This window comes from Mastacembelus armatus, chromosome 13 (assembly GCF_900324485.2).
Source record: "Mastacembelus armatus chromosome 13, fMasArm1.2, whole genome shotgun sequence".
Lineage (NCBI taxonomy): Eukaryota > Metazoa > Chordata > Actinopteri > Synbranchiformes > Mastacembelidae > Mastacembelus > Mastacembelus armatus.
This window is the reverse complement of record NC_046645.1, coordinates 24827051-24899139: the sequence shown is the minus strand read 5'-3', so window position 1 is coordinate 24899139 and position 72089 is coordinate 24827051. Positions and strand designations below refer to the sequence as shown.

The 72089-nt window shown below is 40.1% G+C and overlaps 4 protein-coding genes across 4 annotated transcripts; 1 reads left to right on the top strand and 3 right to left on the bottom strand.

Annotated features, from left to right (window-relative positions):
• Positions 1–5543: 5543 nt before the first annotated feature.
• LOC113134965 (olfactory receptor 49-like) lies at positions 5544–6470 on the bottom strand. The gene has a single exon (XM_026314593.1). It carries the CDS (start codon positions 6468–6470, stop codon positions 5544–5546), a length of 927 nt encoding a protein of 308 aa, XP_026170378.1.
• A 37544-nt stretch (positions 6471–44014) lies between these two features.
• LOC113134957 (olfactory receptor 11A1-like) lies at positions 44015–44962 on the top strand. Its single transcript, XM_026314581.1, has one exon. The coding sequence runs from the start codon at positions 44021–44023 to the stop codon at positions 44960–44962; it is 942 nt and encodes a 313-aa protein (XP_026170366.1). The 5' UTR covers positions 44015–44020.
• A 6577-nt stretch (positions 44963–51539) lies between these two features.
• Positions 51540–52474, bottom strand: LOC113125236 (olfactory receptor 49-like). Its single transcript, XM_026298579.1, has one exon. It carries the CDS (start codon positions 52472–52474, stop codon positions 51548–51550), a length of 927 nt encoding a protein of 308 aa, XP_026154364.1. The 3' UTR covers positions 51540–51547.
• Positions 52475–59400: 6926 nt separating this feature from the next.
• Positions 59401–60360, bottom strand: LOC113134949 (olfactory receptor 11A1-like). Its single transcript, XM_026314570.1, has one exon. It carries the CDS (start codon positions 60358–60360, stop codon positions 59401–59403), a length of 960 nt encoding a protein of 319 aa, XP_026170355.1.
• Between the last annotated feature and the right edge of the window lie 11729 nt (positions 60361–72089).

Sequence of the window (72089 nt, the reverse complement as noted above, 5' to 3'; positions counted from 1 at the left end):
CTGGCTATAATACTATTGTTACAGTTTGTTATAGATTTGTAAAGGTTCAGCTAATCTTAAGTTTTAACATTTATCATAGAGTGCATCAAAGGAATAAACACAAACAGTATTCAGCTCACTTACAGTCAAGTAATGAGTAATAATAATTTGTTCTAAACACCTCAAACATATTCAAAGTCACCAGAATGGGCAGACAAAAAACTACAGTTTATGACAGTGTGAATGACACTGTGAGTCCCTCCTAACTGAACTGAAGCTCTGCTCTGCTTCTTTTAAACTGCAGTCAGTGGACGCCCACATCAGTTATTATGTTTACCATTACTATGAACATATATGTGCAGCATAAGCAGATATATTTTCAATAACAATAGAAAAACATAACATTGAATAGATGTATGTATACTACATATATATGCGTGTAATATGTAATAGCTATAAAACATATATGCTACATATGTGCGATTTGTTTCCACATTTGAGGCGAAACCCTAAAAAGTGAAAAATGTCTGCTGATGTATCAAAAGCACAATGGTCATATTTCATGTCATTTGTATGTAAATATAATGTTCTCCATGAAATAAATAAATAAACAAGTAAAATTTGGGCAAAGAAAAACTTGACTTTTGTCATATGTCCTTCAGTTGTTAAACCTCCGCTCCATTCTTATTGTTGGCCAGATCCTACACCTAAATTTGCTGCAATGGCAGTTTTGTGAAAAGGCAGATTGTATAAAAAAGTTAGTGTACTTGACCGATCAGTGACATTTAGCACCACGAACTGCAAGTCACTGAAAGGCTGACCTGCTAAGCAGTCAAGTTTTGTTTGTAGAAATATCTTCCTGGAACCTAATTTAGACCCTGGTTACTCTTAGAAAGTTCCAGCACTGGAAACATACCTAAATCTAGCAGATTAGCAATAACTGCCACTTCAGCTTTTGACTCGAGGAATTTCTTCACCAGGAACAACGTATATGTTTTGGGTCGTTGTCATGTTGAGAAAAAGAGTTTAAAAGTTGACATATAAAGTACTAGGTTTGCAACAATTTTACCAGTTCAGTCAGGTTGTTGAGATATATGCTAATATATGCTATGTTCTCAAATTCTTGGTAATAAACGTGTTGCTGGCATGGAGATTATGAGAAAAGGGGCAAAGGCAGGAGAAGCCACCACATCTCTTCTACATTATGTGTGTCTTTGATTTTGGCCATTTTATGTCTCCTCATGATGTTTTTCAGTTTGTTGTGGTTATTTTGATTCTTTGTAGTCTTTTTGTCTCTTTATGGTAATTTTACTTTTATTTGTAGTCATTTTATGATTCTTGGTAATATTTTTGTATCTCTTCATGGGAATATTCTCTATTTTCTGTATATGTCTAATCTGCTAAATTTAGCAGATTAGCAATAACTGCCACATCAGATTTGACTCAAAAGGAATTTCCTCACTAGGAACGACAGATGTTTTGGGTCATTGTCATGTTGGGAGACTAAGTGACCCAGACCCAGATTTGCTGCTGACTGTTTGAGGTTTTTATTAAATTTGTGTGGTTAAGCTACTTGCTGTTGTTTTGTAATATGAAGAGTAGTCCACACTCTAATGAAACAGAATAATACCATCTTCCATTCAACACCAACAGCAAAACTCAAGCTCAGGTTGCTACAGGCTGCTGTAATAAATCTTATAAAAATCTAATAAAAATAGATGTTATTCTGTTTTTTCAGCTAAGACTGGGAAAGTCAACTACATGATACTGAGTAGGTTTTTAAGTACCAGGACTACTCGGCCTAAAGACTTCCTGGGAGACAAGCAAAGACTTAAAGATGAAATGTTGTTTATCTGCTATAGTACAGCTTTGTGAGTGTCGCATGCTAATCACTGTCAATAACGCCATCCTAAATCTTTATATTCTTATGCCGGGCACACACTGTGCGATTTTGTAAGTCCTTTGCAATTGTTGCTTTTCAGCCTGTATGAACATGATCCCCCCATGTCACACTGTAAGATCTCAGTTGTCATAATGACAGACTGTCAAGACACGTCAACAACAGACATACACAAGAAGATTTGTTTTACATGATCAATCCGTGACACGTTCAGACCTGCATTCTCAAATGGTGGCTAGCTGCTTTTTCCTCCATAACTCAGTAAGTTTCTCTTCGTGCTGTACTAACCAACTGATTCGTTTCAACATTTTCCTTGAGGTGGTTTGAAGATGTCACACTAACTGCGTCATCAGGTTTGACAGCCATCACAGGGGAAGTCACACTGCAGGAAAATATCTGAAATCTTCCGACACTAACAGAATTTCATCAAAGGAAAAAACTCATCGCAACAGCCATTAATTGGCTGTCTGTGAACATGTCAAACCAGCAATTAAGGACTACAGATTTTAGCCTAGGATTATCGGAATCTCTTACAATTTTCAAAATTGGTCTCAGGTGATCAAATCGTGGCCAAAATCAATCACGGCAAGTTGATTACATCTTTGCAGACGTTCCAACCTGAAAGAGATCAGTGACTGCAAAGTAGTGGCTGGGGAGAGTGTAACCAGACAGCATAGGATGGTGGTGTGTAGGATGACTCTGGTGGTGAGGAAGATGAAGAGGACAAGGGCAGAGCAAGTGGTGGAAGTTGAAAAAGGAAGAGTGTTGTGTGGCTTTCAGGGAGGAGCTGAAACAGGCTCCTCCCTGGACAGCTACAGCTAAAGTGATCAGGGAGACAGGTACGAGGGTACTTGGTGTGTCATCTGGAAAGAAGAAGGAGACTTGGTGGTGGAATGAGGAAGTTCAGGAGTGTGTTAAGAGGAAAACGTTAGCTAAGAAGAAGTGGGACACTGAGAGGACAGAAGAGAACAGACAGGAGTACAGGGAGATGCAGCATAAGGTGAAAGTAGAGGTGGCAAAGGCCAAACAAAGGGCATATGAGGATTTGTATAACAGGTTGGACACTAAGGAGGGAGAAGTGGATTTGTACAGGTTGGCGAGACAGAGAGACAGAGATGGGAAGGATGTGCAGCGGGTTAGGGTGATCAAGGACAGGGATGGAAATGTGTTGACAGGTGCCAAGTGTGATGGAAAGATGGAAGGAATACTTTGAAGAGTTGATGAATGAGGAAAATGTTAGAGAGCACAGAGTAGAAGAGGTGACTGTTGTGAAGCAGGAAGTAGCAAAGATCAGTAAGGATGAAGTGAGGAAGGCGTTGAAGAGGATGAAGAGTGGAAAAGCAGTTGGTCCTGACAACATACCTGTGGAAGTATGGAAGTGTTTAGGAGAGGTGGCAGTAGAGTTTTTGACTGGGCTACTTAACAAGATCTTGGAGAGTGAGAGGATGCCTGAGGAATGGAGGAGAAGTGTACTGGTGCCCATCTTTAAGAACAAGGGAGACATACAGAGTTGTGGAAACTACAGAGGAATAAACCTGGGGAGATACCTCTCCTGTCCACCCTCTTCTGTACCTAGTGAGAGTGTGTTCAGCACTATTGGCAACATTTATGAAGAGAAGCGAAGCTCCCTCAAAGGAGAGAATGCTGAAAAGCTGTATAACCGGCCCCTGTTGGACGGGCAGTATTAAGGACTGAAGGGGGCTTGTGGAAAAAAAAAAAAAAAAAAGGTGTGCTATTATGTTCATTCAACTGTTCATTTACATAGGCTTGCCCCACACAACACATCACCAAATTATTTGCAGTTAAAAAAAAATTTCGTTATTATTTATTATTTATTCATTTTAGATGTTTACACATGGAAAAGCTGTGCTTTCTGCACAAACCTGCCCATGTTGTATTGGCAGTAGTTTGCTTTTTTATTTTCTTAATTCAAGTTATATATTTTTTTGTTCTATTTAGTTATTAGTTATTATTCATAAAAAGTGAACAGAAGTTCACTGTTTAGTGCACTGATGACACTGATGAAAACCCATCGGTCGAGCTCTACATGCTAAAATTGCTTTTGCTGACCCCTGGGCCGTGACCATCTTATCTTTGTTCGCTACTACCAGCAGTTATTGAGCCTGACAACAAAACCCTAGAGTCATGAGTTCAGACTTCTCATCCTTGTTAAGCTCGTGGTTCTCAGAAGAGATCATCACTTGGTCATGTTGAAAGTTATTCACAAAGCTCACAGTGATGCACAGCCACCACCTAGTGCTATGAAGTGCATCTGCTTTTCCTTCAGGGCATTTGTTTACATTTTGCTAATTTCAGCTGCTGTATTTGGAAACTGGTTCAACTGCATCAATCTAGATCAGGGGTGTCCAAACTACAGCCCACGGGCCAACTGTGGTCTGCAATCCATTTTTAATTGGTCCGGAGCGAATTCCAAAAATATACCAGAGTATGGCCCGCACATGAAACCTGGTGGTATTGCATTTCTTGGTTTTAACTCTAGGTGGAGGTACTGAGTTGATCAAGGCCTCCATCCATCCATCCATCTTCTATACCCGCTTTTCCTGTTCAGGGTCACGGGGATCCGCTGGAGCCTATCCCAGCTCTCTCTCGGGTGGAAGGCAGGGGTACACCCTAGACAGGTCACCAGTCTGTCGCAGGGCCACATATAGACACACAAAGACAGACAACCTCACACTGATCAAGGCCTCTACAAAACAAAATTAAGAAAAATTTTGCCACAGCGCAGTGAAAATGACAACACCAAAGAAACGCAAGATAGCAAGTGAGTGTAGAAAATTTCAGACAAGGTGGAAATATGAATACTTCTTTATGGAAGTCAAGGGAAAGTGCGTGCGTTTGATTTGTAATGAGAGTGTCACAGTGATGAAGGAGTACAATGTAAGACAACACTATGAAACCAAACATCAGACCTACATGTCCTACACTGCTGTGGAACGAGAACAGAAGGTTAAGCAGATGACAACTATCTTGCTAGCTCAACAACAGTATTTTTCCTGTGCCAACAAAACTCAAGAAAATGCCACAATAGCTATGCGGTGGCTCAACTCATTGCCCAGCATGGGAAGGCTTTGTCAGATGATGAATTCATAAAACAGTGCCTCACTAAAGTCGCAGGAATAATGTGCCCAAAAAAAAGTTAAGAATTTGACAGCTTTCCTATCAAGGAACACAGTTGTGTGACGAATCGAAGACTTGTCAGCCAACATAAAAAATCAACTGTCAGACAAAGCGTGTGCTTTTGATTTCTACTCCATTGCATGTGATGGGAGCACAGACGCGACAGATACCGCACAGTTAATTTCCTTTCCTTTATGATTTGCACTAAAGTTAATATTACGAGGTAAAGTTATTCAGTACAGTAAGACAGCCCCTGTTAAATTAATTTGTAAATGCCCAGGTTTACGTTTATGTTGTCTTCTTGAAACATTTTGAAAAATGCCATGTTTGTCTAATATTATTATTGCCCTTTGAAAATGACATTTCTCCTCTAGTTCTTCAAGACACAAATCAAACAACCCTGACTGTTTATGTTGTATTATATGCATGTTAACTTTCTTTATCCATAATGTTAGTTTGGACTGCATTGTGTTAGTTAAAGACATTCATTTATTGTTTTTTTCCAAGTAGAAGTGGGTCCAGTTATTTACCCTTCACGATAAAACAGACTTTTACATATGTTACGGATTTTGGTCATTTTCAGTCCATAGAGTAAAGGATTGAGGAGCGGCTGGCATGTTAGATGATATACTGATAAAAAAATGCTGAACACACCAGGTACACTGCTCATATTGAATCTGCACTGTGATACTTCAAATACACAACCGAAAGAAAAGTTGAGCAGAGCAGCAAGGTGAGGTGTGCAAGTACTGACAGCCTTCTGTCTGGTCTGTTTAGAACCAGAAAAACACACTTTAAGAATCCTTATGTAAGTGTAAAGTATTAATATTAGAGTAATTATGACTGAGGTTAGACTAACAAGTAATCCATATACATTATTCACGCTGGTGTCAAAACATGCCAGTTTTACTATGGAATAGTTGTCACAGTAAACTTTGTTAATGGTGTTTCCACAGAGCTGTAAAGAGGCACTTAAAGATGTTGTACCAACAACCATAAACAATGGAGATAACCATGCTATGGCAATAAGTATGGCAACCTTGTTAAATGTCATACGTGTGTTATATTGCAGAGGATAACAGATAGAGAGGTATCTGTCATAACACATGATGGCTAAGTTGAAAAATTCAACACCTGCATATGAATACACACAAAAAATCTGCAGTAAACAAAAATATTTAGAAACAGTGTGACTGTCTGAAAGGATCTGAATCATTAGGGATGGAAAAAACCCTGTACTACCATATAGTTCATTTGCAAACAAGCTGCACAGAAACATATACATGGGCTCATGTAAGCTTCTGTTCATACAGATTACCACAATCAGCAACACATTAGAACAAACAATTAAAATATAAAAAAACATAATAATCATGAACAACAAATATTTTAACAGCTTAATGTCAGAGTAGGCATTAAGTATGAAATAAGAAATTGTTGTAGAATTTACCATATTCTCCTTTTGTAATTAAGCAATCAGAACATTATTTTAAGGATGAACTAAATAATGATCATGTTACATTTTCTTATTAAAGTTTAAAACGTCACATTTATGTTTGTTAGTCATTTGTAAAGGCAACATTAAGCACACCTGAAACATTAAATTACTCCATTTAACAATAGTAACAGATTTTACAAACCTCTGATATTAATCTGTAAAATGTAGATTATGACATAAACCACACTAACTGAGCCAAAGCTGTGTCTGCTTCTTTTAAACTTACAATTTGGATGACGCCCATAATAACAGGCTGACCTCATCATCATCTCCCTCTGATGTTTCCTAATTTAACTGAAAGGTGCATGGAAGGCACTATCATTATGATAAAAATGGATATTAACAATGTTGAGTTGGAAATTATTTAATTGAAGAATAAAAAAGCAGTGGGCGTATTATTTATCCTTGCGGAACACCTTGACAGTGTCACCAGAAGGGCGGCAGTAAGAATTTTTTAATGGTGTCTTCTTGTTTGTTTTTAATTCTTCTTAGCATTTTTCTAGTTCAAAAGTTCATCATAAGGTGTTTCTGGTGCCACTTATTTTAAGATTTTAAGATGGATGTTTTATTCTGGCCTCAGTTTATTATAAGGAAACTCCAGTCCCAGAGGAACAAGGTGGACAAACTGCAGGGAAATGTTCATTTCCAGAAAGACTACTTTGACAGTTCGGTCAAGCCATTCAGCAAAATCATCAATTAGCAGAAGCAACAGGGACAAATCAAGGATATGTTTATGAGTAAACAGCCCACATTATAGATTTGTAACAGAAAGCACATTTGACTGATCACTCTTCAGTCTGTATTGTTTTTTGCCCCATGGGTTCCATTAACTCTTTGTAACAACTGAAGGCAAATGGCAATTTTGCTTCCAATACCAGCTTCAGTGTTGTGCAGAAAATAGTCGAGTACACAACTCATTATAAAGACTTCTATTACTATGTTTCCTGTTTAACGAAACAGAATGAGATCGTAGATCTGTGGTGTGGGTCAGTGAAGGATGCATATACATGGCTTCCAATTACCTCCTTTGGAGTCTGCTGATCATAACTGTGCACTCGTTTCAGAGACTGCATTTAAACAGTCCTATGGGAATGATTTGGATTTAATGCTGGCTGTGACATGCGTCTTCAGGGTCATGTAAGCAAGTCAGATTTTTATGGGCCCTGGGTTCCTCCTGGTGCAGGACAATTCCCAGTCTCATGTAGCCAGAACGTGTACTCAGTTCATGGATGATGAAGGCATTGATGCCATTAAATGGTCCTCATGTACCCCTGACCTAAACCTAGTTGAGCACCCATGAGACATTATGTCTCAGTGCATCTGATGGCACCAAATACCACCACAGATTGTCCAGAAGCTCACTGATGCCCTGATACAGTTCTGGGAGCTGATCCTCAGGACACCATCTGCGAGCGTGAAGCCCCAGCTGCACTGGTAAAGTCAAGTGGGTAACAGATTCAGGTGAAACACATTTCGGTGCTTAATTATTCAGTTAAGCAGACCAATTAAATTGTAAACACCCTTAGGAAAGTGGGTGGGCAACACTGATTAAATAAGAGAGGAAACCAACCAAACCACTGTACTGCCAAGGAGTCATACAACACCAAGAGGAAAGGAGATGTACGAGGACATCAGGAAAAGGTGGTGACAGCTCATCAATCTGGGGAAGGCTATAAGACCATCTCCAAGAGATTCCAACTCCATCCATCCACTATAAGACAAATCATCTACAAATGGAGGGCCTTCAACATGACCACAACTCTGCCTATAAGTGGACGGCCATCAAAACTATTATTAAGAAACACCAAAAAACAATGAATGAGGTAAAGGCCAACCGACACATCACCTCTAGAGAGTTGCAGACCTTTCTGGCAGCATCTGGGGTAAATTCACATGTATGTACAATCAGACGAAAATTGAACAGACATGACATATATGGGAGAGTTACTAGAAAGAAGCCTCTGCTCTCAAAAAAGAACAAAGCTGCCTGCTTCAACTTTGCAAGAGACTATTTAGACAAACCAGAGGCTTTTTGGAAGTCCATTCTTTGGACAGATGAGTAGAAAAATAGATTTATTTGGTCATAATCAACAACACCATGTTTGGAGAAAAGCTAACACTGAATTCCAGGAAAAGAAACTCCTCCCTACAGTGAAGGTTTGGGGCTGCTTTTCTCCCTCCGGGCCAGTGCGACTCCATATTATTCAAGGAAACTTCTCAGACCTATCAACAAATTCTTGCAGAGAATCTCCTGCCATCAGTCAGAGAGCTGAAGCTGGGACAAAAATGTGTGATTCAACAAGACAACGACAATTCAAGCAAATCTACCAAGGAATGGCTTAAAAGAAAGAAGGTTCACACTCTTGATTGGCCTAGTCCAAGTCCGGATCTCAATCTAATTGAAATGTTGTGGCTAGACCTGAATCGGGTGTTACATACCAGATGACTTTTCTAAAATTATAGCTACTCTAGATGGCATAGCCCTGGCCTCCAGCACTACTGTAAAAAACCTTGGAGTTATTTTTGACCAGGACATGTCCTTTAAATCTCACATAAAACAAATTTCTAGAACTGCATTCTTTCACCTGCGCAACATTTCCAAAATTAGGAACATCCTGTCTCAAAATGATGCAGAAAAACTAGTCCATGCGTTTGTTTCCTCAAGGCTAGATTACTGTAACTCATTACTATCTGGATGTCCTAATATCTTAATAAAAAGCCTCCAATTAATCCAGAATGCCGCAGCCAGAGTCCTGACAGGAACTAGCAAGAGAGATCATATTTCTCCTATATTGGCTTCTCTTCATTGGCTCCCTGTAAAATATAGAATAGAATTTAAAATCCTTCTTCTCACATACAAATCCCTTCATAATCAAGCTCCTTCATACCTTAAAGACCTCATAGTACCATATTATCCCAATAGACCACTTCGCTCTCAGAGTGCAGGCCTACTTGTGGTTCCCAGAGTTCTCAAAAGCAGAATGGGAGGCAGAGCCTTTAGCTATCAAGCTCCTCTCCTGTGGAACCAGCTCCCAGCCTGGGTTCAGGAGGCAGACACTCTCTGTACTTTTAAGGCTAGACTTAAAACCTTCCTCTTTGACAAAGCATATAGTTAGGGCTGGCTTCAGGCAACCCTGAACCATCCCTTAGTTAGTTATGCTGCTATAGGCCTAGACTGCCCGAGGACCATCGGTGCACTGAGCTCCCCCCCCCCCCCCCCCCCCCCCCCCCTCCCCCCCCTCCCACCTCATGTATATTCCACCATTGAATGTTACTAACCTTGTGCTCTCTCTCTCCCCTAGTTTGTGCTCTCTCCCTCCTTCTCTCTCTCTCTCTCTCTGTACCTTCTGCAGGTGTCCCTGGTCCTGGAGCTGTTTATCGCTGATGTGCAGTTACTGGTCCCACCAACCTGCAGTGTCTATTTGTTGTTTATTGTTGCTGTTCTTTTCTCTCTGCTCTATCCACTCACCCCAACCGGTCGAGGCAGATGGCCGCCCAAACTGAGACCGGTTCTGCTGGAGGTTTTTTTCTTCCGTTAAAGGGAGTTTTTTCCTCTCCACTGTCGCCAAGTGCTTGCTCATAAGGGAATTGTTGGGTTTTTAGTTTTAGTTTTTGTAAAGTGCCTTGAGATGATTTGTATTGTGATTTGGCGCTATACAAATAAAATTGAATTGAATTGAATTGAATGCCCTTCCAACCTCTCTCAACTGGCTGAATACTGAAAGGAGGAGTGGGCAAAAATCCCCAAAGACAGATGTGAGAGACTGGTCAGTGGTTGCAGAAGACATTTGGTTGAAGTAATGGCTGCAAGTCGTGGCAGCCATAGGGAGTCGGACTTGTAACCTGAAAATTGCAAGTTCGAGTCTCAGGTCCGGCAGGAATTGTCGGTGGCTCAGAGTGAATAGCCAGCGCCCTGTCCACCTTCAATACCACGACTGAGGTGAGACCCTTGAGCAAGGCACCAGACCCCCAACTGCTCCCCGGGCGCTGGCTGCCCACTGCTCCAGGTGTGTGTTCACGGTGTGTGTGTTCACTGCTGTGTATGTGCACTTTGGAATTGGGTTAAATGCAGAGCACAAATTCCGAGTATGGGTCACCATACTTGGCCATATAAGTCACTTTCAAAAGGAGGTGCCACAAGCTACTAAATAAAAGGCCTGACATACTTCTGCACAAGTCAAATTTCCAGTTTCTGTGACATTAACACCTTTTGTTCTATAAATGACAAAATATCATTTTTTTTGTTAATGTCCATCATTTGGAAGTCTGATTCAGAAATTTGGTTTTGGATGTACTGTACATTTGATTATGTTATTTATTTTTTGTTTTTTTACACAAGATCATGTCTGTAGGGTTTACAAACTAAGCAGCACTGTATAGGCCTACAGGTTTTAAAGTAGCATATGCTGCTATCCAGGCAACACCTGTTTCAAGGAAGCCCTTGCATATTTTAGCGAGACTATGCACGTTTTACAACAGAATGGCTTTGTATTTAAAAAGTCCTGATGCTAAACTGGACTGCCTCTAGTCCAAATTTGTCACACACTCAAAATATTTGGTGCATTATGATGTGAAAAATACACCTAAAAGACCCAAAATGTTAAGCTACTGCACTCCTACATCCAGCAAGAATGCAAATTGTGATCTCAAAAGTAAAAACAATTGTTCTCTGGACTTCCTAAATCTTAGAACAATGAGTGCTGTGAATGCAGTTGAAACATGACCTTGTTCAGCTTTCTTAAACTGTGCTGCTGGCTTCAAGTTTAAAATACACATACAGTTTCAACATTTAATATGTCTTTGTAATATTTTGTAATACACTTCTTTAAGAAAATGAACTATTTTTATATTTACAGTCCCAGCTGCAGTATATGTGTGTGGTTAAGGTGCAATGTGATTTAGCAGCATCTTATTATGAGATGGCAAAATTCAAGTGACTTTCACCTTTAAAACAACATATGACTTCCTCTCTAGAGGCAGTGTTTGCTTCGTCCATCTTGGGCGACCTTAGAAACAAAGCAGCTAAACATGGCTGTCTCTCTGAAAGAAGACCCACTCCCTATGCAGATTTAAAACACTTATTCTAAGATTAAGGCTATAGCTGGTATTTTTTTGATGATTACACAGTAATGTCAACACATTTATGAAGACTATTTCTGCTAATAGATCACTCTAAATATTACACATTGAACCGTAGCGGGAAATTTCACAACAATGTAGGGGTGAGTTTAACTTCTACTACAATATATCTGTTAGGCCCTGAGGTTTGTTTCCGGTTTTGGTCCCTTATTTTGGTTACTTCCTGTTTTATGTTCAGTGCTAACCCCGGGTAGCTTTGTCTTGTGTTGTTCATTAGTTAGATTACGTTCACCTGTGACCTGAGTTCTGCGTGTATATGTCCCCGGCTTTCCTTTGTTCCCCGTCGGAGCATTGCTAATGCAAAGTGATGTACATGTGATGCCTACCACAGCCTTTGTTTCCCGTTTCTGCCTGTCTGCCTGTCCGCCTGCCCTCCTGTCCGCCAAGTAGCGGAGAATATTTATGTTTTACCTGAGTCCTGTAAGATCCAGGTAATAAAGTGTTGTTGTCCTGCATTTGGGTCCTCACCTCTCCTTCATCACACCAACACCACCAGATCGTAACAATATCTTGGACAACTAGGGAGATGACAAGCTCTAGGTCTTCAACCCCTAATACGTTTAATTGTTGTACTTATTTTTTAAGTATGTTTTATCTGCCTTGATAAGTGTGTTTTTATTCTTTGGTAGCAGCAACTGATGAGGGTTGAGACTGGAATTAAATAATGTACACGGTCGCTACCCAGAGTAATATGGCGTTGAATAACTCCTCTCCTCTATCAGCCCACAAGACAGTAGGAATGCCTCTACTCCAAGATAACAGAGGTTTTATGTTTTTAAATCTTAGTAAAGAATAACCAAAGTAACTAAGACAATAGTCATGAAATAAATTCTTTGTTCCACTTTTCTTACGGACTTCTTATGCTCTCACGGAGAAACGTACAACAAAATAAAGTTTTGTTCAGACTCAAACTTTTGTTCAGATTCTTTTCTTTCAACAATAATTAAAGCAATTTAAACAATACTCAAGCGAAATAAAAAAACAACAGCAGTTCTAATAGAACACTCAGATGGTACTCAGTGCATTCAACAGTACTTACAGATGTTTCATCCCACAGCAGACATTTTTTTTATGTCAGTTTACATACCTGAGTTATATTCCCAAATCCAGAATTAAAGTTTTACCTCACAATATAACTAGGCTGGGGTGTGGGGCGTCCGTGTATGGCAGGGTAACCAGTTCAACCAATGGAAACTTGCTAATACCAAGAATTAAAAAAAAAAATATTAAAAAATTAGTTTGGAAGCCAAACTCTGTTCCTAGTTCAAAAGGGCTGTTCATTCAGAAAAAAACATTAATAATTTCAAAAGTCTTGAGATGAAAACACTGTAGGATGTCCAAACCCCATCTCAGCAAAACGCAATGAGCGACCTCCCTTGACTACCTCCACATTTAATTTCAGTCTTTGTGCTCATACTGCACATATATGTCTATAATAATCCATCCATCTATTATCTATACCCGCTTATTCCTGCTGGAGCCCATCTCCAAAATAATAATAGTAATAACTAGAAAATTGCATTTCCTGCGGAAGATGCGTGTGAATGCTGAAAGCTGAAGCTGCCCAACAATACTGAAAATGACTGAAATGCATTGCTGAATAAGCTGAAGGCTGAAATACAATGCTGAAGAATCCTGGAAGCTGAAATGTAAACCTGGAGTTGAAAGCTTAACTTGTTTAGCTAAGAAACTATCCAACATTGCTGAAAAGGGTGGAAAGAGAATGATAAGATGAAGTGGAAAAAAACTGGCTTTCAATTGATAAAGAAGTGTTAAACTAACATAAAAGAGTGTAGTGAAGGAACATAGTAGGATAGAGAAGGAAGGAATAACTGAAGATATATGAGTTAAAGAGAAAAACAAGAATGAAACAAAAATTAGAATGAAACAACAAAAATGCAAAATTGTAGAAAGACTGTACAGTGTAGTTTAAAAACAGATGAACATTACTATAAAGTCTCACCATGTCCTCGGAGCAGACACCATGGCTGACATTAAAAATGACCTCAATTGGTGCCTGAAGCTGTATACGACCATTTTAAGATCATGTTGCTGTTTCAGGGCTTTTATTTTCAGAAAATGCTATTAAAAAAGATTTTATTTTGAAAGGCCAAAGTGCTGAAGGAGACTCATGGACCTTATACTAGAATCTGGACTTTATTTTGAATATTCCTTATACTTTACAAAAATGTAATATCTTCCTATATATAACTGTAGACTTTTATTGTGAAAGTCTGACCATGTCCTGGTAGTAGAAATGATGGTTGACATTGAAAATGGTCTCACTTGGAGCCTGAAGCCATATGCCAATAGGCAATGTCCGTTTTTATATTGAGTTGCTGTTTCAGGGCTTTTCTGTTGAGAAACTGTTATCCATCCATCCATCCATTTTCTATACCCGCTTTTTCCTGAATCAGGGTCACGGGGATCTGCTGGAGCCTATCCCAGCTCTCTCTCGGGTGGAATCAATTTCGATTCACCAATCAATCTAACATGCATGTTTTTGCTCTGTGGGATGAAACCGTAGTACCCGGAGTAAACCTACGTAAGCACAGGGAGAACATGCAAACTCAGAAATTGTTATTTCAGGGCTTTTATTTTGAAAGGACAAAGTACTACGAAAGACTCATGGGACCTTATAAAAGAATCTCAACTTTATTTTGAATATTCCATATGATTTACAAATATCTAATATTTTCCTATAAATGACTGTAGACTTTTATTGTGAAAGTCTGACCATGTCCTGGTAGCAGACACCATGGCTGATATTGAAAATGGCCTCACTTGGTACCTGAAGCTGTATGCCAATAGGCAACGTCCGTTTTAATATTGAGTTGCTGTTTCAGGGCTTTTCTTTTGAGAAAATGATATTTCAGGGCTTTTATTTTGAATGGACAAAGTGCTGCAGGAGACTCTTGGGACCTTTTACTAGAATCAGGACCTTATTTTGAATGTTCCTTATACTATAAAATGTAATATCGTCCTATTAATGACTGTAGACTTTTATTGTGAAAGTCCGAACATGGCCTGCTGGGAGATGACACCATGGCTGACATTTAAAACAGCCAGAGTCACTTGCTCTAAATAACTGAGAATGGTCCCCATGTGTAACAGCAATGGACATTAGGCAGCCAGTCAATTCAATTCAATTCAATTCAGTTCAATTCAATTTTATTTGTATAGCGCCAAATCACAATACAAATCATCTCAAGGCACTTTACAAAAACTAAAACTAAAAACCCAACAAATCCCTTATGAGCAAGCACTTGGCGACAGTGGAGAGGAAAAACTCCCTTTAACAGAAGAAAAAACCTCCAGCAGAACCGGGCTCAGTTTGGGCGGCCATCTGCCTCGACCAGTTGGGGTGAGACAACAAAGAGATACTGCAGGTTAGTGGGGCCAGTATCAGTAACATCAGGGACATACAGCTCCAGGACCAGGGACACCTGCAGAAGGTACAGAGAGAGAGAACAGAGAGAGAGGGAGAGAACACAAACTAGGGGAGAGAGAGAGCACAAGGTAAGTGACATTCAGTGGTGGAATATACATGTGAGGTGGGAGGAGAGGAATAGAGGGGAAGGGAAGGGGGGGGGGCTCAGTGGTCCTCGAGCAGTCTAGGCCTATAGCAGCACAACTAAGAGATGGTTCACGGTTACCTGAAGCCAGCCCTAACTATACGCCTTGTCAAAGAAGAAGGTTTTATGTCTAGCCTTAAAAGTACAGAGAGTGTCTGCCTCTTAAACCCAGACTGGGAGCTGGTTCCACAGGAGAGGAGCTTGATAGCTAAAGGCTCTGCCTCCCATTCTTGGAGCTTGATCATGAAGGGATTTGTATGTGAGGAGAAGGATTTTAAACTCTATTCTGTATTTTACAGGGAGCCAATGAAGAGAAGCTAATATAGGAGAAATATGATCTCTCTTGATAGTTCCTGTCAGGTCTCTGGCTGCGGCATTCTGGATTAACTGGAGGCTTTTTATGGAGATACTGGGACATCCAGATAGTAATGAGTTACAGTAATCTAGCCTTGAGGCAACAAATGCATGGACTAGTTTTTCTGCATCATTTTGAGACAGGATGTTCCTAATTTTGGCAATGTTGCGCAGGTGAAAGAATGCAGTTCTAGAGATTTGTTTTATGTGTGAGTTAAAGGACATGTCCTGGTCAAAAATAACTCCAAGGTTTTTTACAGTAGTGCTGGAGGCCAGGGCTATGCCATCTAGAGTAGCTAAAATTTTAGAAAAGTTAGTTCTGAGATTTTTTGGCCCACATATGATGACTTCAGTTTTCTCTGAGTTTAAAAGTAAAAAGCTACTGGTCATCCAGGCCTTTATGCCAGTTAGACAGGCTTGAATTCTGGTTAACTGGTTTGTGTTAACAGGTTTAATAGATAGATATAACTGAGTGTCATCTGCATAGCAGTGGTAATTAATAGAGTGCTTCCTAATGACATAGCCTAAAGGAAGCATGTACAGGGTGAACAGAATCGGTCCTAGCACTTGTGGAACTCCATAACTCACTTTTGTGCATGTGGAAGGTTCATCATGGACATGAACAAACTGGAATCTGTCCGATAAATAGGATTGGAACCATTTTAACGCTGTTCCTCTGATACCAGTCACATGCTCCAGTCTCTGTAATAAGATGTTGTGGTCAATAGTGTCGAAAGCAGCACTAAGGTCTAGGAGGAGTATAGATACAAGTTGTCTGAGGCTAAGAGAAGATCGTTGGTGACTTTTAACAGTGCTGTTTCTGTACTATGATGTAAAGCCTGATTGAAAATCTTCAAATAGTTCATTGCTGCGTAAGTGGTCTGATAGCTGCTTAGCAACAGCTTTTTCTAGGATTTTAGAAATAAATGGCAGGTTGGATATTGGTCTATAATTAGCCAAGACTCCTGGATCAAGACTAGGCTTTTTGAGTAAGGGTTTGATTACTGCAGTCTTAAAGGCCTGTGGTACGTAGCCTGATACTAGAGATAAATTTACTAAGTCTAATAGAGATGAGTTAATTAATGGCAGGGTGCCTTTAAGCAGTCTAGTCTGGATGGGGTCTAAGAGACACAATGATTTCGATGGAGCAACTACTGATGTAAATTCAGAGAGATCTATGGGAGAGAAGCAGTCTAAACATAACTGAGGTCTTACAGATGATTCAAGAGCTACTGTAGTAGAAGATTCATTTATTGCAGGTATAGGAAGCATCTGCTGAATTTTATCTCTAATAGTTGTGATTTTATTTGTAAAGAAACTCATAAATTCATCACTGCTGAGAGCTAAGGGAACACTGGACTCAACAGAGCTGTGACTTTCTGTCAGCCTGGCTACAGTGCTGAAAAGAAACCTGGGATTGTTCTTATTTTCTTCTATTAGTGATGAATAGTATGCAGTTCTGGCTTTACGGAGAGCTTTTTTATATGTTAATAGACTGTTTTTCCAGGCTAGAAAAAATTCCTCTAAATTTGTAGAACGCCACTTCCTTTCCAGCATTCGTGATGCCTGCTTTAAGGTACAAATATGTAAATTATACCATGGGGCTAATCTCCTCTGATTCACTAACTTCTTTTTCAGAGGGGCCACAGTATCAAGCGTTTCATGCAGTGAAGCTACAGCACTGTCAACAACATGATCAATTTGGTAGGGAGTGGGATTGAGGCAGCTGCCCTCCACTGTGTTCATACTTGACATAGATGTAAATAAAGATGAAATCATTTTCTTAAATTTATTAACAGCGTTGTCGGATAAACATCTGCTGTAGTGGAATTTTCTTCCAAACGCTGCATGATCCATCATCTTAAATTCAAAAGTTTTTAAAGAATAATCTGACAAAACAGGATTTGGGGGAAAAACTATTAAATGTTCAATTTCAATGCCATAGATCAGAACAAGATCAAGGGTGTGATTGAAACAGTGGGTGGGTTTATTAACATTTTGAATGAAACCAGTTGAATCTAATGTAGAATTAAATGCAGTGCTGAGGCTGTTATTTTCAACATCTACATAATGTTAAAATCTCCCACTATAATGACTTTATCTGAACTAAGCACTAAAACAGACAGGAAGTCTGGGAATTCAGTTAAAAACTAAGGGACAGTAAGGGACAGAATAAGGGACAGGTGGACATATTCATCCTGCTGTAGCCAGGTTTCAGTGAGACAGAGTAAGTCAATGTGGTGATCAGTTATCAAATCATTTACGAAGATAAAAGAGACCTAATATTTAACAATCCACATCTGCCTGTTTTCTGTTCAATGAGGAGTGGTCTTAATTTTTATTAGGTTTTCATGAATAACTCCTCTTGTGTTAACATCAGATTTATTTGATTTATATGTTCGAGGGGCAGACACAATCTCTATGTGGTTTGACGGGGGTGCCGTCTAAGGAAACTGCAGAGAGGCGTTTTAGACTGAGTCTCTGCATCCCGGTCCCCACTCTGGATTGTCAGGCTTTAGATTGGCTAATAAACTCGGCCAAATTTCTAGAGATGAGAGCTGCACCATTCAAAGTGGAATGGATGCCATCTCTCACTACCAGACCGGGTTTTCCCCAGAAAGTGGCCCAATTGTCTATGAAGCCCACAACGTTTGCTGGACACCACCTAGACAGCCAGCGACGGAACGACGACATACAGCTAAACTGTCATCGCTGGTCAGATTGGGGAGGGGTCCAGAGAAAACTACGGAGTCCGACATTAGTTTAGCAAAGTTACACACTGACTCAACATTAATTTTAGTGACCTCCAATTGGCGTAATCGGGTGTCATTGCTGCCGATTAGAATAACAATTATTCCATATTTACGATTAGCCTTAGCCAGCAGTTTCAGATTTGACTCGATGTCGCCCGCTCTGGCCCCAGTCTGTTTTTTCCTGTCTCACCTCATTACAGGTAATGTGGTCCCGCCTTGTACACTGTCCACTGTTCACATGTAAATAATCTCAGGTGAACCAGGTAAATATGTGCACACCCCCGAGAAATGACACAAAATATCAAACTTCATCATATAATTTACTCACTTTTTCTGCTCGTTTGGATGGTGGTGCGTTACGCACGTGTTACATTCCACACAGAGACATAGTTTAGGTTGTCCCCAGAGTAAAAACACTGATTTTAACTCAAATGAGGATCGTTTAGCTCCTCATTGTGTTGTATTGTGCTGCACTAATCCGTCCCATCTACATTGACTGAAAGGCTCATTATGTGCGTCTTTGTCTGGTCGTTCAGTGCGTCTTTTGTGTTCTCAGGTAAATCACATGACTATTCATCCTCAGACACACCCTCTTGCATATGGCCTTTCTGGACAAGAAGTGTCTTAGAAAATTTAAATCAGTGTATTGTTTACTGTGAATGTGTGAACAAGATGACATTCACAGCACTCTGAAGTAAACACTTTAGCCTACAACATGCAGGTCTCCAAAGTCTTGTGAACCAATGTTCTGTTTGTGTTTTATGGTCTTATTTCAGTGAGTAAAAAATTGTAGTTTTTCACTAACCATGCATAACCATTTTATTCTCAAAAACACAATCATGTATAAACTTGCTGCTCACATATTATTGTAGCCAATTTTGTGCTGATAACAGTGTTATCAGACTTTAGACATTAATATGTTTAAAAAACACTGAAAAAAGCACAAATGTCAGGACATGTCAAAATTTGTCCAGGCCCCAAAAACCCCCTCAGACCCCAGAGGGTTAATTACCAACCACAGACAGCTGTTGTCCTGCTATTGCTTTGTGAGCTGTTGCTATAGTGACCTAAGCCCAGAGTGGGAGGGGGAGTGACAGTGACACAGCGCTTTACACACGCAGAATGGAGAATCTGACAAAACTTCACCCCACAAAATGGAGGAATACAGAAAAACTATAAGACCTTCTGTATGAAAATAATTCTTTCACTAACAGTGCCAGGAGGCTTCAGCAAAAAGACTGACTGTTTTGTGAAGATATTCCAAAAAATTAAGGATTGGTGGCGAGTTAGAAACAGCCTTCATTTGTGTTTTTCACCAGAACTCCTAGAGCTCTTATATAATGGGAGTGAATGAGAGATTGAGCAGTTTGGCCACAGTTTCAGCAGAGTTTGAAAACCTACGGTTTGGAAAAACCGTAGGTCCTATCAAAATGAGAACAGCATTACTTGAAAGAAGACAAAAATTTCTACTACTTTGGTATATAAATTGTTTATATAGCTGAAAGTTGACACAAGAAGAGATGAAAAGAGAAAAAAGTTGAAAAAAGCTGAAGAGCAAAAGCTAGAGCGCGTGATGTCATCAGTGACACTCTAGCTCTCTCCCATACACACCAATGTAAAATTCAGAAAAAGCCTAAAAAAAACATAAAACGTAAACTGCGATTAAAGAAAAATTGTAATAGATATCAAAAAGCTTAATACAAGTCTTATACATGTCAAGATTTGAGGGAATTGAAGACCAATAATTTGCCCACTCGGGTAACTCAGGTATAAAAGTCTGATTTTATTTTGCAAGGTAACAGATAATGAGGAAGGAGTGAATGACCAGCCACTGGGGTGAAGCCAGGGAAAGTCTTTGGCAGGAGTGGTTGCTGTCGAGGCCAGGACCCGGTAATGCCGGGGTTGTCGTGACAGATGACGAGGTTGAGCCGAGTGGTTTCTGCAGAGCAGTATCTGGTGGTACAGGTTTCCTTGGTCAGGGGATCCGTGATATCTGATTAGACAACTCGGGGAAAAACTAGAATCCTCTTGAAACAAAAAATCCTTTTCTCTATTCATGAAAACAAGAAACAAAGTACAGGGCTTGGTGTGGGGATCTTGGTCTCTTAACCTAGACTAATAAGATCTTCCTGGAAAACATGGCAACATGAAACAAGGTACAAGGCTTGGCGTGGTGATCTTGATCTCTTAATTTAGACTACAAGATCTTCATGGAAAAACACAGAAACATGAAACAAGATACAAGGCTTGGCGTGGTGATCTTGGTCTCTTAATTTAGACTACAAGATCTTCATGGAAAACATGGCAACATGAAACAAGGTACAAGGCTTGGCATGGTGATCTTGGTCTCTTAATTTAGACTACAAGATCTTGGAAAACATGGAAACATGAAACAAGGTACAAGGCTTGGCGTGGTGATCTTGGTCTCTTAATTTAGACTACAAGATCTTCATGGAAAACGTGCAACACTCACAGAACCGCAAGGTGGCTCTAAGCCTGAAGAAGAGTGTATTCAACAGTATGTCTACTGCGTCCCTTACACTCAGTGTTGATTTTTATGTTTTCTCCCTGTCGGGTTTACTTTTATTTGGTGAGATTGTTATGTTTAGCCGTGTCGACCAGGCTAAATATGGTCACCGAGAAGAAGTGAAAAATAAATATTTCGTTAAAAACTCCAGTTCCATAGATTCGATGTTACAAAGTGGTGCCCGAACATCATTCTCTGGACACCTTTTCAAGCGGATATGTTGGTGATAAGATTGAAGTTTTCTTCAGTTTATCCATCGTGACAAGTTTGTTGACTTGAAGGAGGCGAAGATAAACAGTTTGTGTTAACTTGGAACTACGACAAGCTGTGACCGTTCTCAGTTAGCATTGGGAACGTTAGCCTGTTACTACTACGGCCTTCATTCAACACACATGGAGCCTCGTGTTGTTGCCCAGGCTTCGCGTTGTTTAAACCAGAGGACTGTTACTTTGCCTTCATGCTAAAGTGAAACTAAGGGACTTCCTAGACAATCCTTCTCAATATGTGGGATTTATAATCGATGCAACACCTTTTCATCGCTACGGAGAAAACGGACTGCACGAGTAAGGGACTTTGCCTATGTACGTGAGTTATTTCATGCAGGACAACGGCAGTGGACATTGGGAAGAAGAAGAAAGAATAAATTTAACTGAAACTGAAATATTAATGGACTAGTACAAAAAGGACACTGAATTTTCTTAAAAAGACCGCTTTTCTGTTGAAACAGTCTATTATACAGGGTTGACTGTGTTTGGGGGCTCATTTTGTTAATTCTACGTGTCACCATTTAATCTTCGAAGTGTGTTTTTCAGTTTGATATTAAGAACAAAAAGTACATTATTTCTTAGCTTGAGAAGCACTTGTCAGGTAGCAGTGATAATTTTTCTCATACTGTTATACTCTTTTTGTGTTTGATGCAACAGTGTGGGATGGCTACTCATCCCGACTTGACAGACAATGTTACTGAATCTGATTCTGATACAGACTTTTTAGATCTCACTATTGACATTCCCCCTTGTCTCCCACAATCACGTCTTGACCTACGGGGTCAGTGATCTGAAAGCAGAAGTGGAAAAGCTAAAGGAATGCTTATAGGATTCTCTCGTCATCCAGCACAATGTACTTAGACACTTAAGCACTCCAGTCACCGAAATCGATTGCTCCCATACGATTCAGCAGCCCCCCATGGCTTTCTCAACTCCGTATGTGCCCCCAGTTTCACAGAAAATATCAGTTCCTTCGGATACCAAATCCATGCCCGAGCATCCGACTGGACTGACTAGCTCTTTTCTACAACCTCATGTCTCTGAGCTTACTAATACATCACGGGTGATAGTGGCGGCATTACGTCATGCCAAGTTACAGCCCCCAGTGTTCGCCAGTGATGGTAAAGTACACCCGTAGGAGTGGTTACAAACTGTCAATGTGTATAGATCCTCGTTAAACCTGACCGATGCTCAGACACTTCAAGAGCTACCCCATTTTCTTGCAAAAAAGCCTACAGAGTGGTTTAAGGTCCTCAGCTCTCACCTTGTTACCTGGACATAATTCTGCCAGCTCTTCAAAACAGTTTTTCTGCCGTTGGACGATCAGGAACATGTCCTACGGGGCATTTTGGATCGCATGCAGGCAGCTGAAGAGCCCCTCCCTACATTTGTGGCTCACATGCTTAGTGAATTCAGCAAGCTACGGAGCCCACCACCAGAACTTGAGCAGATTGAGTTAATATGCAAACATTCTGGGGAGAAATACAGAGTAGCGCTGTATGGTACACGTATCACATCTAGCATGGACCTGTTACTCCGAGCTCATGAACTCCACACAGTCCTTGGCTCTGGTTGCCAGCAACGCCCTCGTTCCTCTGGGAGTTGAGGAGCTGACACATATTGCTTCAAATGCTCCCGGGCAGGTTTCACAGTCACAGTCCGGTGACAGTCCGCCTATACCTTCGACTAATGTTAGAACATCTGTTCATCCTACTCCGACTCCTTATGTAGCCCCATACACAGAGATGACACATGCATCGATTTCTACCTCTGATGTATCGGGTGACTCTCAGGTGGCTGTTTATAAGGGAAACTTCAGAGGGAGCAACCCTCCCCCCAGAAATTAGTTATGCCTCAATACTCAATACTCAATACCATTTCCCCTGAACTCCCTTTGGTCCTCGGTCATGTAGAGAACACTGTGTCTCAGTCCCCCTGGAACACCCCTCTGAGAACTAAGGTAAACTTTAATGCATTGGCAATGGATGCTACTCTCGACACAGGTGCTTCTCTCTCAGCTGTGCGAGCCGATCTAATCCTCATGAATGGCAAATATCCCGAAAAGACAAAACAGTGGGACGGCCCACCTTTGAACCTTGCGGATGGCGGACCCTGCACCCCTGATGGTGTAACCTGGTTGTCAATCGGGTTTTTGAACAAGCGATTTTATCAGCGTTTTGTCATCATCCGAAATCTGTCATCCCCTTTCATCCTGGGAATGGACTTTATGGCCAGAGCTTCACTGACGTCCCCTCCAGAACGGTGCTCTTGGATGAAACACCTTGTCCCATTGTGGATGATGATTGTCCGGTTGATCATATATCTAGCTGTGAAACCATCATGTCACTGGACACCCTAACTACTGAACTTGATGATAAAGTCGCTGAAGCAACCTTAGAGAACCATCAGAAGTTAGCCATGTCAAGCCTTCTCAAACAGTTTGGTCACATGTGCAGCGGCCATTTGGGATGCACATCTCAAACCAAACATGTCATAATCACTGGTGATGCAAAGCCCATCAATTTGCCACCATATTGTACTTCCCCTGTAAAAAAAAAAACTCATTGAAGACCAAATTCAACAGATGCTGAATGAGGGTATAATTGAACCTTCTTCAAGCCCATGGGCTGCGCCGGTGGTGATTGTTAACAAGCCTGGTGCTGACCCAAGGTTCTGCGTAGTGTGGAAAATATTACCTTTATTTCATTATAGCTTAAGGTATAAGGCATTATTACAGTTATAATTATGAAGCATTTGGTATGTGCAAAACAGCAGCAAGCTTAAGATATGAATATGTTTACCAGTAATTGCAAGGTTTGCCGACCTAAAGCCTGACAATCCAGGGTGGGGACCGGGATGCAGAGACTCAGTCTAAAACGCTTCTCTGCAGTTTCCTTAGAGCCGCCGCCCCCTTCAAACCACATAGAGACTGTGTCTGCCCCTCGAACATATAAATCAAACAAATCAGAAGTTAACAGAAGAGGAGTTATTCATAAAAACTTAATAAAAATTAAGACCACTCCTCTTATTGAACAGAAAAACAGAACTGTCAAATGTGGATTATTAAATATTAGGTCCCTTTCTTCTAAATCTCTGTTAGTAAATGATTTGATAACTGATCACCAAATTGACCTACTTTATCTTACTGAAACCTGGTTACAGCAGGATGAATATGTCAGTCTGAATGAATCAACCCCCCTCAGTCATAAAAATTATCATGTTCCTCGAAGCACAGGTCGAGGTGGAGGAGTAGCTGCAATCTTCCAGTCAAACTTATTATTAAACTTTCATCCTCAGAACAGTTATAACTCATTTGAGAGCCTCACTCTTAGTCTCTCACATACAAACTGGAAAACACAAAAACCAGTTCTACTTGTCATTTTGTACCGTCCACCTGTTCCTTACTCAGAGTTTTTAACTGAATTCCCTGACTTCCTGTCTGATTTAGTGCTTAGATCAGATAAAGTCATTATAGTGGGAGATTTTAACATTCATGTAGATGTTGAAAATAACAGCCTCAGCATTGCATTTAATTCTATATTAGATTCAATTGGTTTCATTCAAAACGTTAATAAACCCACCCACTGTTTCAATCACACCCTTGATCTTGTTCTGACCTATGGCATCGAAATTGAACATCTAATAATTTTCCCCCCAAATCCTGTTTTGTCAGATCATTCTTTAATAACTTTCGAATTTAAAATGATGGATCATGCAGCGTCTGGAAGAAAATTCCACTACAGCAGATGTTTATCCGACAACGCTGTTAATAAATTTAAGAAAATGATTCCATCTTTATTTGCATCTATGCCAAGTATAAACATAATGGAGGGCAGCTGCCTTAATCCTACTCCCTACCAGATTGATCATGTTGTTGACAGCGCTGTAACCTCACTGCGTGAAACGCTTGATTCTGTAGCCCCTCTGAAAAAGAAGTTAGTGATTCAGAGAAGACTAGCCCCATGGTATAATTTACATGTTCGTACCTTAAAGCAGGCATCACGAAGGCTGGAAAGGAAGTGGCGTTCCACAAACTTAGAGGAAATTTTTCTAGCCTGGAAAAACAGTCTACTAACATATAAAAAAGCTCTCCGTAAAGCCAGAACTGCATACTATTCATCACTAATAGAGGAAAATAAGAACAATCCCAGGTTTCTTTTCAGCACTGTAGCCAGGCTGACAAAAAGTCACAGCTCCGTTGAGCCCAGTGTTCCCTTAGCTCTCAGCAGTGATGAATTTATGAGTTTCTTTACAAATAAAATCACAACTATTAGAGATAAAATTCAGCAGATGCTTCCTATACCTGCAATAAATGAATCTTTTACTACAGTAGCTCTTGAATCATCTGTAGGACCTCAGTTATGTTTAGACTGCTTCTCTCCTATAGATCTCTCTGAATTTACATCAGTAGTTGCTTCATCGAAATCATCAACGTGTCTCTTGGACCCCATCCCGACTAGACTGCTTAAAGGCACCCTGCCATTAATGAACTCATCTTTATTGGACTTGGTAAATTTATCTCTAGTATCAGGCTACGTACCACAGGCCTTTAAGACTGCAGTAATCAAACCTTTACTCAAAAAACCTAGTCTTGATCCAGGTGTCTTGGCTAATTATAGACCAATATCCAACCTGCCATTTATTTCTAAAATCCTAGAAAAAGCTGTTGCTAAGCAGCTATCAGACCACTTACACAGGAATGAACTATTTGAAGATTTCCAATCAGGATTTAGAGCACATCATAGTACAGAAACAGCACTGTTGAAAGTTACCAACGATCTTCTCTTAGCCTCAGATAATGGACTTGTTTCGATACTTGTCCTCCTAGACCTTAGTGCAGCATTCGACACCATTGACCACAACATCTTATTACAGAGACTGGAGCATGTGATTGGTATCAGAGGAACAGCGTTAAAGTGGTTCCAATCCTATTTATCGGACAGATTCCAGTTTGTTCATGTCCATGATGAACCTTCCACACGAACAAAAGTTAGTTATGGAGTTCCACAAGGTTCTGTGCTAGGACCGATTCTGTTCACCCTGTACATGCTTCCTTTAGGATATATCATTAGGAAGCACTCTATTAATTACCACTGCTATGCGGATGACACTCAGTTATATCTATCTATTAAACCTGTTAACACAAACCAGTTAACCAGACTTCAAGCCTGTCTAACTGACATAAAGGCTTGGATGACCAGTAACTTTTTACTGTTAAACTCTGAGAAAACAGAAGTCATTATATTTGGGCCTAAAATCTCAGAAATAACTTTTCTAAAATTATAGCTACTCTAGATGGCATAGCCCTGGCCTCCAGCACTACTGTAAAAAACCTTGGAGTTATTTTTGACCAGGACATGTCCTTTAACTCACACATAAAACAAATTTCTAGAACTGCATTCTTTCACCTGCGCAACATTTCCAAAATTAGGAACATCCTGTCTCAAATGATGCAGAAAAACTAGTCCATGCGTTTGTTTCCTCAAGGCTAGATTACTGTAACTCATTACTATCTGGATGTCCTAATATCTTAATAAAAAGCCTCCAATTAATCCGGAATGCCGCAGCCAGAGTCCTGACAGGAACTAGCAAGAGAGATCATATTTCTCCTATATTGGCTTCTCTTCATTGGCTCCCTGTAAAATATAGAATAGAATTTAAAATCCTTCTTCTCACATACAAATCCCTTCATAATCAAGCTCCTTCATACCTTAAAGACCTCATAGTACCATATTATCCCAATAGACCACTTCGCTCTCAGAGTGCAGGCCTACTTGTGGTTCCCAGAGTTCTCAAAAGCAGAATGGGAGGCAGAGCCTTTAGCTATCAAGCTCCTCTCCTGTGGAACCAGCTCTCAGCCTGGGTTCAGGAGGCAGACACTCTCTGTACTTTTAAGGCTAGACTTAAAACCTTCCTCTTTGACAAAGCATATAGTTAGGGCTGGCTTCAGGCAACCCTGAACCATCCCTTAGTTAGTTATGCTGCTATAGGCCTAGACTGCCCGAGGACCATCGGTGCACTGAGCTCCCCTACCCTAACCCCCCCCCTTCCCTTCCCTCCCCTCTCTTCCTCTCCTCCCCCCTCACATGTATATTCCACCATTGAATGTTACTAACCTTGTGCTCTCTCTCTCCCCTAGTTTGTGCTCTCTCCCTCCCTCTCTCTCTCTCTCTCTCTGTACCTTCTGCAGGTGTCCCTGGTCCTGGAGCTGTTTATCGCTGATGTGCAGTTACTGGCCCCACCAACTTGCAGTGTCTATTTGTTGTTTATTTTTGCTGTTCTTTTCTCTCTGCTCTATCCACTCACCCCAACCGGTCGAGGCAGATGGCCGCCCAAACTGAGCCCGGTTCTGCTGGAGGTTTTTTTCTTCCGTTAAAGGGAGTTTTTTCCTCTCCACTGTCGCCAAGTGCTTGCTCATAAGGGAATTGTTGGGTTTTTAGTTTTAGTTTTTGTAAAGTGCCTTGAGATGATTTGTATTGTGATTTGGCGCTATACAAATAAAATTGAATTGAATTGAATTGAATTTCTCACAGTGCAAGAAGTGAACTAGACATAACATCAGATAGGCTGTGCCTGTTGCATTTGTTGTTGTATTCTGTCTTGCAGGACAGGTTGACCTCTGCCTGGAGGCATAAAAACAGTAAAACATCAGGTCATCCCACCGTTCTCAACCTATGGGAGAAAAACACGCCAACTAAAGATTGCACATTTCACTGTATTATATTATCACTGGGTCAGGGCGAAGATAGGCAGTCAGACTTCGTGAACTGACAGAGAACACTGTTGGTGTTAGGGACAGTCTGACCCAGAGCTCTGCAACTGCTTTATTCAGTGTGTTTTAATAAACAGACTATTTGAGACCATATTTATCGCCTCCGCTTTATTGATCAAACGAAACCTGGGATTGTTCTTATTTTCTTCTATTAGTGATGAATAGTATGCAGTTCTGGCTTTACGGAGAGCTTTTTTATATGTTAATAGACTGTTTTTCCAGGCTAGAAAAAATTCCTCTAAATTTGTAGAACGCCACTTCCTTTCCAGCATTCGTGATGCCTGCTTTAAGGTACAAATATGTAAATTATACCATGGGGCTAATCTCCTCTGATTCACTAACTTCTTTTTCAGAGGGGCCACAGTATCAAGCGTTTCATGCAGTGAAGCTACAGCACTGTCAACAACATGATCAATTTGGTAGGGAGTGGGATTGAGGCAGCTGCCCTCCACTGTGTTCATACTTGACATAGATGTAAATAAAGATGAAATCATTTTCTTAAATTTATTAACAGCGTTGTCGGATAAACATCTGCTGTAGTGGAATTTTCTTCCAAACGCTGCATGATCCATCATCTTAAATTCAAAAGTTTTTAAAGAATAATCTGACAAAACAGGATTTGGGGGAAAAACTATTAAATGTTCAATTTCAATGCCATAGATCAGAACAAGATCAAGGGTGTGATTGAAACAGTGGGTGGGTTTATTAACATTTTGAATGAAACCAGTTGAATCTAATGTAGAATTAAATGCAGTGCTGAGGCTGTTATTTTCAACATCTACATAATGTTAAAATCTCCCACTATAATGACTTTATCTGAACTAAGCACTAAAACAGACAGGAAGTCTGGGAATTCAGTTAAAAACTAAGGGACAGTAAGGGACAGAATAAGGGACAGGTGGACATATTCATCCTGCTGTAGCCAGGTTTCAGTGAGACAGAGTAAGTCAATGTGGTGATCAGTTATCAAATCATTTACGAAGATAAAAGAGACCTAATATTTAACAATCCACATCTGCCTGTTTTCTGTTCAATGAGGAGTGGTCTTAATTTTTATTAGGTTTTCATGAATAACTCCTCTTGTGTTAACATCAGATTTATTTGATTTATATGTTCGAGGGGCAGACACAATCTCTATGTGGTTTGACGGGGGTGCCGGCTCTAAGGAAACTGCAGAGAGGGGCCCCGTCTTTTGTGTTCTCAGGTAAATCACATGACTATTCATCCTCAGACACACCCTCTTGCATATGGCCTTTCTGGACAAGAAGTGTCTTAGAAAATTTAAATCAGTGTATTGTTTACTGTGAATGTGTGAACAAGATGACATTCACAGCACTCTGAAGTAAACACTTTAGCCTACAACATGCAGGTCTCCAAAGTCTTGTGAACCAATGTTCTGTTTGTGTTTTATGGTCTTATTTCAGTGAGTAAAAAATTGTAGTTTTTCACTAACCATGCATAACCATTTTATTCTCAAAAACACAATCATGTATAAACTTGCTGCTCACATATTATTGTAGCCAATTTTGTGCTGATAACAGTGTTATCAGACTTTAGACATTAATATGTTTAAAAAACACTGAAAAAAGCACAAATGTCAGGACATGTCAAAATTTGTCCAGGCCCCAAAAACCCCCTCAGACCCCAGAGGGTTAATTACCAACCACAGACAGCTGTTGTCCTGCTATTGCTTTGTGAGCTGTTGCTATAGTGACCTAAGCCCAGAGTGGGAGGGGGAGTGACAGTGACACAGCGCTTTACACACGCAGAATGGAGAATCTGACAAAACTTCACCCCACAAAATGGAGGAATACAGAAAAACTATAAGACCTTCTGTATGAAAATAATTCTTTCACTAACAGTGCCAGGAGGCTTCAGCAAAAAGACTGACTGTTTTGTGAAGATATTCCAAAAATTAAGGATTGGTGGCGAGTTAGAAACAGCCTTCATTTGTGTTTTTCACCAGAACTCCTAGAGCTCTTATATAATGGGAGTGAATGAGAGATTGAGCAGTTTGGCCACAGTTTCAGCAGAGTTTGAAAACCTACGGTTTGGAAAAACCGTAGGTCCTATCAAAATGAGAACAGCATTACTTGAAAGAAGACAAAAATTTCTACTACTTTGGTATATAAATTGTTTATATAGCTGAAAGTTGACACAAGAAGAGATGAAAAGAGAAAAAAGTTGAAAAAAGCTGAAGAGCAAAAGCTAGAGCGCGTGATGTCATCAGTGACACTCTAGCTCTCTCCCATACACACCAATGTAAAATTCAGAAAAAGCCTAAAAAAAACATAAAACGTAAACTGCGATTAAAGAAAAATTGTAATAGATATCAAAAAGCTTAATACAAGTCTTATACATGTCAAGATTTGAGGGAATTGAAGACCAATAATTTGCCCACTCGGGTAACTCAGGTATAAAAGTCTGATTTTATTTTGCAAGGTAACAGATAATGAGGAAGGAGTGAATGACCAGCCACTGGGGTGAAGCCAGGGAAAGTCTTTGGCAGGAGTGGTTGCTGTCGAGGCCAGGACCCGGTAATGCCGGGGTTGTCGTGACAGATGACGAGGTTGAGCCGAGTGGTTTCTGCAGAGCAGTATCTGGTGGTACAGGTTTCCTTGGTCAGGGGATCCGTGATATCTGATTAGACAACTCGGGGAAAAACTAGAATCCTCTTGAAACAAAAAATCCTTTTCTCTATTCATGAAAACAAGAAACAAAGTACAGGGCTTGGTGTGGGGATCTTGGTCTCTTAACCTAGACTAATAAGATCTTCCTGGAAAACATGGCAACATGAAACAAGGTACAAGGCTTGGCGTGGTGATCTTGATCTCTTAATTTAGACTACAAGATCTTCATGGAAAAACACAGAAACATGAAACAAGATACAAGGCTTGGCGTGGTGATCTTGGTCTCTTAATTTAGACTACAAGATCTTCATGGAAAACATGGCAACATGAAACAAGGTACAAGGCTTGGCATGGTGATCTTGGTCTCTTAATTTAGACTACAAGATCTTGGAAAACATGGAAACATGAAACAAGGTACAAGGCTTGGCGTGGTGATCTTGGTCTCTTAATTTAGACTACAAGATCTTCATGGAAAACGTGCAACACTCACAGAACCGCAAGGTGGCTCTAAGCCTGAAGAAGAGTGTATTCAACAGTATGTCTACTGCGTCCCTTACACTCAGTGTTGATTTTTATGTTTTCTCCCTGTCGGGTTTACTTTTATTTGGTGAGATTGTTATGTTTAGCCGTGTCGACCAGGCTAAATATGGTCACCGAGAAGAAGTGAAAAATAAATATTTCGTTAAAAACTCCAGTTCCATAGATTCGATGTTACAAAGTGGTGCCCGAACATCATTCTCTGGACACCTTTTCAAGCGGATATGTTGGTGATAAGATTGAAGTTTTCTTCAGTTTATCCATCGTGACAAGTTTGTTGACTTGAAGGAGGCGAAGATAAACAGTTTGTGTTAACTTGGAACTACGACAAGCTGTGACCGTTCTCAGTTAGCATTGGGAACGTTAGCCTGTTACTACTACGGCCTTCATTCAACACACATGGAGCCTCGTGTTGTTGCCCAGGCTTCGCGTTGTTTAAACCAGAGGACTGTTACTTTGCCTTCATGCTAAAGTGAAACTAAGGGACTTCCTAGACAATCCTTCTCAATATGTGGGATTTATAATCGATGCAACACCTTTTCATCGCTACGGAGAAAACGGACTGCACGAGTAAGGGACTTTGCCTATGTACGTGAGTTATTTCATGCAGGACAACGGCAGTGGACATTGGGAAGAAGAAGAAAGAATAAATTTAACTGAAACTGAAATATTAATGGACTAGTACAAAAAGGACACTGAATTTTCTTAAAAAGACCGCTTTTCTGTTGAAACAGTCTATTATACAGGGTTGACTGTGTTTGGGGGCTCATTTTGTTAATTCTACGTGTCACCATTTAATCTTCGAAGTGTGTTTTTCAGTTTGATATTAAGAACAAAAAGTACATTATTTCTTAGCTTGAGAAGCACTTGTCAGGTAGCAGTGATAATTTTTCTCATACTGTTATACTCTTTTTGTGTTTGATGCAACAGTGTGGGATGGCTACTCATCCCAACTTGACAGACAATGTTACTGAATCTGATTCTGATACAGACTTTTTAGATCTCACTATTGACATTCCCCCTTGTCTCCCACAATCACGTCTTGACCTACGGGGTCAGTGATCTGAAAGCAGAAGTGGAAAAGCTAAAGGAATGCTTATAGGATTCTCTCGTCATCCAGCACAATGTACTTAGACACTTAAGCACTCCAGTCACCGAAATCGATTGCTCCCATACGATTCAGCAGCCCCCCATGGCTTTCTCAACTCCGTATGTGCCCCCAGTTTCACAGAAAATATCAGTTCCTTCGGATACCAAATCCATGCCCGAGCATCCGACTGGACTGACTAGCTCTTTTCTACAACCTCATGTCTCTGAGCTTACTAATACATCACGGGTGATAGTGGCGGCATTACGTCATGCCAAGTTACAGCCCCCAGTGTTCGCCGGTGATGGTAAAGTACACCCGTAGGAGTGGTTACAAACTGTCAATGTGTATAGATCCTCGTTAAACCTGACCGATGCTCAGACACTTCAAGAGCTACCCCATTTTCTTGCAAAAAAGCCTACAGAGTGGTTTAAGGTCCTCAGCTCTCACCTTGTTACCTGGACATAATTCTGCCAGCTCTTCAAAACAGTTTTTCTGCCGTTGGACGATCAGGAACATGTCCTACGGGGCATTTTGGATCGCATGCAGGCAGCTGAAGAGCCCCTCCCTACATTTGTGGCTCACATGCTTAGTGAATTCAGCAAGCTACGGAGCCCACCACCAGAACTTGAGCAGATTGAGTTAATATGCAAACATTCTGGGGAGAAATACAGAGTAGCGCTGTATGGTACACGTATCACATCTAGCATGGACCTGTTACTCCGAGCTCATGAACTCCACACAGTCCTTGGCTCTGGTTGCCAGCAACGCCCTCGTTCCTCTGGGAGTTGAGGAGCTGACACATATTGCTTCAAATGCTCCCGGGCAGGTTTCACAGTCACAGTCCGGTGACAGTCCGCCTATACCTTCGACTAATGTTAGAACATCTGTTCATCCTACTCCGACTCCTTATGTAGCCCCATACACAGAGATGACACATGCATCGATTTCTACCTCTGATGTATCGGGTGACTCTCAGGTGGCTGTTTATAAGGGAAACTTCAGAGGGAGCAACCCTCCCCCCAGAAATTAGTTATGCCTCAATACTCAATACTCAATACCATTTCCCCTGAACTCCCTTTGGTCCTCGGTCATGTAGAGAACACTGTGTCTCAGTCCCCCTGGAACACCCCTCTGAGAACTAAGGTAAACTTTAATGCATTGGCAATGGATGCTACTCTCGACACAGGTGCTTCTCTCTCAGCTGTGCGAGCCGATCTAATCCTCATGAATGGCAAATATCCCGAAAAGACAAAACAGTGGGACGGCCCACCTTTGAACCTTGCGGATGGCGGACCCTGCACCCCTGATGGTGTAACCTGGTTGTCAATCGGGTTTTTGAACAAGCGATTTTATCAGCGTTTTGTCATCATCCGAAATCTGTCATCCCCTTTCATCCTGGGAATGGACTTTATGGCCAGAGCTTCACTGACGTCCCCTCCAGAACGGTGCTCTTGGATGAAACACCTTGTCCCATTGTGGATGATGATTGTCCGGTTGATCATATATCTAGCTGTGAAACCATCATGTCACTGGACACCCTAACTACTGAACTTGATGATAAAGTCGCTGAAGCAACCTTAGAGAACCATCAGAAGTTAGCCATGTCAAGCCTTCTCAAACAGTTTGGTCACATGTGCAGCGGCCATTTGGGATGCACATCTCAAACCAAACATGTCATAATCACTGGTGATGCAAAGCCCATCAATTTGCCACCATATTGTACTTCCCCTGTAAAAAAAAAAACTCATTGAAGACCAAATTCAACAGATGCTGAATGAGGGTATAATTGAACCTTCTTCAAGCCCATGGGCTGCGCCGGTGGTGATTGTTAACAAGCCTGGTGCTGACCCAAGGTTCTGCGTAGTGTGGAAAATATTACCTTTATTTCATTATAGCTTAAGGTATAAGGCATTATTACAGTTATAATTATGAAGCATTTGGTATGTGCAAAACAGCAGCAAGCTTAAGATATGAATATGTTTACCAGTAATTGCAAGGTTTGCCGACCTAAAGCCTGACAATCCAGGGTGGGGACCGGGATGCAGAGACTCAGTCTAAAACGCTTCTCTGCAGTTTCCTTAGAGCCACCGCCCCCTTCAAACCACATAGAGACTGTGTCTGCCCCTCGAACATATAAATCAAACAAATCAGAAGTTAACAGAAGAGGAGTTATTCATAAAAACTTAATAAAAATTAAGACCACTCCTCTTATTGAACAGAAAAACAGAACTGTCAAATGTGGATTATTAAATATTAGGTCCCTTTCTTCTAAATCTCTGTTAGTAAATGATTTGATAACTGATCACCAAATTGACCTACTTTATCTTACTGAAACCTGGTTACAGCAGGATGAATATGTCAGTCTGAATGAATCAACCCCCCTCAGTCATAAAAATTATCATGTTCCTCGAAGCACAGGTCGAGGTGGAGGAGTAGCTGCAATCTTCCAATCAAACTTATTATTAAACTTTCATCCTCAGAACAGTTATAACTCATTTGAGAGCCTCACTCTTAGTCTCTCACATACAAACTGGAAAACACAAAAACCAGTTCTACTTGTCATTTTGTACCGTCCACCTGTTCCTTACTCAGAGTTTTTAACTGAATTCCCTGACTTCCTGTCTGATTTAGTGCTTAGATCAGATAAAGTCATTATAGTGGGAGATTTTAACATTCATGTAGATGTTGAAAATAACAGCCTCAGCATTGCATTTAATTCTATATTAGATTCAATTGGTTTCATTCAAAACGTTAATAAACCCACCCACTGTTTCAATCACACCCTTGATCTTGTTCTGACCTATGGCATCGAAATTGAACATCTAATAATTTTCCCCCCAAATCCTGTTTTGTCAGATCATTCTTTAATAACTTTCGAATTTAAAATGATGGATCATGCAGCGTCTGGAAGAAAATTCCACTACAGCAGATGTTTATCCGACAACGCTGTTAATAAATTTAAGAAAATGATTCCATCTTTATTTGCATCTATGCCAAGTATAAACATAATGGAGGGCAGCTGCCTTAATCCTACTCCCTACCAGATTCATCATGTTGTTGACAGCGCTGTAACCTCACTGCGTGAAACGCTTGATTCTGTAGCCCCTCTGAAAAAGAAGTTAGTGATTCAGAGAAGACTAGCCCCATGGTATAATTTACATGTTCGTACCTTAAAGCAGGCATCACGAAGGCTGGAAAGGAAGTGGCGTTCCACAAACTTAGAGGAAATTTTTCTAGCCTGGAAAAACAGTCTACTAACATATAAAAAAGCTCTCCGTAAAGCCAGAACTGCATACTATTCATCACTAATAGAGGAAAATAAGAACAATCCCAGGTTTCTTTTCAGCACTGTAGCCAGGCTGACAAAAAGTCACAGCTCCGTTGAGCCCAGTGTTCCCTTAGCTCTCAGCAGTGATGAATTTATGAGTTTCTTTACAAATAAAATCACAACTATTAGAGATAAAATTCAGCAGATGCTTCCTATACCTGGAATAAATGAATCTTTTACTACAGTAGCTCTTGAATCATCTGTAGGACCTCAGTTATGTTTAGACTGCTTCTCTCCTATAGATCTCTCTGAATTTACATCAGTAGTTGCTTCATCGAAATCATCAACGTGTCTCTTGGACCCCATCCCGACTAGACTGCTTAAAGGCACCCTGCCATTAATGAACTCATCTTTATTGGACTTGGTAAATTTATCTCTAGTATCAGGCTACGTACCACAGGCCTTTAAGACTGCAGTAATCAAACCTTTACTCAAAAAACCTAGTCTTGATCCAGGTGTCTTGGCTAATTATAGACCAATATCCAACCTGCCATTTATTTCTAAAATCCTAGAAAAAGCTGTTGCTAAGCAGCTATCAGACCACTTACACAGGAATGAACTATTTGAAGATTTCCAATCAGGATTTAGAGCACATCATAGTACAGAAACAGCACTGTTGAAAGTTACCAACGATCTTCTCTTAGCCTCAGATAATGGACTTGTTTCGATACTTGTCCTCCTAGACCTTAGTGCAGCATTCGACACCATTGACCACAACATCTTATTACAGAGACTGGAGCATGTGATTGGTATCAGAGGAACAGCGTTAAAGTGGTTCCAATCCTATTTATCGGACAGATTCCAGTTTGTTCATGTCCATGATGAACCTTCCACACGAACAAAAGTTAGTTATGGAGTTCCACAAGGTTCTGTGCTAGGACCGATTCTGTTCACCCTGTACATGCTTCCTTTAGGATATATCATTAGGAAGCACTCTATTAATTACCACTGCTATGCGGATGACACTCAGTTATATCTATCTATTAAACCTGTTAACACAAACCAGTTAACCAGACTTCAAGCCTGTCTAACTGACATAAAGGCTTGGATGACCAGTAACTTTTTACTGTTAAACTCTGAGAAAACAGAAGTCATTATATTTGGGCCTAAAAATCTCAGAAATAACTTTTCTAAAATTATAGCTACTCTAGATGGCATAGCCCTGGCCTCCAGCACTACTGTAAAAAACCTTGGAGTTATTTTTGACCAGGACATGTCCTTTAACTCACACATAAAACAAATTTCTAGAACTGCATTCTTTCACCTGCGCAACATTTCCAAAATTAGGAACATCCTGTCTCAAAATGATGCAGAAAAACTAGTCCATGCGTTTGTTTCCTCAAGGCTAGATTACTGTAACTCATTACTATCTGGATGTCCTAATATCTTAATAAAAAGCCTCCAATTAATCCGGAATGCCGCAGCCAGAGTCCTGACAGGAACTAGCAAGAGAGATCATATTTCTCCTATATTGGCTTCTCTTCATTGGCTCCCTGTAAAATATAGAATAGAATTTAAAATCCTTCTTCTCACATACAAATCCCTTCATAATCAAGCTCCTTCATACCTTAAAGACCTCATAGTACCATATTATCCCAATAGACCACTTCGCTCTCAGAGTGCAGGCCTACTTGTGGTTCCCAGAGTTCTCAAAAGCAGAATGGGAGGCAGAGCCTTTAGCTATCAAGCTCCTCTCCTGTGGAACCAGCTCTCAGCCTGGGTTCAGGAGGCAGACACTCTCTGTACTTTTAAGGCTAGACTTAAAACCTTCCTCTTTGACAAAGCATATAGTTAGGGCTGGCTTCAGGCAACCCTGAACCATCCCTTAGTTAGTTATGCTGCTATAGGCCTAGACTGCCCGAGGACCATCGGTGCACTGAGCTCCCCTACCCTAACCCCCCCCCTTCCCTTCCCTCCCCTCTCTTCCTCTCCTCCCCCCTCACATGTATATTCCACCATTGAATGTTACTAACCTTGTGCTCTCTCTCTCCCCTAGTTTGTGCTCTCTCCCTCCCTCTCTCTCTCTCTCTCTCTGTACCTTCTGCAGGTGTCCCTGGTCCTGGAGCTGTTTATCGCTGATGTGCAGTTACTGGCCCCACCAACTTGCAGTGTCTATTTGTTGTTTATTTTTGCTGTTCTTTTCTCTCTGCTCTATCCACTCACCCCAACCGGTCGAGGCAGATGGCCGCCCAAACTGAGCCCGGTTCTGCTGGAGGTTTTTTTCTTCCGTTAAAGGGAGTTTTTTCCTCTCCACTGTCGCCAAGTGCTTGCTCATAAGGGAATTGTTGGGTTTTTAGTTTTAGTTTTTGTAAAGTGCCTTGAGATGATTTGTATTGTGATTTGGCGCTATACAAATAAAATTGAATTGAATTGAATTGAATTTCTCACAGTGCAAGAAGTGAACTAGACATAACATCAGATAGGCTGTGCCTGTTGCATTTGTTGTTGTATTCTGTCTTGCAGGACAGGTTGACCTCTGCCTGGAGGCATAAAAACAGTAAAACATCAGGTCATCCCACCGTTCTCAACCTATGGGAGAAAAACACGCCAACTAAAGATTGCACATTTCACTGTATTATATTATCACTGGGTCAGGGCGAAGATAGGCAGTCAGACTTCGTGAACTGACAGAGAACACTGTTGGTGTTAGGGACAGTCTGACCCAGAGCTCTGCAACTGCTTTATTCAGTGTGTTTTAATAAACAGACTATTTGAGACCATATTTATCGCCTCCGCTTTATTGATCAAACGAACACGCGGAACTGAGGGAGAAAATTCCAGTTCCAACACTTTCGAGGTTTAAACCAAGTCACGCTGAAGGACTCTTACCCATTACCATGTACTGATGAATCCCTTGATTTTTTTTGGCAAGAGGACGGTACATCACAACGTTGGACTTAGCCCGTGGATCCTGGCAGGTGGCAGTTGGTGAGGAATCCAGACCTAAAACAGCTTTCATTTCCCACTGTGGTCTGTTCCAGTTTCGTGTGCTCCCCTTTGGACTCTGCAATGCACCATCGACATTTCAGAGACTCATGAATACGGTATTAGCTGGACTTGTCTATAAAACCTGTGCTGTCTACTTAGACGATATTGTTGTCGTCTCCCCTACATTCGAACAGCACCTGTTCAACCTGGAAGAAGTGCTTCTGTGACTTCAAGCTGCAGGACTGTCTTTAAAGCTCCGCAAATGCCAGTTCTGTCTGAGTAAACATACATTTCTTGGTTACAGAGATACGCCTTCTGGTATAAAACCAGACCCTGAAAAGGTCAGTGCAGTGATGGAATTCAAAACGCCATCCACTGTGAAACAGGTCAGACAGTTCCTCGGCCTAACGGGATACTATCGCTGTTTTATCCCAGACTATTCATGTCACTGTCTTCTCTGATCACAACAGCCTAAAATGGTTGATGTCTCGCCCTAACCCTTCTGGCAGGCTGGCTTGCTGGTCTCTCAGGCTACAGGACTTTGACTTTATCATTGTGCACAAGCCTGGCTCTAATAACAAAGTCCCCGACGCCTTGTCCAGAAATCCCCTACCCCCCTCCAATGATGATCCTATGGACATCCTACATGAATACACTGTCATTGGTAGTCTGGACCTCCGCACATTACCACCAGTGATAGTTACTGATTGGAACCATTTGAGACAACTTCAACTGGATGACCCTGTCGCAGGACCATTACTCAGAGATCTGGAGCAGGAATCGCATTGCGATGCAGATAATAACAAGGACCCTCAGTTTTCTGTGTATGATGATCTGCTGTACTTTAAAGATCCAATGGCGAAATGTGGACTACACCCGTTAAAAGCACTCAAGCTTTATGTCCCAACATCTATTGTTGGCTCCCTGCTCAACTATTATCATGACTACCCTACTGCAGGCCATTTAGGTGTTGCAAAGACTTTGTCCAGATTACGCCTCAGATTCTTCTGGCCCAACATGGCGACGGATATTAAACGCGATGTTACTTCTTGCACCATCTGTCAGCTCACTAAGCCCAGCCAGAGGAAACCGGCTGGATTCATGGTTCCTATCTCACCTCAGAAACCCTGGGAATACGCTGGAATGAATTTCATTGGGCCTCTGCCCCGCACGCCTTCAGGAAACGCCTACATAATAGTCTTTGTAGACTGTTTTTCAAAGTGGGTTGACGTGTGTGCTGTGAAGGAGGCTTCAGCTCTTGTAGCAGCCAGTAAATTTGTCAGTGAGATTTTCGCTAGACATGGTACTCCTACGTATCTTATCTCAGATAGGGGCTCACCCTTTGTGAGTGATCTGTTTGAAAGTGTCGTCTCCACCCTAGGTTCCAATCATAGGCTCACAACAGCTTACCACCCACAAACAAATGCGACTGAACGGGTGAATCGAACCCTAAAGACAGGAATACGTGCCTATGTGGGAGACAAGCACACTTCTTGGGACAAATTTATCTCCCAGATCTGCTTTGCTCTAAGGACGGCTCCTCATGAGAGCACTGGTCTCTGTCCTTCAATGAATCTGTATGGTCGTGAGTTACAGACCCCTGTTGATCTCTTGATACAGCCCTCACAAGAAGGAGTGGAGGATCCAGGTATTCTCTATCCTGAAACCCTAAGGGACTCCATTCATTCAGCCCATGATCATGCTAGAGCAATGCTTGCACGCAGTCATGACAGACAAAAACATTACTATGATTTGAGACGACGACATACTACCTATGAAGTTGGTGACCTTGTCAGGGTGAAGTCTCACCCTAGGTCTGATGCCCTATCTAGTTTCACAGCTAAACTAGCTCCTCTATATACAGGCCCTTTTCGAGTCAGTCAAAAGCTTGGACCTGTCAACTACAGACTGATTAGACTGGATACTGGTACAGATGCTGGTGTTTTCCTGTTAACCTGTTACCTTTCCATACCTGGGAGTCTACTTCTACATCCAGAAGTTTACGCTCTGTTCCTATTGCTGTAGGTCAGGGAGATCCAGATATGAGCTACAATGCTCAGGACTCCAGTGGTTGTTGTGTGTCCCCAGCTGTCGTTACAGATCATGATAACCCTGACATTCCTGTACCTACCACGGAGATTGACTGTGACTTCGTACAACAACATTCCACAAACTGTGACCTACCCTGACTCGGAAGGTGCCTGTCGATATGACTTCAGACCTCGTCGCCACCCCAGAGTGACCTCTGGCTGATTTGACTCTAGGTGGACTCATGCTTACCATACTGACAGACTTGCCATTTCTTAGGTGGTCTTGACATTTTCTTATCAGTCTAGAAATGTGACAATTATGTGTTTATTTTTGTTATGTTGCGACATTTAGGTCACAATGTTTTGATTGTGTTCTGCCCTATGAGAGTTGTTTCAACTCTGGTTACTTCTGTGTTGAGTTCACTTATTGAAGATATTTTCTACTTCCGAATATTTTTTTTTTTGACAGAGTGAACTTTTGAGCATTGTTCTCTCCTTTTACCCTCAGCTATATGTCATGCCGTTTTGTTTATTTTTTGATGTATTCTGTGTCTACTGATATGTGTGTCAGTGTAAGCAGGTTTCCTTATTTACTTTTAATGTATTGTGTTGCTTTTCCCTTGCCACTACGTATAGTGCGTTGGAAGCCTTGACGTTCTCGGTCGTGTACGGCTGGGGTCAGCCTTTCTGTTTCCAGGGGGAAATATGTAAATACGTAGGACATCCCTCTGTGCACTCACAGAGCATGCAGTTGTGTGGCGACACCACAAGGTGGCTCTATATATATTTTTATAAGCCTGAAGAAGAGTGTATTCAAAAGTACGTCTACTGCGTGTTATGTGTTGGGGTGCTGGAAGGAGGAAGGAGAGACAGGACCCAAATGCAGGACAGAAACGTATGCCACATAAGGCATATAACAAAAACACTAAACAATCAGGAACCATCTACGCACGTCAACAGGGGTTAATGCTTCTGCAAAGAAACACAAGGAGTACTTATAGTAAGGCAGAAACAGGTAATTGAACTCAGGTGCAAATGATTAAAGACAAACGTAAAGCTGCCGGGGACCGATGCAGGGGAAAAACAGTCCTTTCCTTTCAGCATAAAGGACCCTGGCAGGAAGTCCCAAAAGGGGACTCATAACACTACATAACATTACACTCAGTGTTGATTTTTATGTTTTCTCCTTGTCGGGTTTACTTTTATTTGGTGAGATTGTTATGTTTACCCATGTCGACCAGGCTAAATATGGTCACTGAGAAGAAGTGAAAAATAAATATTTCGTTAAAAACTCCAGTTCCGTAGATTCCATGTTACACATGGAAACATGAAACAAGGTACAAGGCTTAGCTTGTACCTTGCACAGCCATCCCAACAACTAGAAAATTGCATTTCCTGCGGACGATGCGTGTGAATGCTGAAAGCTGCATGAAGGTGCCCAACAATGATGAAAATGGCTGAAATGCATTGCTGAATAAGCTGAAGGCTGAAATACAATGCTGAAGAATCCTGGAAGCTGAAATGTAAACCTGGAGTTGAAAGCTTAACTTGTTTAGCTAAGAAACTATCCAACATTGCTGAAAAGAGTGGAAAGAGAATCATACGATGCAGAAATTGCTAAAGAAAGAAGTGTTAAACTAATATAAAAGAAGTGCAGGAATTTCGTAGTAGGATTGAAATCAAATATGAGTTAAAGACTGAAAAAAGGGAAGAACTGAAGGAATGAAAGTAGTTTGAGTAAAGAAACTGATGTGCATTGGTCAAAAGGCTGAAAGGAAAACGTGCTGGAAAAGAGCAAATATTAGCATTTCTTAACTTTTATTTTGAAACCATAAAGGCTTTTATTTTGAAAAGGCAGCATGCTGCAGGAGACTTATTACCTTGAACAAAGACCTGAACTTTAATTCTGAATTGTTGTACTTTGTAACACTAGAGTAACTTCATACAAATAACTGTAGACTTTTATTGTGAAAATAAAACATGTCTGGCTGTGATAAGACCACAGTGCTGAAGTTTAAAATGGCTTCAGTGGGTGTCTAAAGCTGTATCTTACTAAACAAAGTTGATTTTAAGCTCATATTTGAGTTTCTTGGCTTTTATATTGAAATCACACAATAACAAGGCTTTTATTTTGAAAGAAAGGCATGTTGCAGGATGGTCATATGACGTAAAATAAAAATCTCAACATTAATTATGAATATTTATCAAAGTTTAGAAAGGTGCCTTAACTTCGTGCAAATAACTGTAGACTTTTATTGTGAAAGTCTGACCATGTCATCCTGAAGAAGACACCATGCCTGACATTTCTAATGGCCTCAGTTGGTGCCTGAAGCTGTATGCCAATTACAAATGTCCATTTCGACGTTATGTTGCTGTTTCAGGATTTTATTTTGAAAAGCTTATTTTATTATTTCTTGGCTTTTATTTTGAAGGAATCCAGAACAAAGGCTTTTATTTTGAAAGTGCAACATGCTGTGGTGCACTCACATGATCTTCATTTAAAAATTGAAGTTTAATTTTGAATGCTCACTATACTTACATTTTGAAAGTGCAGCATGCTGTGAGACATTCAGATGACCCTCAATTTAAGGTGGAATCTTAAGTTTGAATAGTCACCATCCTTTAGAAAGGTGCAATAACCTTCTACAGATAACTGTAGACTTTTATTGTGAAAGTCCAACCATGCCCTCCTGGAAAAAGATACCATGGCTGACATTAAAAATGTCCTCAGTTGGTGCCTGAAGCTGTTTGTCAATAGCCAATGTCCATTTTAAGCTCATGTTACTGTTTCTTGGGTTTTATTTTGAAAGAATTAAATGAAAATGTCTCATTGTGCCTGTATGTTTGTGTTCATCTGTGTGAAATGGTATGCCTGTATTTGTTTTTGTGTGTCTGTGTGTGTATTTGCATGTGTCTGTATCAGTGAATGTGTGTGTGTTTGAGTGTACATCTGGATGTGTGTGTCTGTGTGAATGTGTCTTTCCACAAGTATGTTTATGTATTTGCTTTTGTGTGTATGTGTGTGTCTCTGTCTGTGTGAATCTGCATGTCTGCATCAATGAATGTATGTGTGTGTCTTTATGTGCTTTATCAGCTCTCACACTACTAATAATAATAATGATTAGGATAACAATGGTGTGAATGCTGCCACACCATTCACACCATAGGATAACAATAGTGTGAATGCTGAAGCAGCACTAATAATGACAAACATAATAACGTCAGTATTATGATGTGGGCGTCCACTGACTGCAGTTTAAAAGAAGCAGAGCAGAGCTTCAGTTCAGTTAGGAGGGACTCACAGTGTCATTCACGCTGTCATAAACTGTAGTTTTTTGTCTGCCCATTCTGGTGACTTTGAATATGTTTGAGGTGTTTAGAACAAATTATTATTACTCATTACTTGACTGTAAGTGAGCTGAATACTGTTTGTGTTTATTCCTTTGATGCACTCTATGATAAATGTTAAAACTTAAGATTAGCTGAACCTTTACAAATCTATAACAAACTGTAACAATAGTATTATAGCCAGGTCTTCCTGTATAATCTCCCTGTGTTTTGAACCAACTGAGCATCATGATAAACTCTACACATGTTTCATGTTTTATACTTGCAGCATATTTTGACACTGATGATTTAAAATACATATATTTCATGAGCATGATGTTTTTTTATACTTTAATTATTTTTTCTAATGTGTTGGTGATTGTGGTGATCTGTGTAAACAGAAGCTTACATGAGCCCATGTACATGTTTCTGTGCAGCCTGTTTGTAAATGATCTGTATGGTAGTACAGGGTTGTTTCCATTCCTTTTGGTTCAGATCCTCTCTGACATTCACACTGTGTCTGTTCCCTTTTGTTTCCTGCAGGTTTTCTGTTTGTATACATATGCAAGTGTGGAATTTACTAATTTAGCTGTCATGTCTTATGACAGGTACCTTGCTATCTGTTGTCCTCTACAATACAACACACGAATGTCGTCTAACAAAGTTGTCTTGCTTATTGTTGTTATATGGTTACCTCCTTTTTTTGCTGTTTTAGTCACAGTATCATTGAGCGCCTCTTTACAGCTGTGTGGCAACAGTTTAAGTAAAGTGTATTGTGACAACTTTTCCATTGTAAAACTGGCCTGCTCTGACACCACTGTAAATAATATCTATGAGCTTGTTGCTGCTTCCCTCACAGTGTATGCTCCTGTGTCTGTAATCCTGTACACGTACATGAGGATTCTTAAAGTGTGTTTTTCTGGTTCTAAACAGACCAGACAGAAAGCTGTCAGTACCTGCACACCTCACCTTGCTTCTCTGCTCAACTTTTCTTTTGGTGTTTCCTTTGAAATATTACAGAGTAGATTTAATATGAACAGTTTACCCAGTATGCTGCAAATATATTTGTCTATGTATTTTCTTACTTGTCAGCCGCTTTTCAACCCTGTAATGTACGGTCTGAACATGTCCAAAATACGTATCGCATGTAAAAGTAAACTTTTATGTTTGATTAGAAAGTGTAAGAAATGACAATAAATCTTCTACCTTTGGCTCCCTAATGCATTTACAAAAGAAAGGAACTGTATATGCAGATTTTTTATATTTATTATATTAACAGTAACAGTGGATGAATCCCTCTTCCAGTATACAAAATCAGTTAATACCCTCTATTCCAGTGTTATTTTCGTTGACAAACAACTGACAAAAATGAGACGATAACTGAATAAATATTAAGTGATGATGACCAAAACTATAATTAAAATATATTGACATTTTCGTTGACTAATAAAAACGAGACGAAAATGTGAGTGAGGGACGATTTTAGAAAAGATCCAATCAGAATTAATCTTCTTAGATGCACACGCACATTTAAAAAGTAACTGATCCACCTGGCGACGTGGGATGCGCGAGTACACAACATCATCTTGCATAGCCTACATTGGGTGTCTGTCTGACTTAAACTATAATGAAATGGCAACAGCTGAAGAAAACAAAGAGAAGATATATGGGTCAATTTCACGTTTGATGCAAAGACATTTCTGCCAAATACAGTTTTTCTTTTAAATATTTTGGAGTTGCACTTTTGCTTTAAAGAATGAAGAATGTCAGGTTATAAACAATGTATATCTAATTTTTGGTCTTTTATGGAAAGGCCATATTCCATATATTTAATGAACACTGTTTTTATTTAATTTTAATTTAGAACATTTTGTATATTACTATAGTTTAACAAAATTACTTTTAAATTAAATTAAACCCAATACACAGGGTGTCCATAAAGTATAATATATTTAAAAAATATATTACAAAGGCAATTGATGAGATATCTTAATCAGATTTGTTCTATGTACTCAAAGTTATCAAAGTTTTTAATAACATTGCATTTGTTTTCTCTGAGTTTAAAAGTAAAAAGTTACTGGTCATCCAGGCCTTTATGTCAGTTAGACAGGCTTGAAGTCTGGTTAACTGGTTTGTGTTAACAGGTTTAATAGATGGATACAACTGAGTGTCATCTGCATAGCAGTGGTAATTAATAGAGTGCTTCCTAATGACATAGCCTAGAGGAAGCATGTACGGGGTGAACAGAATCGGTCCTAGCACAGAGCCTTGTGGAACTCCATAACTAACTTTTGTTCAACTGGAAGGTTCATCATGGACATGAACAAACTGGAATCTGTCCGATAAATAGGATTGGAACCATTTTAACGCTGTTCCTCTGATACCAGTCACATGCTCCAGTCTCTGTAATAAGATGTTGTGGTCAATGGGGTCGAATGCAGCACTAAGGTCTAAGAGGACAAGTATAGAAACAAGTCCATTATCTGAGGCTAAGAGAAGATCGTTGGTAACTTTCAACAGTGCTGTTTCTGTACTATGATGTGCTCTAAATCCTGATTGAAAATCTTCAAATAGTTCATTCCTGTGTAAGTGGTCTGATAGCTGCTTAGCAACAGCTTTTTCTAGGATTTTAGAAATAAATGGCAGGTTGGATATTGGTCTATAATTAGCCAAGACTCCTGGATCAAGACTAGGCTTTTTGAGTAAAGGTTTGATTACTGCAGTCTTAAAGGCCTGTGGTACGTAGCCTGATACTAGAGATAAATTTACTAAGTCTAATAGAGATGAGTTAATTAATGGCAGGGTGTCTTTAAGCAGTCTAGTCGGGATGGGGTCTAAGAGACACGTTGATGATTTCGATGAAGCAACTACTGATGTAAATTCAGAGAGATCTATGGGAGAGAGTCTAAACATAACTGAGGTCCTACAGATGATTCAAGAGCTACTGTAGTAGAAGATTCATTTATTGCAGGTATAGGAAGCATCTGCTGAATTTTATCTCTAATAGTTGTGATTTTATTTGTAAAGAAACTCATAAATTCATCACTGCTGAGAGCTAAGGGAACACTGGGCTCAACAGAGCTGTGACTTTCTGTCAGCCTGGCTACAGTGCTGAAAAGAAACCTGGGATTGTTCTTATTTTCTTCTATTAGTGATGAATAGTATGCAGTTCTGGCTTTACAGAGAGCTTTTTTATATGTTAGTAGACTGTTTTTCCAGGCTAAAAAAATTTCCTCTAAGTTTGTTGAGGAAGTGTCCTTTCCAGCCTTCGCGATGCCTGCTTTAAGGTACGAATATGTAAATTATACCATGGGGCTATTCACTAACTTCTTTTTCAGAGGGGCCACAGAATCAAGCGTTTCACGCACTGAGGTTACAGCGCTGTCAACAATATGATCAATTTGGTAGGGAGTGGGCTTGAAGCAGCTGCCCTCCACTATGTTTATACTTGGCATAGATGTAAATAAAGATGGAATCATTTTCTTAAATTTATTAACAGCGTTGTCGGATAAACATCTGCTGTAGTGGAATTTTCTTCCAAACGCTGCATGATCCATCATTTTAAATTCAAAAGTTATTAAAGAATGATCTGACAAAACAGGATTTGGGGGAAAAACTATTAGATGTTCAATTTTGATGCCATAGGTCAGAACAAGATCAAGGGTGTGATTGAAACAGTGGGTGGGTTTATTAACATTTTGAATGAAACCAATTGAATCTAATATAGAATTAAATGCAATGCTGAGGCTGTTATTTTCAACATCTACATGAATGTTAAAATCTCCCACTATAATGATTTTTTCTGATCTAAGCACTAAATCAGACAGGAAGTCAGGGAATTCAGTTAAAAACTCTGAGTAAGGGACAGGTGGACGGTACACAATGACAAGTAGAACTGGTTTTTGTGTTTTCCAGTTTGGATGTGAGAGACTCAGAGTGAGGCTCTCAAATGAGTTATAACTGTTCTGAGGATGGAAGTTTAATAAGTTTGAGTGGAAGATTGCAGCTACTCCTCCACCTCGACCTGTGCTTCGAGGAACATGATAATTTTTATGACTGAGGGGGGTTGATTCATTCAGACTGACATATTCATCCTGCTGTAACCAGGTTTCAGTAAGATAAAGTAGGTCAATTTGGTGATCAGTTATCAAATCATTTACTAACAGAGATTTAGATGAAAGAGACCTGATATTTAATAAACCACATTTGACAGTTCTGTTTTTCTGTTCAATAAGAGGAGTGGTCTTCATTTTTATTAGGTTTTTATGAATAACTCCTCTTCTGTTAACTTCTGATTTATTTGATTTATATGTTCGAGGGGCAGACACAGTCTATGTGGTTTGAGGGGGGTGATGGCTCTAAGGAAACTGCAGAGAGGCGTTTTAGACTGAGTCTCTGCATCTCGGTCCCCACCCTGGATTGTCAGGCTTTAGGTCAGCTAATAAACTTGGCCAAATTTCTAGAGATGAGAGCTGCACCATTCAAAGTGGGATGGATGCCATCTCTCGCTACCAGACCGGGTTTTCCCCAGAAAGTGGCCCAATTGACTATGAAGCCCACATCGTTTGCTGGACACCACCTAGACAGCCAGCGACGGAACAACGACATGCGGCTAAACATGTCATCACTGGTCAGATTGGGGAGGGGTCCAGAGAAAACTACGGAGTCCGACATTAATTTAGCAAAGTTACACACCGACTCAACATTAATTTTAGTGACCTCTGATTGGCGTAATCGGGTGTCATTGCTGCCGACGTGAATAACAATTTTTCCATATTTACGATTAGCCTTAGCCAGCAGCTTCAGATTTGACTCGATGTCGCCTGCTCTGGCCCCAGGAATACATTTGACTATGGTCGCTGGTGTCTCTATTTTCACATTCCTGACTATGGAATCGCCAATTATCAGAGTCGGTTTCTCAGCGGGTGTGTCGCTGAGCGGGAAAATCTATTAGAAACGTGAACAGGCAGGTGATGAGCTGTGAGCTTCTGCTTAGGAGTACGTTTCTGTCGGACCGTCACCCAGGCTAATTCTCCGGGCTGCTCCGGAGCTGCCCTTGGACCGCTAACAAACCCTGAGTTCGGTGGCTCCACACCAGCTAACGGGGCTAGGCTAGCTGGCTTTTGTTCAAAGGTGCGGAGCCGCGCTTCCAAGTCAGTGATCCTCGCCTCCAAAGCTACCAGAACCTTACACTTATTACAGGTATCATTATCGCTAAAGGAGGCAGAGGAATAACTAAACATGTGGCACACTGAGCAGGAAAGAGAGAGAGAGGGAGAGGCCATGTTAGCTAACCTAACTAGCTAGTTAAGCTAACCGGTAGGCTAACGAGTGCTAAGTCAGGAAATAGCAATAAATACCGGTCAAAATAGAAAGGTACTTGACTAGTATCGGAATGTAGCAGTTAATGAATTGTTTAGAGTTTAGCTAGTTGGTTTTTAGGTGTGTTAAACTATAGCTAGTCTGTTGCTAGTCTGTAGACGAACTATACAACACACACAACACGATACGCATGCAAGAGAAAAGTGATTCGCTTACCCGGAGAGCAACACCAACAGGGGGCCTGTTACTATCTGGATGTCCCAGTATCTCCATAAAAAGCCTCCAGTTAATCCAGAATTCTACAGCCAGAGTCCTGACAGGAACTAGCAAGAGAGATCATATTTCTCCTATATTAGCTTCTCTTCATTGGCTCCCTGTAAAATACAGAAAAGAATTTAAAATCCTTCTTCTCACATACAAATCCCTTCATGATCAAGCTCCTCTCCTGTGGAACCAGCTCCCAGTCTGGGTTCAGAAGGCAGACACTGTACTTTTAAGGAGACAGATGGCCGCCCAAACTGAGCCTGGTTCTGCTGGAGGTTTTTTCTTCCGTTAAAGGGAGTTTTTCCTCTCCACTGTCACCAAGTGCTTGCTCATAAGGGATTTGTTGTTTTTTTTGTTGTTTTTTCTAAAGTGCCTCGAGATGATTGTATTGTGATTTGGCGCAATACAAATAAAATTGAATTGAATTGAATTGAATATCAGTCCAGATTATGATGTTCAATAAACTGTGATGTTTGTAAATGTTGGCAGACTAACTGGTTGTAGAAGACTGCAGATGGTCAGAACTCCATCTAAGGTACAATAGTAAGCAGTAGAATCTACCTCTTGAATCTGGGTTTGAATCTGGTAAAACACTTGATTTTCAAAGTGGTTGAAGATCATATATCTTCTTCTTGTGATAGACCATAGACCAGCTCTGAGGATGCCAGGGTGTCCCTTCTCAAGGTGTCTTTGGATCCAGCTTTGACTTTGGGGGCACTCTGGTTAAAAGTTTTATACAGGCTAAAATTGTTTTTTATCTTTCATCTTATCTTTGTTTGCTACTACCAGCAGTTATTGAGCCTGACAACAAAACCCTAGAGTCATGAGTTCAGACTTCTCATCCTTGTTAAGCTCGTGGTTCTCAGTAGAGATCATCACTTGGTCATGTTGAAAGTTGTTCACAAAGCTCACAGTAATGCACAGCCACCACCGAGTGCTATGAAGTGCATCTGCTATTCCTTCAGAGCATTTGTTTACATCTTGTTGCTAATTTCTGCTGCTGTATTTGGAAACTGGAAACTAGATTATTCACTTTCACAAATGGTTTTTCATAGAATAAGGAATTAAAACTGCAGTTTGAATGGGAATTTCCTTTCCTTTATGATTTGCACTAAAGTTAATATTACGAAGTAAAATTATTCAGTACAGTAAGACAGCCTGTGGGATTTTACAACAGAGCAAATGGTCACTAACTTAAACCAATGTGGGGGTTGAATGTTTGCTTGACCCTTTCATGATATGTGGTTCTGTCTGTTTATTGGTTTAGTGTTTTAGGGTAGAGGGTTGTAGATAACTGTCAACAATTTGTTTCTTTGATGGTAAGAAGACTGAAGATAGTACCTGAACAAACGTGGAGTCTATTCAAGATTAGTCCACCCCTTTCGTGTCAAACTGTATCTAAACTGGTCTTGCAACACAGACGGCAGAGGACTTCTGCAAAAACGTCCTCTCCGGGCCCGTGATTAAACCTGAGATGATTCATCACACTTGTGGTTGTTTTCTGAGAATTAGCAACTCTCAAACTTAAAGAAATTTCTACCACAAGCCCCTGTTAAATTAATTTGTAAATGCCCAGGTTTACGTTTATGTTATCCATCCATCCATCTTCTATACCCGCTTTTCCTGGCTCAGGGTCACGGGGATCTGCTGGAGCCTATCCCAGCTCTCTCTCGGGTGGAAGGCAGGGGTACACCCTGGACAGGTCACCAGTCTGTCGTAGGGCCACATATAGACACACAAAGACAGACAACCTCACACACTCACACTCACTCCTACGGGCAATTTTAGAGTCACCAATCAACCTAACATGCATGTTTTTGGACTGTGGGAGGAAACCGGAGTACCCGGAGTAAACCCACGCAAGCACAGGGAGAACATGCAAACTCCACACAGAAAGGCCGGGATGCGAACCCACGACCTTCTTGCTGTGAGGCAACAGTGCTAACCACTCCTCCACCATGCGAAAAGAAACATTTTGCACAATGCCATGTTTGTCTAATATTATTATTGCCCTTTGAAAATGACATTTCTCATCTAGTTCTTCAAGACACAAATCAAACAACCCTGACTGTTTATGTTGTATTATATGCATGTTAACTTTCTTTATCCATAATGTTAGTTTGGACTGCATTGTGTTAGTTAAAGACATTCATTTATTGTTTTTTTCCAAGTAGAAGTGGGTCCAGTTATTTACCCTTCACGATAAAACAGACTTTTACATATGTTACGGATTTTGGTCATTTTCAGTCCATAGAGTAAAGGATTGAGGAGCGGCTGGCATGTTAGATGATATACTGATAAAAAAATGCTGAACACACCAGGTACACTGCTCATATTGAATCTGCTCTGTGATACTTCAAATACACAACCGAAAGAAAAGTTGAGCAGAGCAGCAAGGTGAGGTGTGCAAGTACTGACAGCCTTCTGTCTGGTCTGTTTAGAACCAGAAAAACACACTTTAAGAATCCTTATGTAAGTGTAAAGTATTAATATTAGAGTAATTATGACTGAGGTTAGACTAACAAGTAATCCATATACATTATTCACGCTGGTGTCAAAACATGCCAGTTTTACTATGGAATAGTTGTCACAGTAAACTTTGTTAATGGTGTTTCCACAGAGCTGTAAAGAGGCACTTAAAGATGTTGTACCAACAACCATAAACAATGGAGATAACCATGCTATGGCAATAAGTATGGCAACCTTGTTAAATGTCATACGTGTGTTATATTGCAGAGGATAACAGATAGAGAGGTATCTGTCATAACACATGATGGCTAAGTTGAAAAATTCAACACCTGCATATGAATACACACAAAAAATCTGCAGTAAACAAAAATATTTAGAAACAGTGTGACTGTCTGAAAGGATCTGAATCATTAGGGATGGAAAAAACCCTGTACTACCATATAGTTCATTTGCAAACAAGCTGCACAGAAACATATACATGGGCTCATGTAAGCTTCTGTTCATACAGATTACCACAATCAGCAACACATTAGAACAAACAATTAAAATATAAAAAAACATAATAATCATGAACAACAAATATTTTAACAGCTTAATGTCAGAGTAGGCATTAAGTATGAAATAAGAAATTGTTGTAGAATTTACCATATTCTCCTTTTGTAATTAAGCAATCAGAACATTATTTTAAGGATGAACTAAATAATGATCATGTTACATTTTCTTATTAAAGTTTAAAACGTCACATTTATGTTTGTTAGTCATTTGTAAAGGCAACATTAAGCACACCTGAAACATTAAATTACTCCATTTAACAATAGTAACAGATTTTACAAACCTCTGATATTAATCTGTAAAATGTAGATTATGACATAAACCACACTAACTGAGCCAAAGCTGTGTCTGCTTCTTTTAAACTTACAATTTGGATGACGCCCATAATAACAGGCTGACCTCATCATCAAACTCTCCCACTGATGTTTCCTAATTTAACTGAAAGGTGCATGGAAGGCGCTATCATTATGATAAAAATGGACATTAACAATGTTGAGTTGGAAATTATTTAATTGAAGAATAAAAAAGCAGTGGGCGTATTATTTATCCTTGCGGAACACCTTGACAGTGTCACCAGGAGGGCGGCAGTAAGAATTTTTTAATGGTGTCTTCTTGTTTGTTTTTAATTCTTCTTAGCATTTTTCTAGTTCAAAAGTTCATCATAAGGTGTTTCTGGTGCCACTTATTTTAAGATTTTAAGATGGATGTTTTATTCTGGCCTCAGTTTATTATAAGGAAACTCCAGTCCCCGAGGAACAAGGTGGACAAACTGCAGGGAAATGTTCATTTCCAGAAAGACTACTTTGACAGTTCGGTCAAGCCATTCAGCAAAATCATCAATTAGCAGAAGCACAGGGACAAATCAAGGATATGTTTATGAGTAAACAGCCCACATTATAGATTTGTAACAGAAAGCACATTTGACTGATCACTCTTCAGTCTGTATTGTTTTTTGCCCCGTGGGTTCCATTAACTCTTTGTAACAACTGAAGGCAAATGGCAATTTTGCTTCCAATACCAGCTTCAGTGTTGTGCAGAAAATAGTCGAGTACACAACTCATTATAAAGACTTCTATTACTATGTTTCCTGTTTAACGAAACAGAATGAGATCGCAGATCTGTGGTGTGGGGCAGTGAAGGATGCATACACATGGCTTCCAATTACCTCCTTTGGAGTCTGCTGATCATAACTGTGCACTCGTTTCATAGACTGTGTTTAAGCAGTCCTATGGGAATGATATGGATTTAATGTTGGCTGTGACATGCGTCCTTAGGGTCATGTAAGCAAGTCAGTTTTCATCCCCAGTAGTAAACTGCGGGTTACCAAATGTGAAACAAAACTCTTCAATAAATCTGAAATATGAGAGAAAGATGGCAGCAAACAATCTTGGCTTGGTCTAGGCAAATACAAAAGTATAGAAGGTCCCTTGAATTTGCTAACAGTATTTATTTATTTTTTGTTGTTGTTGCTTTTGATTTTAGAAATGAAAATAAGGAACTGGGTCTTCAAAGATGATCACAGATTCACCGGCCACTTTATTAGATACAATTTGATAGTACTGGGTTGGACCCCCTTTTGCCCTCAGAACTGCCTTAACACTTCGTGGCATAGCTTCAACAAGGTCCTGGAAACATTCCTCAGAGATTTTGGTCCATATTGACATGTAGAGTACAGTGAACCAGTTTGAGATGGTCTGAGCTTTGTGACATGGTGTATTATCCTGCTGGAAGTAGCCATCAGAAGATGGGTACACTGTGATCATAAAGGGATGGACATGGTCAGCAACAATACTCATGATGTTTAAACGTGTTTAAATGATGCTCAACTGGTACTAAACTTCAGCAAGTCGTCTTGATTACGTCTGCATGCCTAAATGCTGCCGTGTGATTGGCTGATTAACTATTAGTGTTAACAGGCAATTGAACAAGTGTACCTAATAAAGTCACTGGTGAGTGCATCTGAGAAGGATGTTGAAACAGCCCTTTTTTCAATAAATATAAATAAAAGTCATCTAATTGATAACATTTGTAATTATTTGCTTAAAGCATGTAAAAAAAAGAACTGAGTACCATGTTTCAGTTTATTTTTAATAAGTCTTTACAGTGATAGCATGTCGCCAGTTTTTGGTAGGATGTCGTGGTCATTCCTGTTCCAAAGTTCAGTTAATCTGAAAATACTTAATAACTTCAGTTATAATGAAATTTCCATTATCAACATATCTTGCCCACATATGTTACCTTGTCAACACATATGAGCTTGGTGGTGACATAGACATTTGAGCTGGGATATAGAAGACTGCTACTAGCAACTTTCTGTCATATATCAGCATTATTAGGCCCGAGCAAGGACCGAGGTCCCAGCGCAGGGACTATTATAATCGCTCAATCGCTCAACGGGCAAGGGACGAATAAGCGGGGGGGGCGGTTTCTGGCTTCATCTACCGTCTCCCCGCACCCCACCATGACGTTACTGGGCGTTAGACCTTTCCGAAAATGTATAGTGTGTCGCTGCCGCGCGGCCGTGGGCCTGGAAATTGTTAGGATTATTATTTTTTTTTTTTTTTTTTTTTTTTTTATTATTCTATTTTTACCGATTCAACCTCAAATTTGACCCCCTGAACGTGTGTGAAAACTCACCAAAATTTGCACCCCACTCACAATCGCGTGAAAATTTGATATTTTATGGGTTTCATGAACGACCTCAAAAGAATGGCTCTGCGGCGCCCCCGACAAAGGTCGAGATACATTGGGCCTATGGGAGGTCATGTGACACTTTTTTCATCGTACAGTCACCAGCTTTGGCATGTTTATTCTTCATGTCAGGCCAAGCAAGAAAGCTTATTGTGTCCCGGTCGTGTGACCAGCAGGAAGTCCACCAGCTGGGAGTTTATCTCGAGGTCACTGAGTTCGTTGACTTTGCTCACCTCGTATTCTTTCGAACTCCTCCTTGGGCTTTTGACCGATCGAGCTCATTTTTGGCCGGCATCACCTAGACCCATGGGGCTGCAAAAGTTATCCAAGTTCTTTGAATAAGTATTACGGTTTTCCTTTGGCGGGCGCTGCAAGTTGGCCCAGGTTTTTGGCTCGCCGCCAGTTCTTCAACTTGTAATAACTCTCACACGCATGGTCGGATTGGAATCGGACCAATTGATGAATTGTAGACCCCGGGGGCCTGAGTCCAGGTGATTGAACAAAATCACTGTAGGCCCTATAGCGCCCCCTATATAACAATGTGAATATTTGCATAAATTTGTATTGAGAAATACACATTTAGTTTGTCAGAAATGGACCAAAGTTTGCACACAAATCCTTTAGGGCATTCTGAGCAAAAAAGCCAATGAGAGCCATGCTCTATTTTCCACGCTCTTGCCTTGGAGATGACACACACCCACCCTTCATTTCCTATGGGTTTTACACTTAAAGATGCAAATGCTGTGTTGTTACATTTGAATCACTTACACTCCCCGCAGGCCTGAACCCACGTGACCGATCAAAGTCACAATAGGTGCAGTGGCGCTGCCTTTGTAAGGGCCTTCAAGTTTGAATGTGTGTCTGTATGTGCCTGTATCACCGTGGCTGCAGAGATGTGACCTCTGCAGAGGTTAAAATCCCACACACCTCACCTTTCCGGGTGCAAATTCTCTAAATAAATGTCTCATGCTGCTGCCGTCCTGCATTTCTGTGTCTGTATGTGTGTCTGTATGTGTCTGTATCACTCTGGCCGCAGGGACGTGACCTCTGAAGTGGTTAAAATCCCACACACCTCACCTTTCCGAGTGCAAATTCTCCTCTCACTTAAAAGGCTCCCAGTGGATCCACAATTTGACTTTGGCATTGAATAAATCTTGTGTTTTCTGAGAGACAATACTCTTTTCACCGTGATGTTGTCACACGTGAGCTTTTCATCTCTTCTGTGGCCTGGGGACTTATTCTGTTAATGTCTTAATATGTGTGTCAGTGTGTTTTTGTGTCTCAGGACATCTGGAAATGTGTGTTTACAACTGTTGCACTTTGGTTTCACTCTTTTGAACAACACACTTTTGACTTGAGTGTTGTTTGGGAGCACGTCCTCTGTTTTGCCAAAAGATGGCAGTAGAGCTCCATGTACCACATTCTTTCTGTGACAATGAATCAACAGACTTGACTTGAGTGTTGTTTGGGAGCACATCCTCAGTTCTGCCATTAGGTGGCCGTGGAGCTCTATTTTCCACACTTTCTGTGGCAATGGCTCACAATCAGCATGGGATGTTTTAAAATTAAAAGTGTTTTAAACTTAAGGCCTTCTACTTTTGCTCCTGCATTCATGTGTCTCTGTATGTGTGTCTGTATGTGTGCCTGTATGTGTGGCTGTATGTGGTCTAAATTCTGCATCCAGTCAAATGAACTTTTACAATGATAAATTTGGAGCTTTGCTGCTCTGTCTGTGTCCACGGGTGTGTGTGACGTTTTGTGTGGCTGAATGTGTTTGTTGATGTGTTAATATGTGTATCTGTGTGCTTTTGTGTCTCCGTTCGTCTGGAAATGTGCAGCTGTGTTTTCAACTGCTGCTGTTTCAGGTCGGCTCCGCGGTTTGAGCTCGGCTTCGACCGCGGGTCGCTCGCGGGGGCGGTGTGCCGGGGGAGGCGGTCCGCTCGAGGCGAGGGCCGATCATCGCCGCTTGCGGCTATATTTATATATTATTATTATTATTATTATATATTATATATTATTATATGAGGAGAGACTGTTGAAAAGAGCTGATACTCTTATTTGTGCTTATTTCACCTCGACCTCTTTTGACAAAATGTTAGAAAGACTTCTCCCTTTAGATATGTTTCAAGAATACCAATTTGTTTGGCTAAAGGCTGCTGCTTCATAAGTGTTCTGAAATTACTTTAATATGTTCCCTGGCCTGTGACCTGTTTCAATGCCCCCCCTTCGGTCAACAGATCCAAGCTCCCTGACCATTTAACCTAGGGGAATGTTTGTTTTTTTATACACAATGTTCATTCAGAAAAAATAGTTTGACAAGTCAAAAACATCCATTTATTTATTTATTTTTTTCAAGGTACATGTTGTTCAAGTTATTTACCCTTCAAAATAAATCAGCCTGTTACACATGTAATGGATTTTGGACATTTTCAGTCCATAAAGTAAAGGATTGAAAAGCGGCTGACATGTTACAATATATACTGATAAAAAAGTTCTCAAACCAAATGCCAAAAGAAAAGTTGAGCAGAAAGCAATGTGAGGTACTGACAGCTTTCTGTCTGTTCTATTTAGAACCAGAAAAACACACTTTAAGAATCCTCATGTGAGTGTACAGGATTAGAGTTAAGTTAAAACATGAATAAATTAAATATATAAATTAAATAAATATATAAATAAAATAAATAAATTATTATTATTTAAAAACAGTGTGAATGTCAGAGAGGATCTGAACCAGAAGGAATGGAAACAACCCTGTACTACCATACAGATCATTTACAAACAGGCTGCACAGAAACATGTACATGGGCTCATGTAAGCTTCTGTTTACACAGATCACCACAATCACCAACACATTAGAAAAAATAATTAAAGTATAAAAAAACATCATGATCATGAAATATATGTATTTTAAATCATCAGTGTCAAAATATGCTGTAAGTACAAAACATGAAACACGTGTAGAGTTTATCATGATGCTCAGTTGGTTCAAAACACAGTGAGATTATACAGGAAGACCTGACTATAATACTATTGTTACAGTTTGTTATAGATTTGTAAATGTTCAGCTAATCTTAAGTTTTAACATTTATCATAGAGTGCATCAAAGGAATAAACACAAACAGTATTCAGCTCACTTACAGTCAAGTAATGAGTAATAATAATTTGTTCTAAACACCTCAAACATATTCAAAGTCACCAGAATGGGCAGACAAAAAACTACAGTTTATGACAGCGTGAATGACACTGTGAGTCCCTCCTAACTGAACTGAAGCTCTGCTCTGCTTCTTTTAAACTGCAGTCAGTGGACGCCCACATCATAATACTGACGTTATTATCATGATTATCATTTTTATTATTATGGACATTTACAAGCATATTTATATTTATATATTTCTACCAAAACGGCTTTTTAAATCCGTAACTACACATAACACAAAAAACAAACTGCAATAATTATATCGGCTGTCTGCTGATGTATCAAAAGCATGATGGTCCCATTTCATACCATATGTACATAGATGTTGTTGTCCTCTGCTTAGAATAAAGTCTCTTGGGATGCTCAACTCTGATTACTGTCCTGCCACAGACTACAAGCTAAACATGTTTTCAGTTTCATTTTGGAGTTACAGAACTGTGAAAAGTCAGACTGTTGTATATAAAAAAAGGTTAGAATACTTGACAAATCGGTATTACTTGACTCAAAGGGATTTTTTATGCTACATCTAAAGTTAAAATGTTGCTTTGTGTAACATGAATATATGGAAGGAAATATATGTAAAATAGTTTGAAAGCTGGTGGAAATAGTCTAAAATGTTGAAAAGTTCAATAATTACCCTAAAAAGGCATAAACTGAAATCCTAATGCCCCTTCTATCATTACAAAGTTCACAGTCTGAAAATCTTAAACAACTTTTTTTCAAACTTCACTGCTTCTGTAGGTACTGCTCTGTGCCATTTTTGAGTTGTGCTGAACCAGGTCAAATAGGTGTCTCTTATTTATAATCGATGCAGCAAAGCCAAATGTGTGCCAGAAATGCAACTAGTGGGCTGAGAACATAATCATTAATCACTCAGATGATGAGTCAATTATGAGCTCAAACTAAACGTCAAACAGATAATTTTGAAGAAATTCTGCTCAAAACTAAACCAAGCCAGTGATCAACAGTCGGCAGCTCCGTGAGACTGAAATAAATACTAACACTATACTAAGATGCTGACAGTGATAAATGCTAACATGCTGATATTTAGCAAGAACAAGATTTACCAGCGTGTACAGCAGATATTTAATTTCCTTCACCCTGTTACTGTTGGCACAGGTGGAGAATTCCTTCATTAGTTTTTCACTGCACAAATATGTTGGTTGACCTGCACTTTACCACACAGCAGATGCTTACATATGATGCGGATTTTGGACATTTTCAATCCATACAATACAGGTGTAAAGAAAGGCTGGCATGTTAGAAAGTATAATGATAATAAAATGTCCAACATACTAGGCACACTGCTCATATCAAATCTGCTCTGCAATATTTGAAAACAACAACCAAAAGAAAAGTTAAGCAGGGAAGCAAGGTGAGGTGTGCAGGTACTGACAGCTTTCTGTCTGGTCTGTTTAGAACCAGAAAAACACACTTTAAGAATCCTCATGTACGTGTACAGGATTAACACAAGAGGAATGATGACTGAGATAACTGTGTAAATGAGTCCATAAACGTTATTTACTTTGGTGTCAGCACATGCCAGTTTAACTATGGCATAGTTTCCACAGTAAACTTTGTTAATTATGTTCCCACACAGCTGTAAAGAAGCGCTCAGTGATATCAAAACAACAATTGCAAGAATAGGAAACAGCCATATAATAATAATTAGTATTAGAGCCTTGTTAGATGTCATAAGTGTGTTATATTGTAGAGGATAACAAATAGAGAGGTATCTGTCATAAGACATGATGGCTAAGTTTAAATATTCTACACAGCCATACGAATACACACAGAAAATCTCCATGTAACACCAGGAAACAGACACAGTGTGAATGTCAGAGAGGATCTGAACCAGAAGGAATGGGAACAACCCTGTACTACCATACAGTTCATTTACAAACAGGCTGCACAGAAACATGTACATGGGCTCATGTAAGCTTCTGTTCATACAGATCACCACTATCAGCAGCACATTAACACTAATAATTAAAGCATACAAATACATAACAATAGTAAAATATAAATATTTGAAATTTCCAGTGTCAAAGTAGGCACTTAGTATGAAGTATGAAATCCGTGTACTATTGATCATGATGAAATAAAACTTACCAGCCCACGGTTGTACTGTATATTAACATAAGACACTGAACAACACAGTTCATGGCGTTGTGTGAATTCTGAAGCTCACCTGGTGTAGTGAGACTCTAGAGTCTTAACTGAACTGGAGCTCTGCTTCTTTTACACTTCAGTCAGTAGACGCCCACATCAGCACGCTGACGTTATCATGATTATTACGGACACATAAGCAGGTATATTTACAGCCACAGTTGTACTGTATAATATTAACATGAGACACTGAACAACATAGTTCATAGCATTATGTGAATTCTGAATTTCACCTGGTGTTGTCAGACACCTCCAGACTGGGGCAAAACTTTTCGTCAGCTTCTATTAACCTTTTCAAGACGGGCAGTCACAGCGACAGACTAACATCATCATTAACGACTCAGGTGCTGATTTCTGACTCGCTAAACTTTTCTTTAGTGCAAAGTGAAAATGAAAAAGTTCCACTTTTTCCTTCTCTTGAGGGAACATTTTCGTTTTTAGTTTTAAGAGGGGTTGACTTCTGATCTACCTAATCTAATCTAATCTGATCTAAAGAATGTGCTGCCAATATTCATCAGGCTTCTTCTCATGTTCTTTGGTAAAGTTTTATCTTGCAGTTTTGTGAGGAATGGTTTTATTTGTAACACTGTTCCATAGAGGCTGTCTTTCACACTGGTCGGTGAGTGAAACAGCAGTTTTCATGGATAATCATTGTGCAAAATCAGAATCACATTTGTTTTTCAGTGCAAAGTTGTGTAAATAGTAAATCGGGATCAGATATGTGGATGACACCTGGGTGAAAATGAAAACCCAGGACGTTCAAGCTTTCACAGATCACATCAAAGCTGTAGACGCAAACATCAAATTCACCAGAGAGGACACCAAAGAGAACAGGCTAGACTTTTTGGACTGTGAGGTCGTCATTGGGTCTGATGGTAACCTAGAGATAGAAATCTATAGGAATCCCACACACAGACCAATATCTTCTTTTTGACACCCATCACCCACTGCAACACAAACTATGAGTCATCTTGGGAACTTGGGATAATATGGTACTATGAGGTCTTTAAGGTATGAAGGAGCTTCATTATGAAGGGATTTGAATGTGAGAAGAAGGACTTTAAATTCTATTCTATATTTTACAGGGAGCCAATGAAGAGAAGCCAATATAGGAGAAATATGATCTCTCTTGCTAGTTCCTGTCAGGACTCTGGCTACTTTTCCGGCATCATTTTGAGGCAGGATGTTCCAAATTTTAAACAGGTTTAATAGATAGATACAACTGAGTGTCATCTGCATAGCAGTGGTAATAATAGAGTGCTTCCTAATGACATAGCCTAGAAGAAGCATGTACAGGGTGAACAGAATCGGTCCTAGCACGGAGCCTTGTGGAACTCCATAACTCACTTTTGTGCATGTGGAAGGTTCATCATGGACATGAACAAACTGGAATCTGTCCGATAAATAGGATTGGAACCATTTTAACGCTGTTCCTCTGATACCAATCACATGCTCCAGTCTCTGTAATAAGATGTTGTGGTCAATGGTATCGAATGCAGCACTAAGGTCTAGGAGGACAAGTATAGAAACAAGTCATTATCTTAGGCTAAGAGAAGGTCTTTGGTAACTTTTAACAGTGCTGTTTCTGTACTATGATGTGCTCTAAATCCTGATTGAAAATCTTCAAATAGTTCATTCCTGTGTAAGTGGTCTGATAGCTGCTTAGCAACAGCTTTTTCTAGGATTTTAGAAATAAATGGCAGATTAGATATTGGTCTATAATTAACCAAGACTCCTGGATCAAGACTAGGCTTTTTGAGTAAGGGTTTGATTACTGCAGTCTTAAAGGCCTGTGGTACGTAGCCTGATACTAGAGATAAATTTACTAAGTCTAATAAAGATGAGTTCATTAATGGCAGGGTGTCTTTAAGCAGTCTAGTCGGGATGGGGTCTAAGAGACACGTTGATGATTTCGATGAAGCAACTACTGATGTAAATTCAGAGAGATCTATGGGAGAGAAGCAGTCTAAACATAACTGAGGTCCTACAGATGATTCAAGAGCTACTGTAGTAGAAGATTCATTTATTGCAGGTATAGGAAGCATCTGCTGAATTTTATCTCTAATTGTTGTGATTTTATTTGTAAAGAAACTCATAAATTCATCACTGCTGAGAGCTAAGGGAACACTGAGCTCAACAGAGCTGTGACTTTTTGTCAGCCTGGCTACAGTGCTGAAAAGAAACCTGGGATTGTACTTATTTTCTTCTATTAGTGATGAATAGTATGCAGTTCTGGCTTTACGGAGCTTTTCTATATGTTAATAAACTGTTTTTCCAGACTAGAAAAAGTTCCTCTAAATTTGTGGAACGCCACTTCCTTTCCAGCCTTCGTGATGCCTGCTTTAAAGTACAAATATGTAAATTATACCATGGGGCTAATCTCCTCTGATTCACTAACTTCTTTTTCAGAGGGGCCACAGTATCAAGCGTTTCATTGAGGCAGCTGCCCTCCACTGTGTTGGCACATGGCATAGATGTAAATAAAGATGGAATCATTTCCTTAAATTTATTAACAGCGTTGTCGGATAAACATCTGCTGCAGTGGAATTTTCTTCCAAACGCTGCATGATCCATCATTTTAAATTCAAAAGTTATTAAAGAATAATCTGACAAAACAGGATTTGGGGGAAAAACTATTAGATGTTCAATTTCAACACCATAGTTCAGAACAAGATCAAGGGTGTGATTGAAACAGTGGGTGGGTTTATTAACATTTTGAATGAAACCAGTTGAATCTAATGTAGAATTAAATGTAATGCTGAGGCTGTTATTTTCAACATCTACATGAATGTTAAAATCTCCCACTATAATGACTTTATCTGATCTAAGCACTAAATCAGACAGGAAGTCAGGGAATTCAGTTAAAAACTCTGAGTAAGGGACAGGTGGACGGTACACAAAACTGGTTTTTGTGTTTTCCAGTTTGGATGTGAGAGACTAAGAGTGAGGCTCTCAAATGAGTTATAACTGTTCTGAGGATGAAAGTTTAATAATAAGTTTGAGTGGAAGATTGCAGCTACTCCTCCACCTCGACCTGTGCTTCGAGGAACATGATAATTTTTATGACTGAGGGGGGTTGATTCATTCAGACTGACATATTCATCCTGCTGTAACCAGGTTTCAGTAAGATAAAGTAGGTCAATTTGGTGATCAGTTATCAAATCATTTACTAACAGAGATTTAGATGAAAGAGACCTGATATTTAATAATCCACATTTGATAGTTCTGTTTTTCTGTTCAATAAGAGGAGTGATCTTAATTTTTATTAGGTTTTCATGAATAACTCCTCTTCTGTTAACTTCTGATTTATTTGATTTATATGTTTGAGGGGCAGACACAGTCTCTATGTGGTTTGAGGGGGGCGGCGGCTCTAAGGAAACTGCAGAGAGGCGTTTTAGACTGAGTCTCTGCATCCCGGTCCCCACCCTGGATTGTCAGGCTTTAGGTCAGCTAATAAACTCGGCCAAATATCTAGAGATGAGAGCTGCACCATTCAAAGTGGGATGGATGCCGTCTCTCGCTACCAGACCGGGTTTTCCCCAGAAAGTGGCCCAATTGTCTATGAAGCCTACATCGTTTGCTGGACACCACCTAGACAGCCAGCGTCGAAACGATGACATGTGGCTAAACATGTCATCGCTGGTCAGATTGGGTAGGGGTCCAGAGAAAACTACGGAGTCCGACATTAATTTAACAAAGTTACACACCGACTCATTAATTTTAGTGACCTCTGTTATGACCCTAGGTCATTATGTGTATGGTTCTGTTGTTGGCTCTCCCCTCCTTATTTTGTGTATGTGTATGTGTATGTGAGAGACGGAGATAGAGTGGGTGTGGTCTCGAGGAACCCGTGGGATTGGTCTGTTCGAACCCGTGGATTGGGGTTCCGGGATTGGTCCCATCTCTGTCACTCCCAAACCAACCTTTGATAAGAAAATCTGTGTTAGCTAGTTAGAAGTAGAGTTGTTTCGATTTCAGAATATTTTGTGTTGTTAGTAGTTTTCGTTGATTTCGAATAGGAATATTTAGAGGCCTAGGTTACTTTTGTGTTTTTGTTTTCTCCTGTTTTGTTTTAGGAGTTCCAGGCTAGAGACCTGTGTATTTTGTGTTGTTTTCTTTTGATTAGATATCGTAGGGCTATTATAGCGGTTCTGTTATTGATTTTCGTTTGTTCGATACCGTAGGGCTAAATCTAGCGTTTTTGTTTGAGTAGGGCTAAATTAGCGTTTGTGTTTGTTTTGAATTTCCTGACTTATGTTCTGTATTTTGAGAAAATAAATATTTCGTTAATTGTAATTAGTATTTTCGTGTTTGTTGAGAGTGAGGGAGTATTGGAGGAAAACTCCATATCGTGTTACACACCGGTAACCCCTAGGCCGGGGCGTAACACCTCCGATTGGCGTAATCGGGTGTCATTGCTGCCGACGTGAATAACAATTTTCCCATATTTACGATTAGCCTTAGCCAGCAGCTTCAGATTTGATTCGATGTCACCTGCTCTGGCCCCAGGAATACATTTGACTATGGTCGCTGGTGTCTCTATTTTCACGTTCCTGACTATGGAATCGCCAATTATCAGAGTCGGTTTCTCAGCGGGTGTGTCGCTGAGCGGGGAAAATCTATTAGAAATGTGAACAGGCAGGTGATGAGCCGTGGGCTTCTGCTTAGGAGTATGTTTCCGTCGGACCGTCGCCCAGGCTAATTCTCCGGGCTGCTCCGGAGCTGCCCTTGGACCGCTAACAGACCCTGAGTTCGGTGGCTCCACACCAGCTAACGGGGCTAGGCTAGCTGGCTTTTGTTCAAAGGTGCGGAGCCGCGCTTCCAAATCAGTGATCCTCGCCTCCAAGGCTAACAGAACCTTACACTTATTACAGGTATCATTATCGCTAAAGGAGGCAGAGGAATAACTAAACATGTGGCACACCGAGCAAGAAAGAGAGAGAGAGGGAGAGGCCATGTTAGCTAACCTAACTAGCTAGTTAAGCTAACCGGTAGGCTAATGAGCGCTAAGTCAGGAAATAGCAATAAATACCGGTCAAAATAGAAAGGTACTTGACTAGTACCGGAATGTAGCAGTTAATGAATTGTTTAGAGTTTAGCTAGTTGGTTTTTAGGTGTGTTAAACTATAGCTAGTCTGTTGCTAGTCTGTAGACGAACTGTACAACACACACAACACGATACGCTTGCAAGACAAAAGTGATTCGCTTACCCGGAAAGCAACACCATGTTGCCCATGTTGTTCATGTTTTCTGTAGTCTGGTGTGTCCCCCATCGTGTGTGTGACCCAGACTCCCATGCTCTGTTCTCTTGTGTTGGTGTTCGTGTTCATGTTCATGCCTTGTCCTCTATATTCATGTTCATGTTTTCCTTTGGTCTGGTGAGTCCCTGGGAATGTGTGACTGTGACCTTCATGCTTGTTCCCCACTCATGTTTCTTGCCCCCTTGTAGTCTGGTGTGTTCCTGTTGTGTTTTGATCCTGGTCTTGTCCTTTGTTCATGTGCTCACGTCTCCAGTTTTCTTGTTTCTGGTTTTCCTTGGTTTCTTGTTTAAATAGTTTCCTTTGAACCTGATTACCAGTAGTGGGTGCAATTATTGGTCCTAAATAATTTTTAACCCCCAAAACGTGACACACCCCCTGCCCCGGCCATCAAGCCATAGCTTGTCCCCCTGATGATAACACTCAAACCATTTCATTATCATAGTCAGTGAAAAACACTTCAGCTGTTCTTCTAACTTTCTTTTGTGCTTCTGCCCTTTGTTGGAGAACAGTGGTCACATGCACAGCATAATTTTTTGTATCTGTTAGGGCACAAGTTTGCCAACCAATTTGATGCTTCCAAATAAATCCTGAAATTTCAGGTTGGAAGCCAATAAAGAAGGTGTTGTTTAACTGCTGTGCATAAGGCCCATCCCGATTCTGTGCAGGATCTTCAGGTACTGATATTCCACTGAGTGTTAAACATCTCTTTCAGTCTGTTAAAATAAGCCAGCACTCCCTCACTATCTTCTTGAGCGCACTCTGTGATCTAGTAAGCTCGCTCAACAAAATAATCTCTAACTCTGCCTAATAAGGCAGTCAATCTGTTATGTAAATCAGCATGGTCATAATGTAAAGGCACATTATCATTACTAATGGGATTCCAATCATCCTCCACTTGACACCAGTCTGGTCCCAGTATCATTCTAAAACACCTCTCAGCTTCCACCCCATTTAATTTAAAGCTAAGACACAGACCTCTAACCTGGCTATCAAAGTCTGTAAGACTTTTGCGAGGATGTGGAATGCCCTCTGTAGCTTTTCTTACATCTTCATTAGTCCAAGGACGATAAAACTTCAACTGTTGCCCTATTGTCAGCTGGATTTCCCTGCCCCTGATGTGGATTTGGAACTTCAATCAAAGGAAATGTTTCAGCTAGGAATCCCGGTTTCTTATAAACTGTCCCTGCTCTGGTATGTGAAGGGCTAAACATTTCAAGCTCTCTCCTGACTTCAGCATAAGGAGACTGAGGCTGAGGCACAGGATCAGAAGGCGCTGTGGGAGGTGATATTGCTCCTCTGACAGCACCCCCTTCTCCCTGGGCGTATGGGGGGGAACGAGCCGGTTATGGATTGTTAGGACGAGGAGGTGGTCTACAGCATGACATTGTTTGATCATCTGTAAATTCAACAGTTTGCCAAAAATACAAGGTTGGTGAAGAGTCTTTTAACTGTGTTTCTATTTGCTTCTGTCTCTCTTCTCCTTCCTTTCTCTCTTTCCCTCTCTGTCTACTCTCTGCCTCCTTTAACCATTCTTGTGTTGTGTCTGCAAACAGCCCTTCTTTTCTCTGATTTTTCTGATTTCCCTTAGTCTTACTCTTTATGTCCTTCACTAAGTTTCTAAAGTCTTCACAGTTTAACTTCCCTGAAAAACCATATTTGTTTTTCCATTTGTCTAATTTTTCTATATTTTTAGGATCCTTTTGATGCATCAATTTTGCGTCACCGGTGACTAGTTCTTCTAAATTAGTATTCTTATTACCCATTTTATTTCTTTATATTCAGTTACTATTTGTTTTTACTCACTGCTATTTATTTTTATTTATTTATTTAGTGGGAGAGCTTACACTTATGTTATCTTCACTCTTTATTTTTTTATTTCGCCCTTTTTTCGCCCTTTTCTTCGGTCACTATCTTTTTCCAGACGCTTTGGAAACTTTAAAACGTGCATCTTTCAGAGGACTTTTTTTGCTATTACTTTCCTTCTTTTTATCTTTTATACCTTTTCTTTTATTAAACTTTTTTCTTTTTGGTTTTTTATATTGGTTTTCTATGGAGAAAACTTTCAACTTCCATGAAACTTTCCTCTTTATTTGAGCTTCCCAAATCGTCATACTTTGGGCTAGAAATGTCATTTCAACTTTAAACCGGACTAGACCCTTTAAACTTTTAGTCTGTAAGTCAGCTTCTTGATATCTTTTATACTTTTTGATTTCTGGCAGTTTATATTTTAAGCTGTTTTTGCTCATGTTTCAACTTCTCCATTGGTGTGTATTGCGGAATACTCTAGCTCTTCAGCTTTTTTCAATTTTTTTTGTCTCTTTTCTTCTCTTCTGGTGTTAACTTTCAGCTTTATGAACAATTTATATATTAAAGTAATAGAGATTTTTGTCTACTTTCAGGTAATGCTACTCTCACTCTGCTAGGACCTACGGTTTTTCCACCAGGTGGCCAAAACCACAGAGAGTGACTGCTCAAGCTCTCATTCACTCCCATTATAAAAGAAGTCTAGGAATTCTGGTAAAAAACACAAATGAAGTCTGTTTCTAACTCGCCACCAAACCTTCATTTTTTGGAATATCTTCGCAAATCAGTGCTCTGAATCAGCGAATCAGTGGATCAGTCTCTTCGTTGAAGCCTCCTGGTTCTGTTAGTGAACAAATTATTTCGATAGGTCTTATAATTTTTCTGTAGTCCTCCATTTTGTGAGGTGAAGTTTTGTCACTTTCTGCATTTTGTGTGTGTAAAGGGCTGTGTCACTGTCACTCCCCCTCCCACTCTGGGCTTAGGTCACCATAGAAACAGCTCAACACAAAGCAATAACAGAACAACAGCTGTCTGTGGTTGGTAATTAGACTGACTGGCTGCCTAATGGCCACTGCTGCTAGACATGGGGACTATTCTCAGTGTCCTCCAAACAGGATGTGACAACACTTTCACAATGCACATCATTTTATTCTTTTTTCATACTTCTTTCACTCCTTACCAAGCACTTGGCTCCTAGCAAATTGCTTTAGGCACCATTGTGGTGTTGCGACCTGGAAATATGTTATAAATTCTTTGCTTTGACAATGTATAAGTTAAGTTTTATGAGGGGAACATAATCAATTTAATTACTATTTTGCAATTAGTTTAAATATTTTTCAGATTTGTTTTACTGCTAAGAGGTCAGGGGTAATCATTTTGATGACGTCTTTTTTTTTTAGTATGTGCAGAGAGCGAGAGAACGCAGTGCATGTATTAGCAGTGTGTGGGTAAGATCTCTGTGTGTAACGCTAAAGAAAAACTCCAACAGTGAATCGGGAGAATAAAACGTTTCAGAGATTATTTTAGTTTCTTTACATTCCTAGTTCTGTCTTTCCTCACTTTTCTTTCTTACTTTCATTCCCTTTCAACCCTTTCTTATTCATCCTGTACTTTCTTCTTTGTCTGTCTTTGTCTTCAGTGCCCCTCTTTTCATGCTTACTTCTTGCCTTTTTTCTTTACTTTCAACTTCATTTTCCTTCCTTTTCTTTAAACTTCAACTTTGTCAACTCCTTTGCTTCCTTGCTACTTTTTTCTTTCATCCATACTCCTCGTATTTTCGACAGCGTATCAGCTCTCCCACGTAATTTCTTCCAAAATTACCTTTTCTAGTTAGCTTCAGCATTCACACTATTGTTATCCTAATCTTTATTATTCTGACTTCTTCAGTACGTTTTTTGTCCGCTATCTTCTTCTGCATACTTTGTGCTAGAAAGACTGTTCAAATGTCAAAATGTTCAGCTTTTTAAGGACATTCCTGCTTGTATTCAGTTTTTTGATTTCTTTTATACTTTTGAAATTCAACTTTTTTCAAATTTTTTGTCCCATTGAAATTAATGGAGAGAATGTTCAAATCCTCTTCAACTTTGTCCTCTTTCAGCTTTAACTACTTCAGCATACTTTCAGCTAGAAACACCATTCAACCTTTAAACGGGTCAGAAGGCATTAATCTATTAGTCTTGTATTCAGCTTTTTGATATCTGCTACGGTTTTTGATTAATCGCAGTTTAAGTTTTATGGTTTTTTTAGCTCTTTTCTGAATTTTACATTGGTGTGTATCGGAGAGTGTGTGATAGCTTTTGCCCTTCAGCTTTTTTCAACTTTTTAAACTCTTTTCTTCTCTTCTTGTGTCAACTTTCAGCTATATAAACAATTTATATATCAAAGTAGTAGAGATTTTTGTCTTCTTTCAGGTAATGCTGTTCTCATTTTGATTGGACCTACGGTTTTTCCATCAGGTGACCAAACTCAGAGAGTGACTGCTCAATCTCTTTCACTCCCATTATAAAGATCTCCAGCAGTTCTGGTAAAAAACACAAATGAAGGCTGTTTCTAACTCGCCACAAATCCATCATTTTTTGGAATATCTTCACAAAAAGTGGACCGGTCTCTTTGTTGAAGCCTCCTAGCACTGTTAGTTTAAGAATTACTTTGATAGGTCTTATAGTTTTTCTGTAGTCCTCCATTTTGTGAGGTGAAGTTTTGTCAGCTTCTCTACCCTTCGTGTGTAAAGGGCTGTGTCACTGTCACTCCCCCTCCCACTCTGGGCTTAGGTCACCATAGCAACAGCTCAACACAAAGCAATAGCATAACAACAGCTGCTTGTGGTTGGTAATTAAGAATGACTGGCTCCCCTATGTCCACTGCTGTTACACATTCTCGGTGTGGGCCATGTTGGACCTAAGCTCAGAGTGGGAGGGGGGTACATTTAAAACTTGTCCCATTGTCCCAATGGAGAAAATGTTCAAATCCCCTTCAACTTTGTCCTCTTTCAGCTTTTTAACTGTCAGCATACTTTCAGCTAGAAACACCATTTCATCTTTAAACAGGTCAGAAGGCATTAATCTATTAGTCTTGTATTCAGCTTTTTGATACAGTATGTGTTACAGTTTTTGATTAATCGCAGTTTATGTTTTATGGTGTTTTTAGGCCTTTTCTGAATTTTACATTGGTTTCTATGGGAGCGGAATGTTACAGCTAGAGTGGTGACATCATCACCTAGAGTGGGAGAAGCTGTTTAGTTTTTCTCTCTAACTCGCTGTCACGGCTGCAATTTTGCCTCTTGATACGCCATTTTCTCAAAAGTAGTAGATAAATTTGTCTGGATTCAGAAAATGTAACCACCAAAACCACCAGACTCACACTTTTCCTGTCCTGAGCCTCAATAGGACAGGAGTACCATCCAACTGCTCCATACACTCCCATGTTAAATGAGACCAGGATTTTGAGCTAGAAAGCTGAAATGGGGGATTTTGTAAATCGCTCCAGAGGCCACAATGTCTGACCCTACAAACAATTTTTTCATACCATCGTGATCAGAAGAGTCTCGTCTCAACATTTTTTCAGTAGGAATCACAGTCTAATCGTGGTCAGCGAGAGTTCGAGGGGGTTATTTTAGATTAATCTGTCTAACAGACTTTAAACAGGTTACATCTCCATGGTAACTATAAGATGCACACAAACATTCATATATACACAAAAACACACACACACACACACATATATACACAGAAGGAAAGACACATTCACACAGACACACATTTCCAGATGTACTCACACAAACACATGTATACATTCATTGATACAGACACATGTAAATACAGACACACAGAAGCAAATACACACATACAATTACACACAGATGAACACAAACACAAACATTCATATACATAAACATACAGACACACTCAGACACTTTCATTGCATTCTTTCAAAAAAAGCCAAGAAACAATACCATGAGCTTAAAATGGACATTGGCTATTGACAAACAGCTTCAGGCACCAACTGAGGACATTTTTAATGTCAGCCATGGTGTCTTCATCCAGGAGGGCATGGTTGGACTTTCACAATAACAGTCTACAGTTACCTGTAGAAAGTTATTGCACCTTTCTAAAGGATGGAGACTATTCAAACTTAAGATTCCACCTTTAATTGAAGGTCATCTGAATGTCAGCATGCTGCACTTTCAGAATTAAAGCCTTTGTTCTGGATTCTTTCAAAATAAAAGCCAAGAAATAACAAAATGAGCTTAAAATGGACTTTGGCTATTGGCATACAGCTTTAGATACTGACTTAGGATGTTTTCAGTGTCAACCATGGTGTCTTCTCCTAAGAGGCCATGTCTCTGCCCTTTCACAATAAAAGTCTACAGTTATTTATAGGAAGTTATTATACCTTAAAGTTAAGATTGTAATCTAAGATCACGTGTCTCCTGCAGCACTTTGCCCTTTCAAAATAAAAGCTGTTTTATAGCATTCTGTCAAAATAAAAGTCTTGAAACCGCAACATGACCTTAACACAGACTTTTGCAATTGGCATACAGCTTCAGGTACCAACTGAGGCCATTTTAAATGTCAGGCATGGTGTCTTCTTC

Excerpts from the sequence above, each read along its gene's own strand:
- LOC113134965 (XM_026314593.1), bottom strand. The coding sequence starts at position 6,470 with ATGGTAAATTCTACAACAATTTCTTATTTCATACTTAATGCCTACTCT.
- LOC113134957 (XM_026314581.1), top strand. The coding sequence starts at position 44,021 with ATGATAAACTCTACACATGTTTCATGTTTTATACTTGCAGCATATTTT.
- LOC113125236 (XM_026298579.1), bottom strand. The coding sequence starts at position 52,474 with ATGGTAAATTCTACAACAATTTCTTATTTCATACTTAATGCCTACTCT.
- LOC113134949 (XM_026314570.1), bottom strand. The coding sequence starts at position 60,360 with ATGATCAATAGTACACGGATTTCATACTTCATACTAAGTGCCTACTTT.